Source organism: Budorcas taxicolor, chromosome 7 (assembly GCF_023091745.1).
Source record: "Budorcas taxicolor isolate Tak-1 chromosome 7, Takin1.1, whole genome shotgun sequence".
NCBI classification, from domain to species: domain Eukaryota; kingdom Metazoa; phylum Chordata; class Mammalia; order Artiodactyla; family Bovidae; genus Budorcas; species Budorcas taxicolor.
In genome coordinates, this window is record NC_068916.1 from 10,249,846 (window position 1) to 10,321,934 (window position 72,089).

The following is a 72,089-nucleotide window of genomic DNA, read 5'->3' on the forward strand; positions in this document are numbered from 1 at the left end:
GGAAAACAACAAATAACACACAAGGGGATTCCCATAAGGATAACAGCTGGTCTTTCAATCGTAACTCTTCAGGCCAGGAGGGAATGGCAAGACATACTTAAAGTGATGAAAGAAAATAACCTACAGCCCAGATTACTGTACCCAGCAAGGATCTCATTCAAATATGAAGGAGAAATCAAAAGCTTTCCAGACAAGCAAAAGCTGAGAGAATTCAGCACCACCAAACCAGCTCTCCAACAAATGCTAAAGGATATTCTCTAGACAGGAAACACGAAAAGGGTGTATAATCCCGAACCCAAAACAATAAAGTAAATGGCAATGGGATCATACTTATCAATAATTACTTTAAACGTAAATGGGTTGAATGCCCCAACCAAAAGACGAAGACTGGCTGAATGGATACAAAAACAAGACCCCTGTATATGCTGCCTACAAGAAACCCACCATAAAACAGGGGACACATACAGACTGAAAGTGAAGGGCTGGAAAAAGATATATCACGCAAATAGAGACCAAAAGAAAGCAGGAGTGGCAATACTCATATCCGATAAAATAGACTTTAAAACAAAGGCTGTGAAAAGAGACAAAGAAGGCCACTACATAATGATCAAAGGATCAATCCAAGAAGAAGATATAACAATTATAAATATATATGCACCCAACATAGGAGCACTGCAATATGTAAGACAAATGCTAAAAAGCATGAAAGGGGAAATCAACAATAACACAATAATAGTGGGAGACTTTAATACCCCACTCACACCTATGGACAGATCAACTAAACAGAAAATTAACAAAGAAACGCAAACTTTAAATGATACAATAGACCAGTTAGACCTAATTGATATCTATAGGACATTTCACCCCAAAACAATGAATTTTACCTTTTTCTCAAGTGTGCACGGAACCTTCTCCAGGATAGATCACATCCTGGGCCATAAATCTAACCTTGGTAAATTCAAAAAAAATCAATATAGATTCCAAGCATCTTTTCTGCATTAAGATTAGATCTCAATTACAGGAGAAAAACTATTAAAAATTCCAGCATATGGACGCTGAACAACACGCTTCTGAATAACCTACAAATCACAGAAGAAATCAAAAAAAAATTATCAAAATATGCATAGAAACTAATGAGAATGAAAACACAACAACCCAAAACCTGTGGGACACTATAAAAGCAGTGCTAAGAGGAAAGTTCATAGCAATACAGGCATACCTCAAGAAACAAGAAAAAAGTCAAATAAATAACCTAACTCTACACCTAAAGCAACTAGAAAAGGAAGAATTGGAGAACCCCAGAGTTAGTAGAAGGAAAGAAATCTTAAAAAGTAGGGCAGAAATAAATGCAAAAGAAACAAAAGAGACCATAGCAAAAATCAACAAAGCCAAAAGCTGGTTCTTTGAAAGGATAAATAAAATTGACAAACCATTAGCCAGACTCATCAAGAAGCAAAGAGAGAAAAATGAAATCAATAAAATTAGAAATGAAAATGGAGAGATCACAACAGACAACACAGAAATACAAAGGATCATAAGAGACTACTATCAACAATTATATGCCAATAAAATGGACAACGTGGAAGAAATGGACAAATTCTTAGAAAAGTACAACATTCCAAAACTGAGCCAGGAAGAAATAGAAAATCTTATCAGACCCATAACAAGCACGGAAATTGAAACTGTAATCAGAAATCTTCCAGCAAACAAAAGCCCAGGTCCAGATGGCTTCACAGCTGAATTCTACCAAAAATTTCGAGAAGAGCTAACACCTATCCTACTCAAACTCTTCCATAAAATTGCAGAGGAAGGTAAACTTCCAAACTCATTCTATGAGGCCACCATCACCCTAATACCAAAACCTGACAAAGATGTCACAAAAAAAGAAAACTACAGGCCAGTATCACTGATGAACATAGATGCAAAAATCCTCAACAAAATTCTAGCAATCAGAATCCAACAACACATTAAAAAGATCATACACCATGACCAAGTGGGCTTTATCCCAGGGATGCAAGGATTCTTCAATATCTACAAATCAATCAATGTAATTCACCACATTAACAAATTGAAAAATAAAAGCCATATGATTATCTCAATAGATGCAGAGAAGGCCTTTGACAAAATTCAACATCCATTTATGATAAAAACTCTCCAGAAAGCAGGAATAGAAGGAACATACCTCAACATAATAACAGCTATATATGACAAACCCACAGCAAACATTATCCTCAATGGTGAAAAATTGAAAGCATTTCCCCTAAAGTCAGGAACAAGACAAGGGTGCCCACTTTCACCACTACTATTCAACATAGTTCTGGAAGTTTTGGCCACAGCAGAGCAGAAAAAGAAATAAAAAGAATCCAAATTGGAAAAGAAGAAGTAAAACTCTCACTGTTTGCAGATGACATGATCCTCTACATAGAAAACCCTAAAGACTCCACCAGAAAATTACTAGAGCTAATCAATGAATATAGTATATATAAAGGATATAAAATATAGTATATATATAGGATATAAAATCAACACACAGAAATTCCTTGCATTCCTATACACTAATAATGAGAAAGTAGCAAAAGAAATTAAGGAAACAATTCCATTCACCATTGCAAAGAAAAGAATAAAATACTTAGGAATATATCTACCTAAAGAAACTAAAGACCTATATATAGAAAACTATAAACACTGATGAAAGGAATCAGAGAGGACGCTAATAGATGGAGAAATATACCATGTTCATGGTGATCAGAAGAATCAATATAGTGAAAATGAGTATACTACTCAAAGCAATTTACAAATTCAATGCAATCCCTATCAAGCTACCAGCGGTATTTTTTCACAGAACTAGAACAAATAATTTCAAGATTTGTATGGAAATACAAAAAACCTCGAATAGCCAAAGCAATCTTGAGAAAGAAGAATGGAACTGGAGGAATCAACTTGCCTGACTTCAGGCTCTACTACAAAGCCACAGTCATCAAGACAGTATGGTACTGGCACAAAGACAGAAATATAGATCAATGGAACAAAATAGAAAGCCCAGAGATAAATCCACACACCGATGGACACCTTATCTTTGACAAAAGAGACAAGAATACACAATGGATTAAAGACAATCTCTTTAACAAGTGGTGCTGGGAAAACTGGTCAACCACTTGTAAAAGAATGAAACGAGATCACTTTCTAACACCACACACAAAAATAAACTCAAAATGGATTACAGATCTAAACGTAAGACCAGAAACTATAAAACTCTTAGAGGAGAACATAGGCAAAACACTCTCCGACATAAATCACAGCAGGATCTTCTATGATCCACCTCCCAGAATACTGGAAATAAAAGCAAAAATAAACAAATGGGGTCTAATTATAATTAAAAGCTTCTGCACAACAAAGGAAACTATAAGCAAGGTGAAAAGACAGCCTTCTGAATGGGAGAAAACAATAGCAAATGAAGCAACTGACAAACAATTAATCTCAAAAATATACGAGCAACTTACGCAGCTCAATTCCAGAAAAATAAATGACCCAATAAAAAAATGGGCCAAAGAACTAAATAGACATTTCTCCAAAGAAGACATACCGATGGCTAACAAACACATGAAAAGATGCTTAATGTCACTCATTATTAGAGAAATGCAAATCAAGACCATAATGAGGTACCACTTCACACCAGTCAGTATGGCTGCAATCCAGAAGTCTGCAAGCAATAAATGCTGGAGAGGGTGTGGAGAAAAGGGAACCCTCTTACACTGTTGGTGGGAATGCAAACTAGTACAGCCACTATGGAGAGCAGTGTGGAGATTCCTTAAAAAATTGCAAATAGAACTGCCTTATGACCCAGAAATCCCACTGCTGGGCATACACACCAAGGAAACCAGAATAGAAAGAGACTCATGTACCCCAATGTTCATCGCAGCACTGTTTATAATAGTCAGGACATGGAAGCAACCTAGATGTCCATCAGCAGATGAATGGATAAGAAAGCTGTGGTGCATACACACAATGGAGTATTACTCAGCTATTAAAAAGAATACATTTGAATAAGTTCTAATGAGATGGATGAAACTGGAGCCGATTATACAGAGTGAAGTAAGTCAGAAAGAAAAACACCAATACAGTATACTAACACATATATGTGGAATTTAGAAAGATGGTAATGATGAACCTGTATGCAAGACAGCAAAAGAGAAACAGATGTGTATAGGGGACTTTTGGACTCAGAGGGAGAAGGAGAGGGTGGGATGATTTGGGAGAATGGCATTGAAACATGTATACTATCATGTAAGAAATGAATCGCCAATCTATGTTCAATGCAGGATGCAGGATGTTTGGGGCTGGTGCACGGGGATGATCGGGAGGGATGATGTGGGGTGGAAGGTGGGAGGGGGTTCATGTTTGGGAGCTCATGTACACCCGTGGTGGACTCATGTCAATGTATGCCAAAACCAATACAGCATTGTAAAGTAAAATAAAGTAAAAAAAAACAGACACATGTATTTTTATGCCCATTGCAGCACTATTTAGAATAGCCAAGACATGGAAGCAACCGGGATGTCTATTGACAGATGAATACTCAGCCACAAAAAGGAATGAAATTGAGTCAATTATAATGAGGTAGATGAACCTAGAGCCTGTTTTACAGAATGAAGTCAGTCAGAAAGAGAAAAACAAATATCGTATATCAATGCATATATATGGAATCTAGAAAAATGGTTCTGATGAACCTATTTGCAGGGCAGGAATGGAGATGTTGACATAGAGAACAGATTTGTGGACACAGTATGGGGAAGGAGAAGTTGGGGTGAATTGAGAGAGTAGCCCATATACATTCAGTCATGTAAAATAGATAGCTAGAGAGAAGTTGCTGTGTAATGCAGGGAGCTCAACCTGATTCTTTGTAACAATCTAGAGGGGTTGGGGGTGGGAGGGAGGTTCAAGATGGAGGGGACATATGTATAATTATGGCGGATTCACACTGTTGTATAGTAGAAACCAACAGAACACTGTAAAACAATTATCCTCTAATTCAATTCAGTCGCTTAGTCGTGTCCAGCTCTTTGCGACCTCATGGACTGCAGTAGGCCAGGCTTCCCTGTCCATCGCTCCCGGAGTTTACTCAGACTCATGTCCATCGAGTTGGTGATGCCATCCAACCATCTTATCCTCTGTCGTCCCCTTCTCCTCCCGCCTTCAATCTTTCCCAGCATCAGGGTCTTTTCCAATGAGTCAGCTCTTCGCATAAGGTGGCCAAAGTATTGGAGTTTCAGCTTCATCATCAGTCCTTCCAATGAATATTCAGGACTGATTTCCTTTAGGATGGACTGGATGGCTGGATCTCCTTGCAGTCAAAGGGACTCTCTAGAGTCTTCTCCAACATCACAGTTCAAAAACATCAATTCTTCGCCGCTCAGCTTTCTTTATAGTCCAATTCTCGCATCCATACATGACTACTGGAAAAAACCATAGCTTTGACTTGATGGGTCTTTGTTGGCAAAGTAATGTCTCTGCTTTTTAATATGCTGTCTAGATTGGTCATAGCTTTTCTTTCAAGGAGCAAACGTCTTTTAATTTCATGGCTGCAGTCACCATCTGCAGTGATTTTGGAGCCCCAAGAAAATAAAGTCTGTCACTGTTTCCACTGTTTCCCCATCTGTTTGCCATGAAGTAGTGGGACCAGATGTCTTGAATGTTGAGTTTTAAGCCAGCTTTTAAACTCTCCTCTTTCATTTTCATCAAGAGGCTCTTTTCTTCTTCGATTTCTGCCATAAGGGTGGTGTCATCTGCATATCTGAGGTTATTGATATTTCTCCCGGCAATCTTGATTCTAGCTTCATTGTGCTTCATCCAGCCCAGCATTTCTCATGATGTACCCTGCATATAAGTTAAATAAGCAAGGGGACAATATACAGCCTTGAAGTACTCCTTTCCCAGATTGCAACCAATCTGTTGTTCCATGTTCAGTTCTAACTGTTGCTTTTTGACTTGCATACAGATTTCTCAGGAGGCAGATAAGGTGATCTGGTATTCCTATCATAAAGGCTCTTGAGTGTCACCAAGTAACATATCTCTCAAAAAGATTTTATAATAGGCTCAGTAAGAGCCTCTAAAACATAACTCACATCTTGATCCTCAGAAACTTGCAATATTGTGTTTTCAGAGCAAGTGAGGATTAAGGTAGCAGATATCTGAGTGCCGAAGAATTGATGCTTTTGAACTGTGGTGTTGGAGAAGACTCTTGAGAGTCCCTTGGACTGCAAGGAGATCCAACCAGTCCATTCTGAAGGAGATCAACCGTGGGTGTTCATTGGTAGGACTGATGCTGAAGCTGAAACTCCAATACTTTGGCCACCTTATGCAGAGTTGACTTATTGGAAAAGACCCTGATGCTGGGAGGGATTGGGGGCAGGAGAAGGGGACGACAGAGGATGAGATGGCTGGATGTCATCACCGACTCGATGGACATGAGTTTGGGTGAACTCCGGGAGTTGGTGATGGACAGGGAGGCCTGGCGTGCTGCGATTCATGGGGTTGCAAAGAGTCGGACACGACTGAGCGACTGAACTGAACTGATATGTTTGCTAATCAGCTGGCCCAAAGATAAAAGATTGGTCACGGTTATTCAGGTACAAACTGGTGTAGTCAGCATGGTCCTTTGAATGTGGAAAAAGCAAAATTGTTGAAATCAGAGGGAGATTTGAATATGCTGCTGACCTTGAAGATGGAGGATGGGCCATGAACCAAGGAATGCTTGTGCTCAAGAAACTGGAATATGGAAGGAAACTGAGGCTCTCCTAGAAAACCCAGAAGGAATCCAGTCCTACAGAATCTTGACGTTAGCACTCTAATTGGGCTTCTGACTTCCAGAACTCAAGGCAGATATATTTGTTTCTTTTAAAGCCCTAGTGTAGTAATTAGTTATAGCATCAATAACAATATTACACAGACATTTATCCAATAAAATTTTTTTGGAGGTAACTAAATTTAAACTTTTCAGTTTCATTCCTTTTGTTTCCCCTGAGAATATTTTGTGTTGAAAACCCAGTGTACGTGGAAGAAAAAAAAAAAATCTAAAGTTAATTTGGACATTCTGCAAATGTGATACCGAGGATTTCTCATTTTATAAATGCAAATGTGGTCCTGACTTTGAGTTTGAACATTAAGGTAGGAAAAATAATTTGTTATTAAAATTTAGGAAAACTATTTTACTTCAAAACTTTTTGTCTAACTTTCTACACTTGAGTAACTTCATGTTAATTCACCTATAACAATTTTTATTTCTATCTTCTTCAATTCTTGAAAAAAAAATTTCAACATAAATGATGAGATTATGAAATCTCTCTGTGTACATATATGGCTTCCAAGGTGGCGTTAGTGGTAAAGAACCCTGCCAACGCAGGAGACATAAGAGATGTGGGTTCGATCCCTGGGTTGGGAAGATCCCCTGGAGGAGGGCATGACAACCCACTCCAGTATTCTTGCCTGGAGAATCCAATGGACAAAGGAGCCTGGAGGGCTACAGTCCATAGGGTTGCAAAAAGTTGGACATGACTGAAGGGACTTAGCCCACTTGCAGCCCATGTACATATATATGTGTTTATTTATAAGAAAATCTTATATAAATACACATACACCTCCTGCTGCTAAGTCGCTTCAGTCGTGTCCAACTCTGTGCGACCCCATAGACGGCAGCCCACTAGGCTCCTCTGTCCCTGGGATTCTCCAGGCAAGAATACTGGAGTGGGTTGCCATTTCCTTCTCCAATGCATGAAAGTGAAAAGTGAAGGTGAAGTCACTCAGTAGTGCCTGACGCTTAGCAACCCCATGGACTGCAGCTTACCAGGCTGCTCTGTCCATGGGATTTTCCAGGCAAGACTACTGGAGTGGGTTGCCATTGCCTTCTCCGACACATACACATAAACACTACTAATTCATGAAATAGCTCTTATACTCAAAAAGGTTTTCACACATTTAATTTATTCCTATTCACACTCTTCAAAGCTAGGCTTATTGTTCCACATGAACATCAGAAATAAAGAACCTGAGGCTAAGGGGATATTCAACTTTTATTTTTATAATTATGTAACATTGAAATTAAAGCTTTTGTACACCTCCTCTAATTATATTAATACATAAATAAACAGCATGCAGTTTATTTAAATAGGCAGTATGTACTCAATTTTCATATGGTTCCTTTAATTCAGCAAATTGTACACCTTACATGTGTGCTGTATATGTTTGCATTATACTTCAATCAATTAAATTAAAAGGAAAAAACATCTAATGATGCATGCCTCAAGGTAGGACCTGGAACCACGTAGCTGAGTCACATTTTAATAACAGAGTTAAGGAGACATCACCAGGTAGAAAGCAAAATGTCATATGTGGATGCAAGTGACACTAACTTAAGGTAAATCAAATTTGGTAAACTTATCCTTTTGTAAGCTAGATTAACCTATACAGAGAGTGCTCTGCTGTGCTGTGCTAAGTGACTTCAGTCATGTCTAATTCTTTGCGACCCCATGAACTGTAGCTGACCAGGCTTCTCTGTCCATGGGATTCTCCAGGCAAGAATACTAAAATGGGTTGCCATGCCCTCCTCCAGGGGATCTTCCTGGCCCAGGGATGGACCGTGTCTTTTACATCTCCTGCACTGGATTGCAGGTTCTTTACCACCAGTGCCACCCGGGAAGTCCCTATACATGGAGTACACTGACATAGTTTGGCTCAAGCCAGATATATCCTGGAGGAGGAGATGGCAACCCACTCCAGGGTTTTTGCCTGGAGAATCTCATGGACAGAGGAGCCTGGCAGGCTATAGCCCATGAGGTCACAAAATGTTGAACACGACTGAAGTGACTTAGCACAGTCTCACAAAATATTATATATGAACTATAAAAAGATGATATAGTGGCTCACAGCTGACTATAGACTGTGAATATTAAAGCATAGATCAAAATGACTCTGACACATAAAATCTCATCTGGTAATTAAGTCATTATGTAAACCATGCCATTTGTGAAAGCTTGTTATGCAGCTTTAGGTAGCTGGTGTGTGTGTGTGTTAGTTGCTCAGTCGTGTCCGACTCTGTGATCTCATGGACTGTAGCCCACCAGGCATCTCCATCTGTGGAATTATCTAGGCAAGAAGACTGGAGTGGGTAGCCATTCCCTTCTGCAGGGGAATCTTCCCAACATGGAACCTGAGTCTCTCTCATTGCTGGCAGATCCTTTACCATCCGAGCCACCAGCTAGCTGGTGAGATTTCACAAATAGAAGAGACTTTCTTAGAGTAGAATCAGACAGCAGCCAGAAGACCTCCACCCAGAGGTTGAGCTGCAAAATATCTCAAGATGTCATTAAGAAAGTTGCTAGAATAAGCAAGCTGGATCATTGGATTAACTTTACAGAGAAAGTGGGAATGTCCAACTCTACAGAATGGCAGTCATAACACCATTAAGCTTTCTAACAAGGAATTCAGGACCCTGATGTTCCAGGACACCAGAACCATCAGTTCAGGGAGCTGGGGTTCCATGGTAGCCATATAGTGAAAGGGTGACAGATTGCTACAAACTAGTCACAGGCCGTCATGTTCAGGAGGAAGATTTCCAATTCTATAAAGTATATGAAACAGTACATCTGAGTGATGCAGAGTTCAAATGTTATAATTTAGCTCTGGGTCTGTATATTCACTAGCATTTTGGGGATGGCGGTGGAGGTGAAACACATGTCTACAACAGATATCATAACCCATTCATGGTTATGAGAAAATGAAGGAATGGGGTTTATCTCCACTATAGCAATGAGAGGAATCATATTACAGGTAGCAGTGAAAGCTGTCAAGCAGAAATAAGAAGATAATTAAGTACAAATCAAAAAAGGCCAAACAATCCTTCACTACTGTGTAAAAACCTTCCCTGACACATAAACACCAATCCTTCATATGCCAATGAGTAGTCACACAGCATAATGAATATTTTGCATGGTGATACAATGTATGAATTGCAATTCTGCTTCATCATATTGAAGGCTATAATTCTAAGGCCATCTTAGGTCAACCTGTTAAATAAAACCTATCAATGAAGACTTTTCTTTCAGACATGTATTTGATAATCATTTTGCCAGTGGCTATGGTAAGCATGGTGGTCACCCATCTAAGAGAGAACTGGATCCTAAAGAAGAGTATAAAAATCAATGAAGTTGCTAAGTCGTGTCTGACTCTTTGCAACCCCTTGGACTGTAGCCCACCAGGCTCTTCCATCCATGGTATTCTTCCAGGCAAGAGTACTATAGTGGGTTGCCATTTCCTTTTCTGGGGGATCTTCCTGACTCAGGGATGGAACCCAGATCTCCTGTGTTGCAGGCTGACACTTTACCACCTGAGCCACCAGGGAAGCCCAATATGAAAATCAATGGCCTGCTATAACTCACAGTGCTATGTTACAGTCTAAATGGTGAGAAAGAACAGTCAAGATAGTGATGTACAAGGAATAGTAGGTATGAAAGTGAATATTGTGTCTTAGATTTTTCTCTATTATAAATTTCCTTGGTCCTCTAGTGTACTTTTTTGATAGGGTTAATACAACTAATGACAATTCTTTTAATAAAACAAAAGAAAACTATTTGGTGTGTTATAGGCCATTTGTGAAAAGGTATTTTTTAAAAAATGGAAATTACCCTATTTGCTTGCCATTTTCACTGATGGAGAAATTATGCTGCTATGTTGTCAAATAGGCATATGAATAAATTTACTGCCTTTTCCTCTTCAAAAGATCTCTATTGTTTCATTAGGCAAATGGGAATTTCCAAATATTTTTGATATATTGTTGAAATAAATTTGAAATAGTAGGAAAAAAAAAAAAAAAAAAGGAGGAACTTCCCTGGTGGTTTGGTGGCTAAGACTTTGTGCTGCCAGTTTAGGGAGCCTAGTTTGATCCCTGGTCAGGGAGCTAGATCCCACATGCCACAACTAAGAGTTCACATGCCTCAGTGAAAACCTGGCACAGCCACATAAATAAATACATCAATCAATCAATGAAGTCGCTCAGTCATGTCTGACTCTTTGCGACCCCATGGACTTTAGCCCACCAGGCTCCTCTGTCATATTAAAAAAAAAAAAGTGGAGGCTGACAGTCTGCGGGAAGGTTGTGTGTCACCAATGGCCAGAGGATGTTCAAAGGCAAGGATGTTTTGTGTTTCATTTTAAGCTGCTTGCTCTGTGCTGAAAAGTAACTGCCTGAGGGGAGAACAAGATGGTGGAGGAGTAGCTGGACATGGAATACATATCTCTCCATGGCTACATAAGGAATACACCTTCAGACACAGAAGTACATGCAGAACATCAGCCGAGAGTGGACAGGAGTATCTGACCAGAGGAAAAGAATATATAGAACCACACACAGTACATCGGCAGCTGAAAGATAGAGAGGCTGGCCTATCAAGCTCCTGATGCATTAAACTACAGAGTAGGACCCCACCCAGGGTGCCCCTTTATATGCCTGATGTGCCAAACAACAGAGAAGGACCCCAGGCAAGGGAGCCCTCTAAGTGCCTGAATAGGTGAAACTACGGAGAAAGCTGGCCAAAGAGGCCTTCTGATCGCCAGCTACAAAAGGCTCGAAGAAAGACTCAGATAGGGCCATAACTCCTGTGGTGGAGGCAGTCCATGTCTCTGCACACTTGGCACAGCCAGGGCCCCTGCAAGCCAAGCAGCTGTGCCACTTTCATGCTCAACTCTTACTGGGGTAGAGCTGCCACAGACAAAAATTTTGCGTCTGGGTGTGCAGGTTGCTTTGATAGTGTCCAGTTCTTTGCGGCCTCATGGACTATGGCCTGGCAGGCTTTTCTGTCAGGGAAGCGGATTCTCCAGGCAAGAATACTGGTGCCTACAGTGATGACCCAGAGAGATGTTATGGGGAGGGAGGTGGGAGGGGGGTTCATGTTTGGGAACGCATGTACACCCGTGGTGGATTCATGTCAATGTATGGCAAAACCAATTAAAAAGAAAATAAATAAAGAACAACAACAACAACAAAAAAAAGAATACTGGTGCCTATTGGCCAATACTGGTTGCCATACCATTCTGCTACTGCTGCTGCTAAGTCACTTCAGTCATGTCTGACTCTGTGTGACCTCATAGATGGCAACCCACTAGGCTCCCCCGTCCCTGGGATTCTCCAGGCAAGAACACTGGATTGGGTTGCCATTTCCTTCTCCAGTGCATGAAAGTGAAAGTGAAGTCACTCAGTCATGTCTGACTCTTCGCGATCCCATGGACTGCAGCCTACCAGGCTCCTCTGTCCATGGGATTTTCCAAGCAAGAGTACTGGAGGAGGGTGCCATTGCCTTCTCTGGCCATACCATTCTAGAGCACTATATTTCCTGCTGTTCTAGAAGCCAACTCCCCTGAATACCTTGTGATGCCAGAACCTCAGCAACCTAAGCAGCTGCACCAGCTCTACACTTGGCCCTCACAGGGGCAAACCCAAATCCTCCAGGGCAGCCTCAGGAGCAAACCCCAGTGGACGACCCACATGCAGAGGTGGAAATAAACCCACAATTGAAACCCAGGGGCAGTGCTGCTAAGGAAGAAGATCCAAAACACTCCCATCAGCTTTACAAGCTGCAGATTAAATCCACATAATCAACTAGGCAGACTCTGTGTCCATGGGATATATAAAAGGTCATTGAGAGCTCCCACAAAAGAAAATGCACTAGTTCAGATAGCTGTGGACATTGGAGTCAAGAACACAGAAGAATAGGACCTGATTAGAATCTGGGCTGCCCCCATAGCAGGTCCAGAGATCAGCAGTGTTGGAGGGCATCCTAGGGAGGTGAGGTGGACTGTGACTTCCAAGGGAAAGGATTCTGACAGCAGTGACTCAAGAAAAACATTTATTATTTTTATGTTTTGACTTACTCTGTAGACTCTTTTGGATTTCCCGCCCCCACCCCCATTTCCCACCTCTGTTGTTGTCAATTTTATTGGGACTACAAGCTTTTGAGCTTTATTTTTCTCAGTCACATTTTTATTGCTGTTACAAACCTCTGCCTCTACGTTGGGCTTTTGTAGTTCTGTGGAGTTTTCCTTTATTTTTTTCTTTTCTCTTTTGGCAATTTTAATTTTTTAAACCTGTTATTATTATTTTCTACATTTATTCCTTTTTTGCTTTTTCTACTGTTCTATTCCCCTTGCAGTTAATCTTTAATGTAAGTAAATCTTTATATATCTCTATTAAACTTTGCATATTTATTTATTTTTTTTTCTTTTCTTTCTTTCCTTTCCTCTCTACATATTTGTTAGTTTTATTTTCATTGCTTTCTTCCCCAATCGGCACCTTGCTCTAGTTTTGTTTTCCAGTTTGTGCTTTAACTAGTTTTGTTCTGGTATAGATATAATTTTTGGTTGCCTTTATTCACTGGGTCAATCTATTGTACTTTATTTTTGTTGGACTGTTTTGATTTTGCTTATGGGTGGATATATATATATATATATGTGTGTGTGTATATTCCGTCACACTTTTTATTGTTGCTAAAACCTCTGCCTCTTTGTTGGGCTTTTACAGTTCTATGGAGTTTTCCTTTTCTTTTTTCCCTTTTTCTTTCTTCTTCCATTTTTTTTCTTTTCTCATTTTTATAGTTTTAATTTTTAAAAAACCTATCATATTGTTTCTACATGTATTCTTTTGTTTTCCTTTCTTACTGTTCTTTCCCCCTTGCATTAATCATTAATGAATATAAATCTTCTTCATCTACCTCTATTAACTTTGCATATATATTCTTTCTTTCCTTTCCTCTAAACATATTTATTAGTTTTGTTTTCATTGCTTTATCCCCCACTTGGAACTTTGTTTTAGTTTTGTTTCCCAGTTTGTGCTTTAGTTAGCTTTGTTCTTAACTGCTAAATATAATTTTCGATTTACTTTGTTTACTGGGTCAATGTACTGTACTTTATTTTTGCTGGACTGTTTTCACATTGCTCATGACTGTATATGTATATATGTATATTTCATTATTTTAATTAGTATTTGCCTGATTTTGTAACTGCCATTTGTCTAGGATTCATCTTTGGCTTCTCATTTTTGGATTTTTGTTTTAATCTCACTTAATGTCATATCAAACAACTTGTGGAATCTTTGTTCTTGACCTGAGATCAAGCCCCAAGCCTTTGGAGTGGGAGCACTGACTCCTAGACTTTAGATTACCAGAGAACTAACCCTAGGGAGTATCAAATAGTGAGAACCCACACAAATGAAACTACTTGAATACAAGACCCGGCATCACCCAACTACCAGTAGCACGCTGTGCAGGAAGTGAAGTGAAGTGAAGTCGCTCAGTCTTGTCCCACTCTTTGCGACCCCATGGACTGTAGCCTACCAGGCTCCTCAGTCCACAGAATTTTCCAGGCAAAAGTACTTATTGGAGTGGTTTGTCATGCCTCATCTAAACAATACACAAAACAAAAATACAAACCCAATCATCAGCAGACAGGATTACCACCTCACTCAGCCTTGCTGATCAGAAGAAAAACAAACAAAAACTCAGCACAAATCTCACTCTATAGGAAGCTCACACAAACCACTGGACCAACCTTAGGAGGGCAGACACCAAAAGGAAGAAATAATTGAACCTTGAAACCTGGGAAAAGGAAACCTTAAACACAATAAGTTAAAAAAAAAATAATGCAAAGGCAGAGAAATACTAAACAATTGAAGGAACAAACTAGAAGCACAGAAGTACAAATAAATGAAGATGAAATAGGTAAACTACCCGAAAAAATTATTCAGAATTAATGGTAGTAAAGATGATCAAAAACTGAAAACAACATAGTGAAAATGCAAGAATCAAATTACAAAGACCTAGAAGAATTAAAGAATAAACATACAGAGACAAACAAGACAATTATTGAAATTAAAAATACTATAGAAGGAAGTAATAGGAGAATATCTGAAGCAGAAGAATGAATCAGTGAGCTGGAAGGTAAAATGGTGGAAATAACTTCTGAAAAACAGAATAAAGTAAAAAGAATGAAAAGAACTGAGGATGGTCTCAGAGACCTCTGAGACAACATCAAACACACCAACATTTGAATTATAGGGGTCCCAGAAGAAGAAGAGAAAAAGAAAGGGTATGAGAAAAATTTTGAAGAGATTATAGTTGAAAATTTCCACAACATGGAAAAGGAAATAGTCAATCAAGTCCAAGAGACACAAAGCGTCCCATACAGGATTAAATCCAAGGAGAAACACACCAAGACACATAGTAATCAAACTAACAAAGGCTAAACACAAAGAAAGAGTATTAAAAGCGGTAAGGGGAAGCAACAAGTAATATACAAGGGAAACCCCATACGCTTAACAGCTGATCTTTCAGCAGAAACTCAGCAGGCCATAAGGGAATGGCAGGATATATTTAAAGAAGGAAAGGGAAAAATCTACAACCAAGATTACAGTACCTGGCAAGGATCTCATTCAAAATTGATGGAGAAATAAAGAGCTTTTCAGACAAGCAGAAGTTAAGAGAATTCAGTACTACCAAACCAGCTTTACAACAAAGGTTAAAGGAACTTATACAGTCAAGAAAATAGAAGAGAAGAAAAAAGATCTACAAAATCACCCCCTAACAATTAAGAAAATGGCAATAGGAACATATATATCAATAATTACTTTAAATGTAAATGGATTAAATGCTCCAACCAAAAGACAGAGACTGGCTGATTGGATACAAAAACAAGACCCATATATATGCTGTCTACAAGAAACTCACTTCAGACCTAAAGACACATACAGACTGAAAGTGAGAGGATAGAAAAATATATTCCATGCAAATGGGAAGCAAAAGAAAGCTGGAGTATCAATCCTAATATCAGACAAAATAGACCATTAAATAAAGAAGATTACAAGAGATAAGGAAGGATACTACATAATGATCAAGGAATCAGTCCAAGAGGAAGACATAATAATTGTAAATATCTATGCACCCAACATAGGAGAACCTAAATACATAAGACAAACACTAACAGACATAAAAGGAGAAATTAACAGTAACACAATAATAGTAGAAGACTTTAACACTCGTCACACCAATGGATAGATCATCAAAGCAGAAAATTAATAAGGAAACACAAGTTTTAAATGATACATTAGATGAGATGGATCTCATTGATATCAAGGCATTCCATCCAGATGTAGAAGAATACACCTTCTTCTCAAGTGCACATGGACCATTCTCCAGGATAGACCACATCATGGGTCACAAATCAAACCTCAGTAAATTTAAGAAAACTGAAATCATATTAAGCATATTCTCTGAACACAACACTATGAGATTAGATAGCAATTACAAGTGGAGAAGGCAATGACACCCCACTCCAGTACTCTTGCCTCGAAAATCCCATGGACAGAGGAGCCTTGTAGGCTCCAGTCCATGGGGTCGCTAAGAGTCAAGCACAACTGAGCGACTTCACTTTCACTTTTCACTTTCATGCATTGGAGAAGGAAATGGCAACCCACTCCAATGTTCTTGCCTGGAGAATCCCAGGGACAGAGGAGACTAGTAGGCTGCTGTCTATGGGGTCGCACAGAGTTGGACACGACTGAAGTGACTTAGCAGCGGCAGCAGCAGCAGCAGCAATCACAAGAAAAAAGCTATAAAAAGCACAAACACATGGAAATTAAACAGCATGTTTCTAAATAACCAACGTGTTACTGAAGAAATCTAAAGGGAAATAAAAGGTATTTCTAGAAACAAATGACAATGAAAATACGGCAACTCAAAACCTATGGGATGCAGCAAGAACAATTCTAAGAGGGAAGTCTATAGCAATACAACCTTACCTCAAGAAACAAGAAAAACATCGAATAGACAACCAACTTTACACCTAAAACAACTGGAAAAAGAAGAACAAAAAAATCCCCCAAATTAGTTCATTCAGTTCAGTCGCTCAGTCATGTCCGACTCTTTGTGACCCCATGAATCGCAGCATGCAAGGCCTCACTGTCCATTATCAACTGCCGGAGTTTACCCAAACTCATGTCCATCGAATTGGGAATGCCATCCAGCCATCTCATCCTCTGTCGTCCCCTTCTCCTCCTGCCCTCAATCCCTCCCAGCATCAGGGTCTTTTCCAATGAGTCACCTCTTTGCATGAGGTGGCCAAAGTATTGGAGTTTCAGCTTCACCATCAGTCCTTCCAATGAACACCCAGGACTCATCTCCCTTAGGATGGACTGGTTGGATCTCCTTGTAGTCCAAGGGACTTTCAAGAGTCTTCTCCAACACCATAGTACAAAATTCGTAAAAAGGAATAAATAAAAAATAAATGAAGAAAGAAAGAAATAAATGAAGAAGGAAAGAAACAGCAGTAAGGATTAATATAACTAAAAGCTGGTTCTTTGAGAAGACAAAGAAAATCGACAAACCTTTAGCCAGACTAATCAAGGAAAAAAAAAAAAGAGAGAAGAATAAAACCAACAAATTAGAAATTAGAAAGGAGAGGTTACAACAGACAATGCAGAAATATAAAGGATTATAAGACATTATTATGAACAACTATGTGGCAATAAAATGGAAAACCTGAAAGAAATGGACAGATTCTTAGAACAGTTTAATCTTCCAAGATTGAACGAGGAAGAAATAGAAATTATGAATAAGCCAATTACAAGCACTAAAATTGAAACTGTGATAAAAAATCTCCCCCCAAACAGAAGCCCAGGACCACATGGCTTCATAGGAGAATTCTATCAAACATTTAGAGAAGAGCTAATGCCTAGCCTTCTAAAACTCTTTCAAAAAACTGCAGAGGAAGGAACACTTCCAAACTCATTCTATGAGACCACCATTACACTGACACCAAAACTAGACAAAGACAACACAAAAAAGGAAACTACAGGCCAATATGACAGATGAACATAGATACAAATATCCTCAACAAATTTTAGCAAATAGAATTCAACAACACATCAACATGATCAAGCTGGGTTTATTCCAGGCATGCAAGGATTCTTCAATATATCTAAATCAATCAAATGTGATATACCATATTAACAAATTGAAAGATAAAAACCATATGATCATCTCAACAGATGCAGAAAAAAACCTTTGACAAAATTAAGCACCCATTTATGATAAAAACTCTTCAAAAAATGAGCATAGAAGGAACCTACCTCAACATAGTAAAAGCCACACATGATAAGCCTACAGCAAACAGTATTCCCAATGGTGAAAAATTGAAAGCATTCCGCTTATGATCAAGAACAAGACAAGGGTGTCCACTTTCACCACTATTATTAAACATAGTTTTGGACGTCCTAGCTACAGCAATCAGAGAAGAAAAAGAAATAAAAGGAATCCATATTGGAAAACAAGAAGTAAAGCTCTCACTCTTTGCAGATGACATGATACTGTACATAGAAAGCCCTAAAGATAGCATCAGATAGTTACTAGAGCTAATCAGTGAATTTAGCAAAGTTGCAGAATACAAAATCAACACATAGAAATCACTTGCATTTCTATATACTAACAATGAAAAATCAGAAAGAGAAATTAAGGAATCAATTTCATTCACCATTGCAACAAAAATAGTTAAATATCTAGAAATAAACTTACCTAAGGAGACAAAAGAACTGTACAAAGAAAATTATAAGACACTAATGAATTAAATAAAGACAACATAAACAGATGGAGAGATATTCTATGCTCCTGGGTAGGAGGAATCAATACTGTGAAAATGACTATACTACCAAATGCAATCTACAGATTCAATGTGATCCCTATGAAATTATCAATGGCATTTTTCACAGAACTAGAACAAAAATTTCACAATTCATATGGAAACACAAAAGATCCCAAATAGCCGAAGCAGTCCTGAGAAATAGAACGGAACTGGAGGAATCAATCTTCCTGACTTCAGATTACACGACAAAGCTACAGTCATCAAGACAGCATGGTACTGGCACAAAAAACAGAAACACAAACCAATGGAACAAGATAGAAAGCCCAGAAATAAACCCATGCACCTATGGGTACCCTACTTTTGACAAAGGAGGAATGGGGCAAAGACAGCCTTTTCAATAAATGGTGGTGGGAAAACTGGACAGCTGCATGTAAAAGAATGAAATTAGAACACTTCCTAACATCAAACACAAAGATAAACTCAAAATGGATTAAAGACCTAAATGTAAGACCAGAAACTATAAAACTCTTGGAGGAAAACATAGGGAGAACACTCGATGACATAAATCAAGCAAGATCCTATATGACTCACCTCCTAGAGTAATGGAAATAGAAACAAAAGTAAACAAATGGGGCCTGATTAAGCGTGAAAGCTTTTGCATGGCAAAGGAAACTATAAGCAGGGTGAAAAGACAGCTATCAGAATGGGAGAAAATAATTAAAAGTGAAACAACTGACAAAGGATTAATTTCCAAAATATATAAGCAGTTCATACAACTCAATGCCAGAAAAACAATCAAAACGTGGAAAACGTACTTAAACAGACATTTCTCCAAAGAAGACATACAGATGGCTAGCAAACACATGGAAAGATGCTCAACATCACTCATTGTTACAGAAATGAAAATCAAAACTACAATGAGATATCACCTCACACTGGTTCGAATGGCCATCATTAAAAAGTCTACAAACATGCTGGAGAGGATGTGGAGAAAAGGGAATGCTCTTGCACTGTTGGTGGGAATGTAAATTGATACAGCCTCTATGGAAGACGGTATGGAGATTCCTTAAAAAACTAGGAATAAAACCACCTTATGACCCAGCAATCCCACTTCTAGGCATATACCCTGAGGAAACCAAAATTTAAAAAGACACATGTATCCCATTGTTCATTGCAGCACTATTTATAATAGCTAGAACGTGTAAGCAACCTAGATGTCCATTGACAGATGATTGGATGAATAAGTTGTGGTACATATACACAGTGGAATATTACACAGCCATAAAAAGGAATGCATCTGAGTCAGTTCTGATGAGGTGGATGAACCTAGAACCTATTATACAGAGTAAAGTGAGTCAGAAAGAGAAAGATACATTTTATATTCTAACACATATATATGGAATCTAGAAAAATGGTACTGAAGTATTTTTTTTTACAGGCCAACAATGGAGAAACAGACATAGAGAATAGACTTATGGACATGGGGAGAGGGGAGGAGAGGGTGAGATGCATGGAAAGAGTAACATGGAAACTTACTTTACCATATGTAAAATAGATAGCCAGTGGGAATTTGCTGTATGCCTCAGGGGTTCTGTATCAACCTATAGGGGTGGAATGGGCTGGGAAATGGGAGAGAGGTTCAAAAGGGAGGAGATATATGTATACCTATGGCTGATTCATGTTGAGAATACAATAAAATTCTCTAAAGCAATTATCCTTCAATAAAAAAAATTAAAAAATATAAAACAAGGGAAAATTTGCTGGTCAAAGGAAGAAGAAAGCTTATTAAAATGAGCTACAAGTTAAGATAGAAAGGTTGAAGTCAAAGAAATGGAAATTCAAGAAAATAAAAGTAGCAAGTTCTGCTTTCGTAGTCTGATCAAACGGCCACAATATCTGACTCTGAGGCTTTGACCTCTTCAATCTTGGGTACTTCTTCAGTTTTACAATAATTGGCCTTTATATATTTCCCTTCACAAACAATGCTTTCAGAGCTCTCTTCATGTCTTTATTCCTCAGGCTGTAGATGAAAGGGTTCAGCATGGGTGTGATGACTGTGTACATCACTGAGGCTGTTGCACTTGAGTGTGCGTTGTGGGTAGCTGCAGAGCTAAGGTACACTCCAAGCATTGTACAATAAAATAAGGAGACAATGGTGAGGTGAGACACACAGGTGGAAAATGCTTTATATTTCCCCTGAGCAGATGAGATTCTGCATATAGAGGAAACTATTTTAGAATATGAACAAAGAATACCAAAGAAGGGACCACCACACAGCAGGACAGCTGCAAAATACATCACTGTGTTATTAAGAAAAGTGTCAGAACAGGCAAGTTGGACCATATGATTGAGTTCACAGAAAAAGTGGGGAATTTCAATGTTTGTGCAGAAGGACAGTCGCAACACCATTAAGCTTTGCAATAAGGAATTCAGGACACTTATGATCCAGGATATCAGCACCAGTAGTCCACAGAGCTGGGGGTTCATGATGACTATGTAGTGGAGAGGTTGACAAATGGCCACAAAGCGGTCATAGGCCATCACGGTCAGGAGGAGGATGTCCAACACTGCAAAGAGGATGAGAAAATAAATCTGTGTGATGCATTCTTTATAGCTGATAACTTTGCTTTGTGTCCAGATATTCCATAGCATCTTTGGGATGGTGGTGGAGGTGAAACAGATGTCCACAAAGGACAGGTTGGAGAGGAAGAAGTACATGGGTGTGTGCAAGTGGGCATCTGAAGTGATGGCCAAGATGATGAGCAGGTTTCCAAACATAGTGATCAAGTACGTGGAGAGGAAAAGCCCAAATATGAGGGGCTGTACTTTTACTTTCTCTGAAAGTCCCAGAAGGAGAAATTCTAGAAGTTGCGTATCATTGTCTGGTTCCATGCAGGAAGGTGACTTCTGGAAAAGAAAGGCTATAACCTGGCTAATTTTCACACAAACTTGTATTACTTACATATTCAAAATGGTGCTTCAAATTTATATTTTGTTGTCAAATATTAATTTGATATTTTGTGTATTTTTTATAACCCCATGGAAGGTATCTTTGTGCCCCACATAATGTGGAATTTTTTTCCCAACTAGCTTTTACCATAAGGGTCATGAGTTTTGCACTTTTAATGAGAATTTCATAATGTAATTCAAGAATCTAATACAAAGTCTATCGTTTTTAAGCACTGTCTAGGCAATGAGTAAAAGGTGCTAAAAAGCAGAAGTCCCCAAAGTCTCATTTCAATTATAGAGAATGAATATATGGTGGGAATGTAAGTTGATATAGCCACTATGGAAAACAGTGTAGAGATGCCTTAAAAAAAAACTGGAAATAAAACTACCATATGACTCCACAATCCCACAACTGTGTATATAACCTGAGAAAGCTATAAATCAAAACAACACATGTACCTGAATGTTTATTGCAGCAGTATTTACAGTAGCCAAGACATGGAAGCAACCTAGATGTCCATGGACAGATGAATGGATAAAGAAGTTGTGGTATATTTACACAATGGAATATCATTCAGCCATCAAAAGCAACTAATTTATGTCAACTGAAGGGTAGTGGACACATCTAGAGCCTGTTATATAGAGTGAAGTAAGTCAGAAGGAGAAAAATAAATATTGCACATTAATGCATATATATGGAATCTAGAAAAATGATACAGACGAACCTATCTGAGGTGTAGAAATAGAGATGCAGACGTAGAGAATGGACTTGTGAACACATCAGGGGAAGCAGGGGGACGAATTGAGAAAATAACATTGACATCTTTATACTATCATGTGTAGAATCGATAGCTAGTGAGAAGCTGCTACATAACATAGGGAGTCCTGCCTTGTGCTCGGTGATGACCTAGAGGGGTGGGATGGAGTGGGGTGAGAGGGAGGCTCAAGAAGGAGGTGATACATGTATACTACTGGCTGATTCACATTATTGTATAGCAGAAACCAGCACAACATCATAAAGTAATTATTATCCTCCAACTAAAAATAAACTGAAAAAATGAATCAGGATATAAAATAAGAAAATGACTAAATAGACTAAAATTATATATCATCCTATGGTGACAGATTCTGTGATGAAACTAACAACAGGCACAAAGGAGAGATTGGGTCTATGTGGGGACATGTGTGCCCAGCAGAAGGGACGACCAGGGCAAAGGCCTTAAAGAAGGTGCTTGTTTCCTGTGCTCAACTGAGAAAAAGAGAAGCAGTGTTACAAGTGAATGAACCTGAAAGGCTGAGGAGAGTTGGTGTCCCACATGTTGAGGAGGGAGGTGGTCTCTCTGCCACTGCTGATACCCCAAGGTACAGGCATTTCCTGTTCCATACTACAACTTGCATTTAATTCATCATGTTGCTAAAGGGTCCCCAGGGGACTCCTCTGGTGATCCAGTGGCTAAGACTCTTGCTTACAATGCAGGGGGCCAGGGTTTGATCATTGTTCAGGGAACTAGATTCCACATGAGACGACTAAGAGTTCACATTCCACAATTAAAGATCTCATAGGCTGCAATGAAGATTCTGCACAGCCAAGTCAATCAATCAATCAGTCAATATTTTAAAAAAGAAACAGCTCCCTTCCTTAGTACCTCCTCTGTTTGAATTCTGGTCCCAGGACTGTGAGAATCATCTTGAAATGTATGAGTCCTTGTACTCTTGTTCTGAAGACTGGTCACACTCCACAAGTGTCTCTCTCTCACACACACACAATGGCCTCCAGCACTGCAGTATTTCCATGTCTTTCTCAGCCACAGCCTTTCTGATTACACTTTGTTGTTGATTTTCAGTTGCTAAGTCCTGTCTGACTCTTTGCAACCCCATGGGCTGCAGCATGCCAGGCTCCCTGTACTTCGCTATCTCCTAGAGTTTGCTCAAATTCATATCCATTGAGTTGGTGATGTTATCTAGCCATCTCATTCTCTGGTGCCCTCTTCTCGTTTTACCTTCAAATTTTCCTGGCATCAGGGTCTTTTCCAATAATTGGGTCTTCAAGTCTTCAAGTAGCTAAAGTATTGGAGCTTCAGCTTCAGCAATAGACCTTCCAGTGTGTATGCAGTGTTGATTTCCTTTCCTAATTGCACTCAGTTCAGTTCAGTTGCTCAGTCATGTCCGACTCTTTGTGACCCCATGAATCTCAGCATGCTAGGCCTTCTTGTCCATCACCAACTCCTGGAGTTCACTCAAACTCATGTCCATTGAGTCGGTGATGCCATCCAGCCATCTTATCCTCTGTCATCCCCTTCTCCTCCTTCCCCCAATCCCTCCCAGCATCACAGTCTTTTCCAATGAGTCAAGTCTTTGCATGAGGTGGCCAAAGTATTGGAGTTTCAGCTTCAGCATCACTCCTTCTAATGAAAACCCAGGACTGATCTCCTTTAGGATGGACTGGTTGAATCTCCTTGCAGTCCAAGGGACTCTCAAGAGTCTTTCTCCAACACCACAGTTCAAAAGCATCAATTCTTCAGCGCTCAGCTTTCTTCACAGTCCCACTCTCACATCCATATATGACCACTGGAAAAACCATAGCCTTGACTAGACAGACCTTTGCGGGCAAAGTAATGCCTCTGCTTTTGAATATACTATCTAGGTTGGTCATAACTTTCCTTCCAAGGAGTAAGCGTCTTTTAATTTCATGGCTGCAATCACCATCTGCAGTGATTTTGGAGCCCTCTAAAATAAAGTCCGACGCTGTTTCCACTGTTTCCCCATCTATTTCCCATTAAGTGATGGGACCAGATGCCATGATATTAGTTTTCTGAATGTTGAGCTTTGCACTAGGAATGCATAACACCCAAACTGGCCCAATCAGTGATCTTTCCCCTGTAGAATGCAGAAATGGTCCTCAGATATTCCAATTCTTCCACTTCCCATGGACATATAAACCTGGGACTCCATACTGATAGAGCCATTTTTGGTTGATTTTTTTTAAAGCAAAAAATAATCTGTTCAATTAACAGAAAGAGAGAAAAAATAAAGTGGGTCAGGAGGAAAAGAACTAATAAGCTCAGCTGGTCCCAGAGAGATTGTGAGGAAGAATAATGTCCCTTGTTCTGGCAGCATTTCAACCCTGATTACATTCCCTTGATGCCCAAAGAAAATAATAAGAGAACCACAACAACAACAAAAACTTGTCCAAAAGACAGAAGTAGTGATTTTCTTTAATGGTGTCAAGCACCTTACATACGGTACATCCACCAAAAAAATGAACAAAGGGATAAACCAACATTTCCCCAGAGAAAATGCATACAGTATAACAAAAGTTGGACATTGTTAGTATGATGCAGTAGATTTACCTTTCCTGTGCCTATTTCATAATTATTCGACCAATTAGGTTTTTTTTTTTTTAAAGATTTTTTGATGTGAACCATTTTTAAAGTCTTTACTGAATTTGTTACAATATTGCTTCTTTTTTTAAAATTTATTTTAGTTTTTTGGCCATCAGGCATGTGGAGTCATAGCACCAGTACCAGGGATCGAACCTACACCCCCTGCATTGGAAGGTGAATTCTTAACCACTGGACCACCAGGGAAGTCCCTGACCATACAGTTTTTGTATGGCCCAATAATGGATGAGAGTAGCCCCTTTCTCAATTTTCTCATGTGGTATCTTTCTTTTACCATTCCCGTTCTGTAATATTTCATCCCTTTTTTGAGAATCTCAGTGGGCACATTCTAATAATGATTCTGGACTTCATCCAACATGCAGAAGCTGCCCTGAGGCATGTTCTATAAGTCCTCTCCCCACTAGGACAGTTCTGCCCCCTCATACTCCATACAAAAGAAACATATTGCATCCACGCTCTGTGTAGAGGTAGCCAATACATTTTAGATGAACATCTAGAAAGCGACATATTCAATTTGCAGGGGGGCAAAACCATCCAATAAAACAAGAAATTCAAAACTAAGAATATAGATATATTTCAATAAAGTAAAACCTTTTATGGCCAAAAATGTCCTCCAAAAGACAATTGAAAAGCTATGATGCGTAGAAATTTTTTGAAATGCCAAAAACTGTAGAAAAATAGGTAATTATTATATAGGCCATTGCAGGAGTTGGGAGTTTGATTCTTGGGTTGGGAAGATCCCCTGGAGCAGGAAATGGAAACCCACTCTAGTGTTCTTGCCTGGGAAATCTTATGGACAGAGGAGCCTGGAGGGCTACGGTCCATGGGATCACAAAAGAGTTGGACATGACTTAGCCATGAAACAACAACAACATAATAATAGGCAGATCAAAATGGTGATCAAATATGTAAAGTGTGATTAATCTGAGCTATAGCTTAAGAAACAAAGAAGTGTCTTTCACACCCATCAGCCTCATGTCGGTGGGGGCGGGGGGAGGGAACCCTTAAAGAACTGTTACGTTGATTGTGATTAGATCTTTTAAACTGGCAGCAAAAGCAGTTCTCTAATTTTGCTGTTAGAAACAAAATGTTACAATATTGGAAAGAAACCTGAAGAAAATTATAGGTTCAGTTCAGTCACTCAGTCGTGTCCGACTCTTTGCGACCCCATGAACTGCAGCACACCAGGCCTCCAAGTCCATCACCAACTCCAGGAGTCTACCCAAACCCATGTCCATCGAGTCAGTGATGGCATCCAACCGTCTCATCCTCTGTCATCGCCTTCTCCTCCTGCCCTCAATCTTTCACAGCATCATGGTCTTTTCAAATGAGTCAGCTCTTCGCATCAGGTGGCCAAAGTATTGGAGTTTCAGCTTCAACATCAGTGCTTCCAATGAACACCCAGGACTGATCTCCTTCAGGATGGACTGGTTGGATCGCCTTGCAGTCCAAGGGACTCTCAAGGCAACTAAAAATATTGCAATAAATGTTGTTTTTTAACTCAGGCTTTCTCAACCCCAAGTGCTGTGAATATTCTGGGCCAAATCATTCTCTACTGTGTACTCTGTCCTGTGCATTGAAAGATGTTTACAGCATCCACGGTCTCCACTCACCCCTCTCCAGTGTGACAGCTAAAAATGTCCTTGGACATTGTTCAATGTGTCCCCCAGGGAAAAATCTAATCCTCTGACTAGAAACACAGTTTTAAATTAACAATCTCAACATATTTTTCTAGCACTGACATAACAGCAATTTAATGATAAAGAATGTGAAAGATGGTCAAAGGTGTAAATAGCACTCTTGTATTGTGAAATATGTAATCACAGAAATAAACACATTAATTAATCAAACAAGGGAACAAGGACAGCAGTCTCTTGCTTCTGGGCTGAGTTGAATTGGCTCCCATTCTCTCTGACCATCTCATGCACAATCATCTGGGTTGTTGTTGGACTCACCTGGATGGGAACTCTGAGAGGAAGGTTTCCGAGGAGGAGTCTGAACCCCTCCCTGGATGGTTAATGATGGAGATTAAGGTTCTGTCCCCAGACTAGCAGCAGGATAGAGTGAAGCTACAGCCCTCCAGCCAGGATTAGGACTCAAATCAAACAAAACAAAATAAAGGCCCTTCTAGGCAAGGTTTGCAAACACTGAGAGATTTCAGACGTGGAGATATTAATAGCTTCCTGTATCTGCTCATTAAGCACACTTCTCTTATGTTATTTCAGCCTCTAAGTACATAATTCCCCTGTGGAAAGCTCTTCTGGAAGAAAGGAAATTTTTCTTAATGATTTTCTGGTCACAAGAGGCCAGTGTAGAAGTCAATTGAATCCAGTTTTGTTTTCTTCTTTTTACTCCTTCTCCATTAAATTGCCCCCCTTTAATATCTCTAAATCTCTTAGCATCTTATCTCAACGCTCAGTTAGAATGTTCTCCCAAGTCAAAGACTGAAGAACCTGTCTGGATTGTGTCTCTTGTGTCTTCAAAACTTTGATTTATGATGGGGACTCAGACTCTGAACCTCCAGAAAATTTGTTTTTTTCAACAGAGGGAGGAACTGAGTTCTTTTGTTAGTGAACCTTGGGCACTACATACAAACCTCCCCACCTCCAGCCTCCAGAGCCAGGCAATTGAGGATGGTTCCTTGTGCAGTAGTTACAAAATCCAGGCCATTGGATGTAAAAACTGGGGCACCAGACACATGTGAGAATTCCACTCCAAGGCATACTGGGAGTCTGGGACATGGTAGAGAGAGAGCATGAAGATAATACCCACCTCTCAAGGTAACTGAAAACGTTTATAGTCAGCCTATGTTCTTGTATTGTAAAGTCGTTAAATTGTGTCTGACTCTTGCAACCCCCTGGACTATAACCTGCCAGGCTCTTCTGTCCATGGGATTTCGCAGGCAAGAATACTGGAGTGGGCTGCCATTTCCTTCTCCAGGGTATCTTCCCGGACTAGGGATTGAACCCATGTTGTGTTGGCAGGTGAATTCTTTACCACTGAACCACCAGGGAAGATATGTGTTAAATGAGAAGCCTGTCTCTATGGCTGCAGTTACAATTGATGATAATATTGTAAGCTTATTTCACAGAAAGATTGAGTATCTGGGTCTGTTATCTCCTGTGTCCTGAAAGTGGTAGCTGTTTAAGAACTCTTCCTCCCTTGGTTATAGTCCTGCAGTTCTTGAGAGTATAAGCTCCACTGTCTTCCTGGGATGTAAGGTTGTCCCAGGAAGCAGCTGAAAAAATCAGGAGGCCAGACAAGGGTATAAGCTCACTATCAAGTTGAAACAGAGCAGAGGCAGAGCACAAAGACTTATCTACCAGGCTCATCTCTGTTCCCTGAGATCATAGCCACAGACCTCTAGGAGCACACCAGAACAGAAGCCTGCCCCTCAGGCCAAAGCTCCTGGACAAGCAAGAGGAGACCTCTATTCCAGAAAGGCTGGAGTGTGATTCAGTCTGCTACCTGTGCAATGTCCTGGAGGTGGTAGGCTGTCAAGAACTGTCTTTTTGATTTTGCAATCCAGTCAGACCTTGGAATGCAAGTACCCTGGCCTCTAGGGCCAGGGACACAAAGAATGTCCTCTGGAGTGCTGCCAGAGAAACTGGGATGCTGCACATAAAGAAAAAAAAAAAATCACAGAGGATCAGATGTGTGCAAAATCTCCCCTCTAGGAGATAATCGTAGTGTGGAGATTGATAAAGGATGAGCCAAGGAATTATATCTGCTGACTTTAGTGATGCAGAATGACAGTGTGAGGTGACTCCCACCAATGCTTCCATGCCAAGAGAGAATTTCAACAGGCTTCTGCCCTCTTGGTGGATGTATTTAGATTAGCAACTCAATATCCCCCATGTGGCTCAGTGGTAAAGAATCTGTCTGCCAATGTACTAGACACGGGTTTGATACCTGGGTGGGGAAGATCCCTTGGAGCAGGAAATGGCAACCCACTCCAGTATTCTTGCTTGGGAAATCCCATGGACAAAGGAACTAGTGGGCTACAGTCCATTGGATCGTGAAGAGTTGAACACAACGACTAAATAAATAGCAACAGTCCCTCACATATAGTCCCTCACTTTTCAAACTTTTGCTTCAGCAGTGAGCATTGAGTTTATGTGGTGATTGAGTCTATGTGTGAGCCTTTTAAAAGCAGTGTCTCCATTTGCTATGTCACTTTGCATCTCATAGACATAAATCCTGATGGTTTTCAAAGATAGGTATTTTGGAGGCTCATCTCCCACATGCAGGTCTTAAGAGTTGGGGTCTTAATATTAAGAGCAGGTCTTAATATAGGCTATGAACGTTTTAATCCTCAAGAAGAGGCTCCAGATTTGTAAAACCCCTTCTGAATTTGGGTTGCTGCATCAGGGTTGGGGGTTTTGGCAAGAGAACATCTCAATCTCTCCTACCTGCCTCAATGTGGTCTTTTCTCATTTGATAGAAAGGAACATTTCAGCTAGTTTTCAGGTCTTTATCAGAGGGACTTGATCCACGTGTAGCTGTAGATTCAGCATATCCATGGGAGGAGTGAATTCAGTATCTTCCTATATCACCATCCTGGACCAGTCCCTCTATGGTTCACTTTAAATCTATGCTTAACTTTCTACAGTCTTTTTTTTTTTTTTAAATTTTTATTGGAATATAATTGCTTTACAATGTTATGTCAATTTTTGCTGTACAACAAAGTGAATCAGCTATATGTATGCATATATTCCTACCCTCTTGAGTCTCCTTCCCACCCCATCCCCTATCTCAGGTCATCACAGAGCACCCTGAGCTGAGCTCCCTGTGTTATACAACAGTTTCCTGCCAGCTATCTATTTTAGTCATGGTGGTATATATATGTCAATGCCACTCTCTCAGTTTGTTCCCCCTCTTTTCTCTCCTTTGTGTTCACAAGTCTATTCTCTACATTTAAATCTCTATTCTTCCCCCACAAATGGTTCATCAGCACCATTTTTCTAGATTCTGTATGTATGCATTAATATATGGTGTTTGTTTTTCTGGCTTACTTCACTCTGTATGGTAAGCTCTAGGTTCGTCGATATCACTACAACTGATTCAATTTCATTCCTTTTTATGGTTGAGTAATATTCCATTGTATATATGTACTACATCTTCTTTATCCACTCATCTGTTGATGGACATCTAGGTTGCTTCCATATCATACCATTGATATTGTAAATAGTGCTGCAATGAACATTGAGGTACATGTGCTTTGAATTATCTTTTTGAATTATGGTTTTCTCAGTATATATGCCCCATAGTGTATCCTCTCCAACTTTCTCTCAAGCTTTCTTTCTATATAAAACATAGAACAAAAAATGCATTTCCGTGTGTACATAGATAGGTATGCTTATGCTCATTTGAAAGATAAATTTATATAAATAAATACACACACGTTTACATTTGAACATTTTCTTAGGATTCCACAAAAATACATCCACTTACATCATTAATTTTTTGAAATCTTCCTCTGAAGTTATGTTTATTATCCCACATTACCTACATAGATAATGATTTAGGCTCAGGGAGATTAACATATTTAAACACTTTTAAAAGCCTTTAAAGTTATTGTTCACTGTCATGAATTATGTGCAAGTGGAAATATACAGTATGCATTGTAAATTTGGTACAGATCATTTTATTTATCATTTCAAAATATGCAGTTTATGGTATGCAATTATTTTCCAATACATCACTTTGAAGTCTAAAGGTGCATGGATCAGAGTAAGATCTAGAGCACAGATAGCTGATTCACACTGAGCAGTGATGGGAGATATCTCCTTACCCAGGTGAAAAGAAAAGTGTCATATATGGGTATAGAAATAGAAGTAAATTAAAGCAATTCACTCTTGGTACTCTCTTGGTAAAATTGAAGATAAAACCAGAGAAATAAACTCAACACATAGGGTCAAGTGAAAAAGGTATCATCTCACACATCGTATCATGGATAAACCTAAGAAAAGCAATGTAGAGACTCACAGCTGAGTTTACACTCATTAGGAGATGAGCAGAGCTCAGAACAACTCTCTACCTTATAATCTCATCTGGTAACAAAGGCAGTATATTATAGCATTAGCTTTAGGATGGCTTGTTATGCAGCAATATCTGACTGATACAATAATCAAAGTGAACAGAATGAGGAGAGTTATAATTGCTCCTGATTATTCTTGTCATTTGTTCTTGTATTTCAGGATAGCTTTTATGGTTACTCTGTCATTTCAGTTCATTTCAGATAACTGTAATTGAAATCTCACTGGGGTTCATTTCTCAGTAACCAGAAGAGGTTGAAAGGGCATGCATGTCTATATAGGAAAAAAAACTGGTAACCCTGATTCACACGACTGGACAGCAATTCAAGATGTCTGTTGAGCCACTCTTTGATCATAAAATGTGAATAGAATCATGAGTATAACAGAGTTATGGAGGATAATGATAGTGATCATTCACCATCCTTCTTGGGTTATGACAAGATGCAGTGGAGATACAGTTCCATTAAATCAATGACATGGGTCATATTACAGGTAGCACTGAAAGTTTTCAAGCAGAAACAGGAAGACAATTGAATAAAAAAAGAAAAATGTTAATCAATCTTTCACTAATATGTATAAACCTCCCCTTAACACATGGACACCAATCCTCCATTCTCCAATGAGTAGATATACAGCCTGGAAAATGAATATTTTTCAAAGAAATACAATGTATGAATTACAATTTTGCTTCATCATGTTGAAGGTCCCTTGGACTGCAAGGAGATCAAACCAGTTAATCCTAAAACAAGTCAGTCTTGAATATTCATTGGAAGGACTGATGCTGAAGCTGCAACTCCAATATTTTGGCCATCTGATGTGAAGAGCTGCTTCATTGAAAAAGACCTTGATGCTGGGAAAGATTGAAGGCAGGAGGAGAAGGGGATGACAGAGAATAAGATGGTTGGATGGACATGAGTTTGAGCAAGCTCCGGGAGTTGATGATGGACAGGGAAGCCTGGCGTGCTGCAGTCCATGGGGTTGCAAAGAGTCAGACACAACTGAGCAACTGAACTGAACTATTGATGTTCATCTGTGATTTTAAAGCCTTATTAGGTCAATCTGTTTATTAAAATGTGTCTTTCAGTGGAAACTCCTTTTGCAGACATGTATCTGATAATCATGTTGACAGTGGCCATTGTGGGCAATATGGATGCTAAGAACAGGATCCAAATGAGGAGAATAAAAATCAACGACTTGTCACAAATCATAGTAGTATGTTACAGTCTCGATGGCGAGAAAAGGCAGTTAAGATAGTGATGTACATGAGAATATTGGATATAAAGGTGAAAATAATGTCTCAGGTTTTCCTCTGTTATAAAATTATATAAATTGTCTTCATGATCAAACATGTTTTTTGGTAGGAAGACTACAACTCATGACACTTCTTTTAGAGAAACAGAATAAAAATATCTGGTAAGACAAAAGTCATTTTGGGGCCTTCCCAGGTTGCACTAGGGGTAAAGAATGTGCCTGCCAATGCAGATGAAAGAGACACAAGTTTGATCCTTGGAAGAGGAAATGGCAACCCACACCAGTATCCTTGCCAGAAGAATTCTGTGGATAGAGGAGCCTGGTGGACTATAGTCCATAGGGTTGCATAGAGTCAGACATAATTGAGCGACTGAGCAGGTATGTCATTTGTGAAAAGTTATTCTAAAAAAAAAAAAAAAATCGATGTTGTCTCATTTCAGTTCAGTTGAGTTCAGTCGCTCAGTCATATCCGACTCTTTGCGACCCCATGAATCACAGCACGCCAGGCTGCCCTGTGCATCATCAACTCCCGGAGTTCACTCAGACTCATGTCCATCGAGTCAGTGATGCTATCCAGCCATCTCATCCTCTGTCGTCCCCTTCTCCTCCTGCCCTCAATCCCTCCCAGCATCAGAGTCTTTTCCAATGAGTCTCATTTAGTCAGTGGGAATTTCCAAACATTCCTGATACACTGTTGAAGTAAATTTGTGAAAGTGGGAATAGAACAAAGAGAAAGCAGATGGATGTCAGAGAGAAAAGGAAGCTTAATAAAGTGATTTGCATAAGTTGAATAGAAACTGCTGCTGTTGCTAAGTCACTTCAGTCGTGTCCTACTCTGTGTGACCCCATAGACGGCAGCTCACCAGGCTCTCCTGTCCCTGGGATTCTCCAGGCAAGAACACTCGAGTGGGTTGCCATTTTCTTCTCCAATGCATGAAGATGAAAAGTGAAAGGGAAGTCACTCAGTCGTGTCCGACTCTTAGCGACCCCATGGACTGCAGCCTACCAGGCTCCTCCGTCCATGGGTTTTGCCAGGCAAGAGTACTGGAGTGGGGTACCATTGCCTTCTCTGTCAAATAGAAAAGTTAGAGTCAAATAAATGCAAATTCCAGGAATGTATTTATTTAAAAAGGGCAAGTTATAATTTCATAGTCTGATCAAATAGTCACAATTTCTGACTCTGAGGCTTTGGCCTCTGCAATCTCAAGTGCTTTTTCAGTTTTATGACAACTAGCTCTTATACAATACCTCTCACAAAGAATACTTTCAGAGCCCTCTTCATGTCTTTATTCCTCAGGCTGTAGATGAAGGGGTTCAGCATGGGTGTGATGACTGTGTACATCACCGAGGCTGTTGCACTTGAGTGTGCATTGTGGGTAGCTGCAGAGCTAAGGTACACTCCAAGCATTGTACAATAAAATAAGGAGACAATGGCGAGGTGAGATGCACAGGTGGAAAATGCTTTATATTTCCCCTGAGCAGATGAGATTCTGCATATAGAGGAGACTATCTTAGAATAAGAGTAAAGGATACCAGCAAAGGGACCACCACCCAGCAGGACAGCTGCAAAATACATCACTATGTTATTAAGAAATGTGTCAGAACAGGCAAGTTGGACCATATGGTTGAGTTCACAGAAAAAGTGGGGAATTTCAATGTTTGTGCAGAAGGACAGTTGCAGCATCATTAAGCTTTGTAATGAGGAATTAAGAATATTTATGATCCAGGACATCAACACCAGCAGTCCACAAAGTCTTGGGTTCATGATGACAGTGTAATGCAGGGGATGGCAGATGGCCACAAAGCGGTCATAGGCCATCACAGTCAGGAGAAAAATGTCCAACACTGCAAAGAGGATGAGAAAATAAATCTGTGTGATGCAGCCTTCATAGGTGATAACTTTCCTCTGTGCTTGGATGTTCCACAGCATCTTTGGAATGGTGGTGGAAGTGAAACAGATGTCTACAAAGGACAGGTTGGAGAGGAAGAAGTACATGGGGGTGTGCAGGTGAGAGTCTGAAGTGATGGCCAAGATGATGAGCAGGTTTCCAAAAACAGTGATCAGGTACATAGAGAGGAAAAGCCCAAATATGATGGGCTGTAGTTGTGGATCCTCTGAAAATCCCAGAAGAAGAAATTCTGAAATTCGTGTATCATTGCCTCGTTCCATATGATGGAAGTGACTTCACTGAAAGAGGAAAGTAACATGACTAATTTTTCACAACTACGTGCTTTACTCACACATTTTAAATGCTGGTGTTTACATATTGCAGTCACGTAATTCAATAAAATATGTTTTGTGTATGAATATGGTCTCCTTTAGATTCCCTCATGCCACCATTGATATGGAATTTTTGTCCCTGCCAACTCTTTCCTTGAGGGATTATGCATCTTATAATTTTGATTAGAAATTTTTTTCATGCATTTCTGTAGTAAAATTGAGAGCTGACCATGTTACCAATGTCTAGGCAACAAGTATAGTGTGCTGAAGAAAAAAGTAGGACCCTACTATTAAATGATGGGGGTGCTCCCCATGTGGTGCAGTGGTAAAGAATCCGCCTTCCCATGCAGGAGATGCAAGAGACTAGGGTTTGATCCCTGGGTCAGGAAGATCCCCTGGAGAAAGAAATGGCAGCCCACTCCAGTATTCTTGCCTCGATAATCCCATGGACAGAGGAGCCTGGTGGGCTATAGTCCATGGGGTCACAGAAAGATAGACACGATTGAGCATATACACACATTCAATGATGGAGCTAGAAAATCTAAGCAAATAATAGAGATCCTTACATTTCAGATGGTGACAGATGCTATATAGAAAGGGTAAGCTCATGTAAAGAAGAGAGTGAATTAGGCTTCATATTTTGCATGGGTGTTTAGGTAAGACCCGCAAACAAGGTGATATTTGAACAGTGACCTCAAGCAAGAGAGGGAGGGAGATGCAAGGTTATGTAATGAAGTATGTACCTGGTAGAGGAAATATCTAGTGAAAGGCCTTGAGGAAAGTGCTCAAGTCAAAGAAAGTAAAGGCAGTGTTGCAAGTGAATGAAGATGACAAAGAGTGATGAGAGATGGTGTCCCACCTGTTGAGGAGGGTCGTGGTCTCTCAGCTACTGCTGAAATCCCAGGGCAAGGGACTTCCTGTTCTGTACTATATCTTGCCCTTTATTAATCTTGTTGCAAAGGGATCCTATAAATTGAAACAGCTTACCTCTTTAGTACCTCCCTTGATTGAATTTTGGCCCCACTACCGTAAGAGTCATCTTGGAATATATGAGAACTGGTACCCTTGTTCTGAAGATTTCTGACACCCCACCAGTAGCAAACAGACACAGAACACACTGTGTCTTTCTTCACTGTGTTATTTTCATGTCTTTCTCAGCTGAAGCATTACTGAGTACACTAGGAATGTGTACAACCCAAGTTGGGCAGATCAATGAACTTTACCCTATATAATATAGAAGTGATTCCCTGAAATTCCAATTCTTAAGTTTCCTATGGACAAACAAACCTGGGGTTCCACACTGAGATGGCCATTTTGTGTATTTAAACAAACATTAAATTGTCTTTTCAATAGAGAGAGAGCAAAGAGAGGGAGGGAGGGAGGTAGAGAGAGAGAGTAATGATGAGAAAAATATCTTAACAAGATCAATTGGTCCCTGAGAGGCTGTGAGAAAGAATAATCTTCCTTGGTCCTGGCAGCATTCCAACCTTAATTATTTTCCTTTGATGCCCAGCAAAATAATAAGAGATCCAAAATGAACTTGTCTGAAAGACAATAGGAGTGATACCACTATGATGTCGAAAGATATCAAAAGACGTTTCACTTATTGTTCCCCCTAAGAGAAAATGAGCAGAGGGATAAACCAACACTTCATAAAACAAAATATACAAAGTGTAACAAAACTGGGCATTTTTAATATCAAGCCATAGAAGACTTGTTTCTCCTGGGCCTGTTTCATAATTACTTGACCAGTTAGTTTTTGTATGGTCTGATAAGGGATGAGGTTAGCTCCTTTTCTACTTTTCTCGTGTAGCATCTTTCCTTAGCTGTTCTTGGACTTTGGGTTTTGAGAAACCCAATGGGCATACTCTGATCCTGGTTCTGAACTTCATCCAACATGCAGAGGCCTCCGTGGGCCATGCTTTGTAAATCCATGGTGTCCTACACCATGGCAATTCTGTATTTTTATGCTGAATAACTTCCTTCATATAATTATGTGTGAGGACATTACATCACGACACATTTATTTCATTGTACTCTGACCTCATTGTGAGACTGTGTGACCCAAAAAGGCAGGGACCTTACCTGCTTTGTTCACTTTTGTACTTTTCAGAAAGGTAGATGAATATATGCTTATCCAGAAAAACACATAAGAGTGTGTAAAGCTATACAATGAAAGAATAAAGGATAGTACATCAAGGCTGTATATTATCACCCTGCTTATTTAACTTCTATGCATCATGAGAAACATCATGAGAAACGCTGGACTGGAAGAAGCACAGGCTGGAATGCTGGGAGAAATATCAATAACCTCAGATATGCAGATGACACCACCCTTATGGCAGAAAGTGAAGAAGAACTAAAGAGTCTCTTGATGAAAGTGAAAGAGGAGAGTGAAGAAATTGGCTTAAAGCACAACATTCAGAAAACTAAGATCATGGCATATGGTCCCATCACTTCATGGCAAATAGATGGGAAAACAGTGGGAACAGTGTCAGACTTTATTTTGGGGGGCTCCAAAATCACTGCAGATGGTGACTGCAGCCATGAAATTAAAAGACGCTTACTCCTTGGAAGAAAAGTTATGACCAACCTAGACAGCATATTAAAAAGCAGAGACATTACTTTGTCAACAAAGGTCCAACTAGTCAAGGCTATGGTTTGTCCAGTAGTCATGTATGGATGTGAGAGTTGGACTATAAAGAAAGCTGAGCACCAAAGAATTGATGCTTTTGAACTGTGGTGTTGGAGAAGACTCTTGAGAGTCCCTTGGACTGCAAGGAGATCCAACCAGTCCATCCTAAAGGAAATCAGTCCTGAATGTTCATTGGAAGGACTGATGTTGAAGCTGAAACTCCAATACTTTGGCCACCTGATGTGAAGAGTTGACTCATTTGAAACGACCTTAATGCTGGGAAAGATTGAGGGCAGGAGAAGGGGAAGATAGAGGATGAGATGGTTGGATGGCATCACCGACTCAATGGACATGGGTTTGGGTAGACTCTGGGAGTTGGTGATGGACAGGGAGGCCTGGCGTGCTGCGATTCATGGGGTCGCAAAGAGTTGGAGATGACTGAGCAACTGAACTGAACTGAAACCAGGTTAAAGTGAAGAGTTTGAAAAAACTTAGTGAGCAAAATTGAATGAAGAATCAGACTAAATGAAATGTGATAAAAAATAGCAATAATTTAATGGCACGAATATGTGCTGATATTTAATGAAGCAAAGGCCTGATAGAAGAGAATATAACATGTAATGTACCGAGAACTTGCTGGCACGTAGTGGATGTTCCATTATTTATTTTTGAATGGTCAGGAATTAAGTTATAATAGTTTTGAACATTTAGCAAATGGCAAGGTCGTGTTTCCATTTAGTTGCAAAAGATTATATTGTCAAATAAGATCTGGCCTGAAGCTGATTCATGTTGATGTTTAATAGAAACCAAAGCAATATTGTAAAGCAACTACCCTTTAATTAAAAGTTAAAAAAATTAAAAAAAAACTTACCAAAAAAAAAGATTGATCATGAATGACTAGTTATCTGAGAGATTATGAAGTTGGTGTCCTACCTCATTCATCTTACAAAAAATGAGGTATTACAATGTTAGTGTAAAGTGACCAATACATTTCAGATGAACATTCTAGAAAACTATACATAAAATTTACATGTGGCAAAATGAAAACCAAAAAACTCAGAAGTCGGAAGATAGATATTTTGAAATAAAACAAATATTTTATCATGAAAATAACCTCCAAAAGTCAATTGAGAAATAATAATCCATAAAATTTTTTGAAATGCTAATAACTGGAGAAAACTGGGCAAATGATATATGACACAGTAATAATAGATAAGTCAAAATGATGATCAAATATGTAAAGTTTGCTGCAGCTGAGCCACAGTTTATGAAAACAAAAAAATGTCTTTCATACCCATTAGTCTGAGAAATAAGTGTAAAGACCTGTCATATTGCCTGGAGTTTGAACTTTTAAACCAGTAGCAAAAGCAGTGTTGTTAATTTTGCTGCCAGAAAACTAAAGTCTTACAGATTTGGTAAACAACCTGAAGACAGCTATAAATGTTATCATATAGATATTCTCTAGCTCAAGTTTTCTGAGTCTCAACACTACTGACACTCCCAGTCAGATCAGTCTCTGTTGCTCTGTTTGTCCCATGCATTGAAAGATGTTGAGAGCCTCTGTGGCCTCCACCCAATCCTCTCCAGTGAGACAGTCAAAATGTTCCTGGACATTACTCAGAATCTTCTGCATGGGAAAAATCCTTCTTGATTTGAACCACAGTTGGTTCAAAAATCTCAACGTATTTCTGTGGCATGAATGAAATAGCACTTTAATGATAGAGTATTAAAGGCCATTCATCAAAAGTGTGAGTAGCATAGCCATACTGTGAAATATTACCTAGCCTCTGACACAAATACTTTAATTAATCAATCAAGCAAACAAACAGACACAGCAATCTTTTGCCTCTGGGCTTAGTTGAACTGGCTTCTTTTCTTTCTGACCTTCTCATGTACCACCATCTAGATTGGAGACTCACCTTGATGGGGGAACTCTGGGAGGAAGCTCTCCGAGGGGGAGTCTGAATTCTTCTCTGGAAGGCTAATGATGGAGATGAAGGCTCTGTCCCCAGACAAAACAGCAGAAAGGGATGAAGCTACAGGCCAACCCCAACCCCAATCAGGATTAGGACTCCAAACAAAGGAAATAAAGTGTTCATCCAGCTCAAGATTACACACACTGAGAGACTGCAGATGTTAGTCTTTATAGGTCCCTCTACCTGCTCATTAGGCACATTTCTTGTTATTTCAACCTCTAAGAACATAATTCCCCTGTGGAAACCTGTTCAGGAAGGAAGGAAATTTTCCCTAAAGATTCTCTGTTCACAAGGGATCAGGTAGAAGTCAAGAGAATCCATTTTTTTTTCTTGTTTTTTCACTCCTTCTCCATAAAATTTCCTCCCTTTCAGATCTCTAAATCTCCTAGTACCTTGTTTCAACCTTGAGTTAAAGTTTTTTCTAAGTCTAAGACTGAGTATCTGAATTAGGTCTCTTATATCTCCGAAGTTTTGATTTATGATGGGGATACAGACTCTAAATCTCCAGGAAATTTCTGTTCTCTTTTTCAATAAGGGGACGAACTCAGTTCTTTTGTTAATCAACCTTGGGGCACTACATATGTTGTCTTCATGACACTTTTGCCATAACATTTAGGAACTTCATACTTATATCTCTAGTTCTGAGCTTTCAATTCTCCGTTATAAAATATTTTTGATGATAGTAAATATACTTAGATATTTTGTGCTAAAGCTTGATCTTAGTGCCTGATGAGAATTGTTTGATTGAATATTTACAGATGTTTCATCTGTGAGGAAGTACATTTAAGAACTCCATTTTCCGCTGCAGAAATGGAGCTTGGAGGAATTTAATGAGATGGCCGAAATTAATATCTGAGTATTTGATGGTCCTTGATTGTAAACCTGTCAGGGTGTGTCTAGTTTCCAAACTATACACCAGTAGTTCTGAATCATAGAGGATTTTTCCCTGGGATGTTTGACAACATCTGAAATGATGCTGCCAAACATCTAAAATCTGTGGGAAAGCATCCCCAGAATAGTATGCTTCCTCAAATGGCAACAATAAGGGGTAGCAAAGTTATTCTAAGTCAGTCCTTTTCTAACTTCATTGTAGCTACAAATCAACAACAATCCTACTACAAATTCAGAATCTGATTCAGCAGTTCCTGGTGGGTCCAAAAACTGCATTTCTAACAAGCTGCTGGATGATGCTGACTCTGCAGGTCCTGGTCTGTGGACACTCTTTGAGTAGCAAGGCTGTGATCCTGTGATACAATTAGCTGTAGATAGTTTTAGGTCTTCTTCCTCAAAATGTGTTTTTGCATTTAATTTTGAAGAAATAGTGCATTCACTCATTTCAGAGGCTGTGGCTAATTCTGTCTGTTTCTCTTATAGAAGGGTTCTTGCCAAGCCGCTTCAGTTGTGTCCGACTCTGTGCGACCCTATAGATGGCAGCCCGCCAGGCTCTGCAGTCCCCGGGATTCTTGAATGATACAAAATGATACACTTTCAAAACAGACTGTGTAGTAGGCAGAATGTTATTTAGTCGCTAAGTCATGTCAACTCTTTGTGACCCCATGGACTGCAGTGCACCAGGCTCCTCTGTCCATGGGTTTTCCCAGGCAAGAATATTGGAGTGTGTTGCCATTTCCTCCTCTAGGGGATCTTTCTGACCCAGGGATGGAACCTGTGTCTCCTGCTTGTCAGATGGATTCTTTACCGCTGAGTCACCTGGGAAGCCCAATCAGCAAAATAAACCAGCTAATATGTATCATATTACAATTGACTGCCTTCATCCAGTTTGCCCAACTACCCCAATCCCCTTCCTCTCTGATAAACATCAATCTGTTCTCTGCATCTGTAAGTTTTGGTCCATTTCTTTTTTAGATTTCATGTGCAAGTGAAATCATACTTGATTTTATCTTTCTCTGTCTGGCTTATTTAGTATGGCATAATACCTGGCAGGTCCATCCACATTGTCACGAATGGCCAGATTTTTATTTTTTATGGCTGAGTAGTATGCCATTGTGTGTGTGTGTGTGTGTGTGTGTGTGTGTGTGTGTGTGTGTGTATTTCACATCATTATCCATTCATCCGTCAATGGACATGTAGGTAGCTTTCATGTCTTGGTCAATGTAAATAATGGTGCAGTGAATATAGGGTTGCATATATCTTTTCAAATTACTGCTCTCATTTTATTCAGAGAAATACCCAGAAGTTGAATACCTAGGTAATATAGTAGTTCTAGTTATAATTTTTGAGGAATCTCCATAATGCTCTCCATAATGGCTGTACACATTCACATTTCTACCAACAGTGCACTAGGGTTTCCTTTTCCCCACATCCTCACCAACATTTGTTATTTCTCCTTTTTCATTTTTAAGAAGCTTTAAAAAATTAGCTTAATTTTTAAAATATAAATTTATTTATTTTAATTGGAGGTTAATTATTTTACAATATTGTATTGGTTTTGCCATACATCAACATGAATCCACCACAGGTATACATGTGTTCCCCATCCTGAACCCCCCTCCTACCTCCCTCCCTGTACCATCCCTCTGGGTCGTCTCAGTGCACCAGCTGCAAGCATCCAGTATCATGCATCGAACCTGGACTGGCGATTCATTTCACAAAAATTAGCTTTATTAAGGTATAGTTAATATTTATAATCATAAGATATTTGAAGTGTACCTCATGATGATCTGATTTATGTATACTTTGTGAAAGGAATTCTCCTTTAACTTACACATCCATTACTTTACACACTTATCTTGTTTGTTTGTGTACACACTTATCTTGTTTGTTTGTGTATGTGTGAGAAAATTTAAGTTCTACTCTCTTCAGTTAAGTCGCTGAGTCATGTCTGACTCTGCTACCCCATGGACTGCAGCACGCCAGGCTTCCCTGTCCATCACCAATTCCCGGAGTTTACTCAAACTCATGTCTGTTAAGTCGGTGATGCCATCCAACCATCTCATCCTCTATCATCCCCTTCTCCCACCTTCAATCTTTCCCAGCATCAGGGTCTTTTCAAATGAGTCAACTCTTCGCATCAGGTGGCCAAAATATTGGAGTTTCAACTTCAACATCAGTCCTTCCAATGAATATTCAGGGCTGATTTCCTTTAGGATGGACTGTTGGATCTCCTTGCAGTCCAAAAGACTTTCTGTTCAAAAGCATCAATTCTTTGGTGCTCAGCTTTCTTTATAGTTCAACTTTCACATCCATACATGACTACTGGAAAAACCATAGCCTTGACTAGATGGACCTTTGTGGGCAAAGTAATGTCTCTGCTTTTTAATATGCTGTCTAGGTTGGTTATAAGTTTCCTTCCAAGGAGTAAGCATCTTTTAATTTCATGGCTACAATCACCATCTGCAGTGATTTTGGAGCCCCCCAAAATAAAGTCTGTCACTGTTTCCACTGTTTCTCCATCTATTCACCATGAAGTGATGGCAAATACCCTACTGTCTTAGCAAATTGCAATTGTACAATGCAGTGTTGTCAACAATAGTCATCATGATTTATTCGGTTGGCCAAAAAGTTCATTTGGGTTTTATGTATGATATTATGGTGTGTGTGTGTGTGTGTGTGTGTGTGTGTGTGTATGTATATATATAAATTTAGATTAATATTAGAGTGCCAAGATGAATGGAAAAAGAAGATATGATACATATATGCAATGGAATATAGCTCAGCTATAAAAAGGAAAGCATTAAGTCAGTTGTAGTGGGGTGGATGAACATAGAGTCAGTTATTTATACAGAGTGAAGTAAGTCAGAAAGAGAAAAACAAATAACATTTATTAATGCATATACATGGAATCTAGAAAAAATAGTACTGATGAACCAATTTAGAGAGAAGAAATGGGGATGTAGGTGAGATAACAGACTTATGGACACTGTGGGGGAAGGAGAGGATAGGACCTATTGAAAAAGCAGCACTGACATATAGACACTATTATGTGTAAAATAGGCAACTAGTGGGAAGCTTCCATATAACACAGGGAGACCAGCCTGGTGCTCTGTGATGACCTAGACGGGTGGAAGCGGGAAGTGGGAGGGAGAGTCAAGAGGAAGCGTATATATAAATATATATAAAAGTGAAATAGTGACAATTTTACTTCTTTTCTAATTTGGACTCTGTTATTGCATTTTATCGGAGAAGGCGATGCCACCCCACTCCAGTACTCTTGCCTGGAATATCCCATGGATGGAAGAGTCTGGTAGGCTGCAGTCCATGGGGTCGTGAAGAGTCGGACACGACTGAGTGACTTCCCTTTCACTTTTCACTTTCATGCATTGGAGAAGGAAATGGCAACCCACTCCAGTGTTCTTACCTGGAGAATCCCAGGGATGGGGGAGCCTGGTGGGCTGCCGTCTATGGGGTCACACGGAGTCGGACACGACTGAAGTGACTTAGCAGCATTGCACTGCATTGCATTTTATTGTCTAATTACTGTGGCTAGGATTTCCAATACTATGTTGAATGAAAGTGGCCTGAGTGTGCATTCTTTTCTTTTTTCTGATCTTAGAGGGAAAGTTTTTCATCTTCTCACCATTGGGTATAATGTTATCTGCAGACTTGTATATATAGGCTACGTTATGTGGTGGTATGCTTCCTCTGTGCCTACTCTATTGAGGGTTTTTATCATAAACAAATATTGAATTTTGTCAAATGATTATTCTGCATCTGTCGAAATGATTGGGCTTTCCAGGTGGCGCTAGTAGTAAAGAACCTGCCTGTCAATCCAGGAAATGAAAGAGATAAAATTTCAGTCCTTGGATTGGGAAGATCCCCTGGAAGACGAAATGATAACCCACTCCAGTGTGCTTGCCTGGAAAGTCCCATGGACAAAGGAATCTGGCGGGCTACAGTCCATGGGGTCGCAAATAGATGGACATGACTGAAGCGATTTAGCACAGCACACTGAAATTATCATATGATATTTATCCTTCCTTCAGTTAATTTGGTGTATCATTTGACTGATTTGAGGATGTTTAACCATTCTTGAAGAAAGCTGAGCACCGAAGAATTGATGCTTTTGAACTGTGGTGTTGGAGAAGACTCTTGAGAGTCCCTTGGACTGCAAGGAGATCCAACCAGTCCATTCTGAAGGAGATCAGCCCTGGGATTTCTTTGGAAGGAATGATGCTGAAGCTGAAACTCCAGTACTTTGACCACCTCATGCGAAGAGTTGACTCATGGAAAAGACTCTGATGCTGAGAGGGATTGGGGGCAGGAGGAGAAGGGGATGACAGAGGATGAGATGGCTGGATGGCATCACTGACTCGATGGACGTGAGTCTGAGTGAACTCTGGAAGTTGGTAATGGACAGGGAGGCTTGGCATGCTGCGATTCATGAGGTCACAAAGAGTCAGACATGACTGAGCAACTGAACTGAACCATTCTTGCATCCTTGAAGTGAGTCCCACTTGATCATGATGTATGATCCATTAGATATATTTTTGAATTTATTTGCTAATATTTTTTGAAGATTTTTGCATGTGTGTTCATCAATGATATTGGTACAATTCTTTATTCTTTTATTGTCCTTGTCTGATTTTGAATCAAGGTAATGCTGGCCTTGTAAAATGAGTTTGGAAGCATTTTTCCTCTTTGATTTTTTTGAAAGTTTTTGGAAGCTAGATACTAAATCTTAAATGTTTATTAGAATTTATCAGTGAAGCTTCTGGTCCTGGACTTTTGTTTGTTGTGAGGTTTTGGTTACTGATTCAATATCCTTACTAGTAACTGCTGCTACTGCTAAGTCACTTCAACTGGTGTATTCATGTTTTCTGTTTCTTCATGATTCCCTCTTGGGAAAATGTTTGTTTTGTAGGAATGTTTCTGTTTCTTCTAGGTTGTCCAATTTGTTGGTATAAATATTCATAGTAGTCTCTTGTGGTCCTTTGCATTTCTGTGATATTAATTGTAATTTTTCCTCTTTCTTTCTGATTTATTTGAGCTTTTTCTGTTTTTTCTATGCTGCCATCTTGAACTGTCACCCAAATATTTTATATTAGCCCAACAAGACTCATTTTAATCTTCTGACATCTAAGAGAATAAATGTGTTTATTTAAGCAACTAGTGTGGAAGTATTTTGCAATTGGACTAGAAATCTATTCTGCCTCATTAACTGATACAATACATTTTTAATTTTATAGATGTAAATGTCAACTGTCTGCCTGTGATTCTTTTGTGGCATTGAGGTAGGAAAAGTAATTCACATCAAATTGAGGTTACTCATTTGCACTTTAAATTTTTGTGTCTATATTTCTATATTTTTATTTTATATTAATTCAAATGTTCATTATTTTCATTTCCATTCTCTCAGTTTCTCTCATTTCCTTTCCTCATAAAAGATGTCTGTGTGCATGCACACATGTGTACAAACTGTTCATTTGAAAGAAAAAAAAATGTATACACACAGAAATGAACTTAGCCCTTAGCTGTTTTCTTTGGATTAGAAAAGAAATGTCCACACATTTCATTTGTTTCTCATAGCATCCATATGAAGTTTTGTTTAGTATTTCACAACACCTTCATAAACAAGGAAACAGGCTCAGGGAGCTTAAATTTTTTCACAATTACATAATAAATCATGTAAAGCTATGTGCACTGTCAAATTAAACACAAAGAGAAATAGGCATTATGTTCTCAGTTTTGGATAGCTTGTTTATTTCATTAAATTGTACACTTTTTATTTAGTTACTTATTTAGGCTGCACAGGTTCTTCATTATGGTGTGCAGGCTTTTCTCTAGTTGTGGCATGTGGGCTCTCTAGTTGAGGTGCAGGGGCTTAGTTGCCCTGTAGCATGTGGGATCTTCGTTCCCAGACCAAGGATTGAACCTGTGTCCCTTGCATTGGAAAGCAGATTTTTAATTACTGGACCATCAGGGAAGCCCCTCAAACTGTTATGCAGTTTATTTTTGTAATTATATTCCAATAACTTAATAAATGAAAAAGAATCCGATGGTGAATGGCTAAGGGTTGAATTAGGCAGGTGGTTCTCACTTAACATGGGTGAGAGCTGTCTTCTAACTGGGAAGGAAGTCAAACATCATTTATGGATATAGAAATGCTGAAATTAAATATAAGTAATTCACGTGATAAACTCATTTTTTTTCTGTAAATAGGAGATCAGCATAGATACAGAAATAACCATAAACTGATTCAAGACAGAAGAGCATGGCATGCTTATTCAACATCACTTAGAAACATAATAGAGAGATTTACAGCTGACTACACACTCATGGGGAGAACAATAAAAGTTGGTACAATTCCCCAGTATAGAATTTCATTTGATAATAAAATGTAGAGGCCTTGAATTCAAAGAAATGGAAAATTTGGGAAATAAATAGAAGGATCAAGTTTTACTTCAGCAACCTGATCAAAGAATTGGGCTCTGAGGTTTTGAGCCCTAAAATCACAGGCATTTCTTCAACCCCAGGAAAACTGGTCCTTATTTAGCTGCCATCCCAATGATCCTTTTCAGAGCCCTCTTTATGTCTTTATTCCTCAGACTATAGATGAAGGGGTTCAGCATGGGTGTGACCACAGTGTATATCACCGAGGAAACAGCACTTGATTGTGAGCTGTGAGTAGCAGCAGAGCTAAGATACACTCCCAGGACTGTACAGAAGAATAAAGAGACAATTGAGAGGTGAGAGGCACAGGTGGAAAATGCTTTATACTTCCCCTGAGCAGATGAAATTCCTAGTATAGAGGAAACTATCTTAGAATATGAGTAAAGTATTCCAGTGAGGGAAATGCCACCATACACCCCAGCTGCAAAATACATCAACATGTCATTAAGATAAGTGTCAGAACAAGCAAGTTGAACCACTTGATTGACTTCACAGAAAAAGTGGGGGATTTCCAAGTCTGTACAGAAGGCCAGCCACAACACCATTATGCTTTGTGTCAAGGAATTTAGAGCACTCATGATCCAGGACAACAGAACCAGGAGTCCACAGAGCCAGGGGTTCATGATGACTGTGTAGTGCAGGGGGTGGCAGATGGCCACAAAGCGGTCATAGGCCATCACAGTCAGGAGGAACACGTCCAATGTTGCAAAAAATAAGAAAAAATGCATCTGGATGATGCAGCCTTCATAGGTTATTACTTTGTTCTGTGTCCTTATGTTCCTCAACATCTTTGGGACAGTGGTGGAGATAAAGCAGATGTCTACAAAGGACAGGTTGGAGAGGAAGAAGTGCATGGGGGTGTGGAGGTGGGAATCTGAGCTGACAGCCAGGATGATGAGCAGATTTCCAAACACAGTGATCAGGTACATGGAGAGGAAAAGCCCAAATATGAGGGGCTGCAGTTCTGGTTCATTTGATAATCCCAGGAGAATAAATTCTGAAACTGGTGTCTCATTCCCAGGTCCCATGTGATGCAAATGACTGCCTAGAAACAAAAAATAGCATGACTAGTTTTTCAAAAATTGGCATTGCAAACACAGGTGAACTCTAACAGTTATATCTTGCATTCAAAAAATATTCATGATTTTGTGTAGAAATTTCCCCTTCAAGACAATCTCCTGTGCCATCTCCAAATAGGAAAGCCTATCTTACAGTTAGCTTTCCCCCCAGTGGTCAGGTATTCTACATTTGTAATGAGGGATTTTGTCATGCATTTGAGAGAATACAAATTTAAGGCCTACTAAATTCTGGAGAAAGAGGAGAGGGTGCTGAGAGACAATAGGTCCTGTAGTTCAATGGTGGAGAAAATATATAAGTAAAAAATTTAAAAAACTCATACAAATGATCATATGTTGACAAGTGCAGAAAAGGAAAATAGATCAAATATAAAGAAGAGAGTTGATGAGGGTATTATTATTTTTTATTATTATATTTTTCTTTTAATTAAATTTATTTATTTATTTATTTTAATTTTATTTTTTTACTTTACAATACTGTATTGTTCAGGTAGCCTGGAAAACATTTGATCAGAGACCTCAAGAAAGAGAATGAAGGAGACTTGAGTCTCTCTGGGTAGAAGTGTGTGCTAGTCAGAGGGAACAGCTGTGTTTCAAAACAACCAAGTCCCTGACTTCCTTCTCTCCCAGTGACTCCCCACTGTGAAATGAGCCCCAGATTCCACAGTTTCAAATCCTAGCCTTGACTCTCTGTGACTGAACCACCACTTCACCCTCGTGCTGCATTCACTCACATCAATCTCATGAATATTAAACTTGAGTCACAGCTTTACTTGATGTCACAGGCTCAAGACTCAGAGCTTATATGCACTTCCTCAGAGAATCAACCACTCTATTTGGAATTTTCACTCCTCCCTATCTCCAAAACACCATCTTCTTTTTCAGATCATTTCTTTCATGAATTCTCCTCTTTTTAAAACATTTGTACAGAAAACAGGGAATTTCACTTACAGTCATTTAGATACAGGGTTATCATTATGAGGTTTTAATTAATTCTGCATCTTTTATTCTTTGTTAGACTATAAGTGCCTTGAGGCATATGTCAATATCATACATATTCTTCAACCCCTTAGATTTTGTTTAGTTGGGAGCAGTACCTGAATAAATACATACTGCATGAAGGAATGAAAAAGACATGTTCTCATAGAAATCGCTAAAAAGGACCAGGGAAACATTAACATAGTTTTCGAAGACATGCTGGAGAAACGTTTCCCATATTCTGAGATTCACACCTATTAGAGGTTCAGACTATGTAGTTTGTAAGAATAAAATAAGGTAGAAAAAATAAAATGGAAAATTAAAATGTCAGACTGCATCACATACAGTAGGATTTTTCTGATTCTTTTTGTTCGATCAGATGCCTGTGTTTGTGTTTGCTCATGCCCATGCATGCATGTATGGATCACACAACAGAGTCAAAAAAGTTTCTTACCCACTGCAATAAATGCAAGAAGACATTTATAAGAGACCAGTCCTTGCTGAGGGGGAAGCAGTATAAATAGAGGCCAAGGCAAGAGCAGGTTGCAGAAGGACCAGACAGGAGTGTGGGGGCTGAAGTGACCTCAGACTCAAGGGCCCGCACACTGACTGCATTTCTATTCCTCCAGTGCCTCACTACCATGCCCACATCAGGCCCTCGGTCAATTCTTTATTGCATATTTATTCCTGTGTATTTGTCCACAATTTTCATACGGTCCAGCAGTGCGTGAGACTCTCCTTTTTACTGCTTCCCTTTCTTTTTAAAAATAGATTTTATTTATTTAATTTTGGTTGTGTTGGGTCTACATTGCTGTGCGGACTTTTCTCTAGATGAAACGAGCAGGGGCTACTCTCCAGTTGTGGTCTGGCTTTCTCATTGCTGTGACTTCCCATTGCAGAGTCCAGGCTCTAGGGTGTGTGGGCTTGAGTAGTTGAACCACCTGGGCTCTAGATCACAGGCTCAATAATTGTTGTGCACAGGCTTAGTTGCTCCACAGCATGTGGGATCTTCCTGGATCAGGGATTGGACCATATCTCCTACATTGGCAGATGGATTCTTCACTACTGAGCCAGGACGTAAGCCCCCTATCATTTTTCTTAAGTGGTATTTTTCTTTGTTATTCCTTGGCTTTGATTTTTTTTTTTTTTGGGTGGCAAACCCCTTGGTCACACTCTACTTCTGAGACTTGTCCCACCTGTGATAAACTCCTCATAATATACCCTATAAAATCCTATAAACACCACAGAACCTATCCCTTCCTTCACGTGATTTGTACCTGATGACACTTTGCAATATATGTGTTTACTTTATTCTGAAATAAAATAAATGTTAAATCCATTAAAATATTAGATCCAAATCATCAGAGACCTTACCTGCTTTATACACTCTGGTGCCTTCATAGAGGTATTAATAAAATTACAGAGGTAATAATAGAGCAAAAAAAGAAAGGAACAATAACACTCAAATGCCAGTATATGAAACAATGTGCATAGATAATATGTAATAGAGAAGCAAATGATAATTCACCCCCCAAATATATTCAGCCTCCCAGGTAACAAACCCAATGCAAAATTAAGCCTTTTAGGATAATATGACTGTATACTAAATTCAATTTTTTCAAGTGAATACTCAATGTGAGAAAAGATTCTATGAAATGTGTGTCTTAAGAACTGTAAGCTTCCAGGTAGTAGCTATTCCATTGATCTGGGTCTTCCTTATGAATATAGAACATGCTTAAATATACCCCATCTCAAAAATAAAAAATAAATACATAAAATGTCATCACTTCACTGCAAGCCACTCTTAACCAAATAGCATGTTTTCCTACTCTCTTAAACTGCAAATCTCCTTGGAAATATTCAACTTTTACTGACACCACTATGCCTTCCATTTCTTCTTGACTCTCCTCTAACTAGGTTTTCGTCCCCATCACATAATTATCAACAATTCTTGAATTGCTGAATGCAGTAGATGCTTGTCTTTTTTGCATATGAAACAAACTGATTATAAATTATTAAGACAACCTTGGCTCTGGACCAGCAGTTGGGCTTTCAGGTGACCTCAAGTAAGTGTCCTTGGGTTTCAGTCTCTCTGACTTTCTCCTGCTGGGCTTTCAGACTCACCCAGATAGGAAGTCTGAGAGGAAGGTCTCTGTGCAGAAGTCCAAATTCCTCTTGAAGGGTTGATGGTGGAGACTGAAGCTCTGAATCCAGACAAGAAAGAAGGAAAGAGTGAAGCGTGGGTCTCTGAACCATACTTAAGAATCCAAATGCAAAACATGCCCCGTTCAGCTAAAGGTGGAGCTGCTCAGACATTGCAGCAGTGGAGATATTTATAGCTCTGTGTCTTTGCTGTATCTGCTCATTATACATGTTCAGCACATTTCCGCTATGACTTCAATCCTCACACATCATTTCCTCAGGGGAACTTGTCTGGACAGAATGGAGTTTTTTCAGCTGATTGGTCATTCCCAGGAGACCAGATTAGAAGTCAAGTGTATCCGATTCTTATTACTACTCCATGAACCTCCTGTATCCCAGAGTTCTAACACTGACACTTTTTGCAACTCTGAGTCAAAGTGTCCTCTAAGTCTGAGGAACCTGTCTGGACTAAGACCCTTGGGTTTCAAAAGCACTATCTTGTGATGGGAATGCAGCTGTTACTATCTCCAGAAAATTATTATTTCCTCCTCAATAAGGGATAGAGCTGTATTCCTTTGCTATGAAAACATAGCTAAAATAATCCCTGACTTCAAAATGCTTTTGACACATCAATTAGGTGTTTTCTGTTTTAACACAAGTGAAAAGCTAGGGTTTAATCCTTTAATCATAAAAAAACTTGGTAATGATAAGAGATCCACATGGATCTTTTAATGCACCATGGACTGAGCTTAGCATCTTATATCTGTTGTCTCATTTGTTACTTTGCCACAGAACATGTTATGAGGATGTACAATTATAAGCCTTATTCTAAATTTGCAAAATTAAGGTTCAGAAGGGTGAGGTGATTAAACTGATTATCAGGGAAATGCAAATCAAAACCACAATGAGGTACAATCTCACGCCGGTCAGAATGGCTGCGATCCAAAAATCTACAAACAATATATGCTGGAGAGGGTGTGGAGAAAAGGGAACCCTCTTACACTGTTGGTGGGAATGAAAACTAATACAGTCACTATGGAGAACAGTGTGGAGATTCCTTAAACAACTGGAAATAGAACTTCCGTATGACCCAGCAATCCCACTGCTGGGCATACACACCAAGGAAACCAGAATTGAAAGAGACACATGTACCCCAATGTTCATCACAGCCCTGTTTATAATAGCCAGGACATGGAAACAACCTAGATGTCCATCAGCAGATGAATGGATAAGAAAGCTGTGGTACATATACACAATGGAATATTACTTAGCCATTAAAAAGAATGTATTTGAATCAATTCTAATGAGGTGGATGAAACTGAAGCCTATTTTACAGAGTGAAGTAAGTCAGAAAGAAAGACACCAATACAGTATACTAATGCATATATATGGAATTTAGAAAGATGGTAATGATAATGCTATATGCAAAACAGCAAAAGAGACACAGATGTATAGAACAGTCTATTCAGCTCTGTGGGAGAAGGTGAAGGTGGGATGATTTGAGAGAATAACATTGAAACATGTATATTACCACATGTGAAATAGATGGCCAGTCCAGGTTCAATGCATGAGACAGGGTGCTCAGGGCTGGTGCACTGGGATAACCCAGAGGGATGGGATGGGGAGGGAGGTGGGAGGGGGGTTCAGGATGGGGAACACATTCATGGCTGATTCATATCAATATATGGGAAAAACCACTACAACATTGTAAAGTAATTAGCCTCCAATTAAAATACATAAATTAAATTAAAAAAAAAAAACACCCAAAGCTATGAAGTGAGTAAGGTGTGTGTGGTGATTAGAACATGAGATTTTTCTAGTTCTCTTGCTCTAGGTCAGTGGTTCTCAGTCATTGTTCTGTATGAGATAGAAGAAAAGGCCTGATAAAGTGAGTTACTTAAATTACATAGTGAAGGTGCCAAGTAGAGCTTATTCAATATGAGTAATACAATTTCTAACTATTCTTTTAGTAAAATAAAAGAAAAAACTTGAAATGATATATGTCACTTGAAAAGATACTATTCTTAAGAAATTCCCATAGACTCAAGAAATAAAAGGGAATTTGCAAATATTTCTGATTTAAGCTTGGAAGAAAATATGTCAAAGCAGGAAAATGAAATAAATGGGAAAGCTTAATAAACTGCATTATTTACATATAAACAGAAGTTGAAGTCAAAAAATGTAAAATTAAGGAAGCAATAGAAAAGACAAATTATATGTTCACAGTCTTAGGGAAGAATGGCAATTTCTGGATCCACTTATTAGCCCCAGAAGAGTTTGCCCTTTTATTGCTCAATGAATCTTTTCAGAGCCTCCTTTATGTCTTTATTCCGAAGACTGTAGATGAAGGGGTTCAGCATCGGGGTGACCACAGTGTACATCACTGAGGCTATTGCACTTGAGTGTGAGTTGTGGGCATCAGCAGGGTTAAGGTACACTCCTAGGACTGTACAATAAAATAAGGGGACAACTGAGAGGTGAGATGCACAGGTGGAAAATGCTCTGTACTTCCCCTGAGCTGGTGAGATTCCTCGTATGGAGGAAGCTATCTTAGAGTAAGAGTAAAGTATTCCAGTGAATGGACCACCACTCAGCAGCCCAGCTGCAACATACACCATCACATCATTAAGAAAGGTGTCAGAACAGGCACTTCGGACTACCTGATTGAGTTCACAGAAATAGTTGGGGATCTCCGGGACTCTGCAGAAGGACAGCCGCAACATCATTAAGATTTGTATCAAGGAATTCAAGGCACTCATCATCCATGACACTAGAACCAGCAGTCCACAGAGCCAGGGGTTCATGATGACTGTGTAGTGCAGGGGGTGGCAGATGGCCACAAACCGGTCATAGGCCATCACGGTCAGGAGGAAGTCATCCAACCCTGCAAAGAGTAGTAAAAAGTATATCTGGTTGATGCAGCCTTCATAGGTGATAACTTTGCTCTGCATCTTGATATTCCACAGCATCTTTGGGATGGTGGTAGAGATGAAACAGATGTCTACAAAGGACAGGTTGGAGAGGAAGAAGTACATGGGGGTGTGGAGGTGGGAGTCTGAGCTGACAGCCAGGATGATGAGCAGGTTTCCAAGCAAAGTGATCAGGTACATGGTGAGGAAAAGCCCAAATATGAGGGGCTGAAGTTCTGATTCATTTGATATTCCAAGAAGAAGAAATTCTGAAATATGTGTATCATTCTCTGGTTCCATGTGGTAGAAGGAATGACCTGGAATTAAATCCCCCAAAATGATATGACCACTTTTCACAAAAATGAGCATTACTGGCATAGTCAAATGATACAATTTATATTTTGCAGTCATGAAATCAATACCTATAATTTTGGTGTGAAATCTGTCCCCTTCAGGGCATTCCCTGTTCCATCTCTGATTACAAATACCTGGTCTTTTGCAGCCATTTCCCCAAGAGGTCAGGTATTGCATACTTTTAATGAGATTTCTGTCAATCCTCTGGGGCTCATAAATGAGTACTTACCAGCTTCAAGGCAAGGGGTAGTGTGTGCTGAGAGACAAAAGTTCCTATAATTGGATGCTGGAGAAATAATGTTATCATCTATAAAATCATATAACATGTTAAATGGTGGCAGGTAAAAAGAAGAAAAAGGGGGCATAAGGGAGAGGGGCTGAGGTATTATTCTTTACCAGGTGTTCAGGTAGGCTGGCAAAGTAGGTAACATTTGGACAGAGATCTCAAGGAAGAGAGGCCTGGTAGAAAGAATGGCCAGTGCAAAGGCCCTGAAGAAGACACCTGTTTCAGGCTCCAAAGAAGCCGGTTTCCCAAGGGGAAGATCCAAGAGGGAGGGTGATGAGAGAGGGGGCCAGAGGATGCTAAGGAATGAAGTGACCTTCCTGCTGCTACTCAACCTTAAGGTACTGCTATTGCTGCTGCTGCTAAGTCGCTTCAGTCGTGTCCGACTCTGTGCATCCCCATAGATGGCAGCCCAACAGGCTCCCCTGTCTCTGAAATTCTCCAGGCAAGAGTACTGGAGTGGTTGCCATTTCCTTCTCCAATGCATGAAAGTGAAAAGTGAAAGTGAAGTCTCTCAGTCGCATCCGACTCTTAGCGACCCCATGGACTGCAGCCTACCAGGCTCCTCCATCCATGGGATTTTCTAGGCAAGAGTACTGGAGTGGGGTGCCATTGCCTTCTCCGACCTTAAGGTACAGGGAGTCTAATTCACAAGTTGTTCTTTGCACGTTATTAATTTTATTTCTAAGGAATCCTGAGCACAAAAATCAATCCACTTTCTGTTTTCATGTTTGGTTGACATTCTGTCATCTGTATTTTCAGGGGAACATTTTGGTGTACACCAGTTCATATACCCTTCCTTTGAGGACTCTCATGGCCTACAACACACACACACACACACACACACACACACACACACACACACACAGCACTGTGGTGGGGCTATTCTTCTCTCTGTAACTTTTATTTAATTCCATGTCTTTTTTCCCTGCTAGACTGTGAGAACCTTGACACATGCAGCAATGTTATACACATTCACCACCTTTTACCTACCCCACTCTGAGCAGATTTAGTGGGGAACTGTAACTAATTCAATATATATTGCATGGACTTGAAAGAATATGGCCTCACAAAAATTGCTGCCAATAAAAGACAATAAGAGACAGAAAAGATGCAGGGGAATACCAGAATAGGCATGGAGAACAAGCAAGAGGAATGTTTTCATGTTCTCAGATTAGGTCCCATTGGGGGTTTAAACTATGGTCTGCAAAAATTAAATAGAATATAATAAATGAAACATACAAAAAGTATCAGAGTGTACCATAACTAGTAAGGATACACACAGAATCATTTATGACCCTCTTTGCTCGTCATATGCATGGTTAGGAAGCTGTCTGTGTGTGTATATGTGTGTTTTTCTGTGTTTGTCTATACAGACATGCTAGTGTGCATGTGCAGTTGTGGAGTCACGTCTGATTCTTTGCAATCAACCCAGGATCATGATGTAAAAGGCATATCTTACTTTGGAACTTAGTCAAAAACTCTGGAATCCACTGCAGTAAAGGCAAGAAAATTTTTAAAAGGGCAGTTCCTGCTAATGAGGGAAAATCAATATGAATAAAGAGCCCAACAGAGGAGCCAGGTTTCAGAGAGAAGAGGCAGCTATTTGGGAGCTGAAGTACCTCAGATTCAAGGGCACACAGACCACTGGACCTTTATTGCTCCACTTGCTTCATCATGTCATCAGTGTCAGGTCCCTGATCTAATTTATAATCCTGTATCTATTCCTATTTATTTGCCACCCCAATTTTCCATATGGTCCAATAGTGAATGAGGTTGGCCTTTCTCTTATTTTCCTCTGTGTAATTCTTCTCTTGGGCTGTAAATTTTTATCTCTCTCTCCTTTTTTTCCTTTCAGGCATATCCAGTAGGCTTCCTTTCGGACACTAGTCCAGGTTCTGCTCCTTATACCTCGTGCAAAATTCTCCCCAGCTCATACTCTGTAATACACTGCATTTACCACAACTGTCTGTCTCCATTCTTCAGATGAATTATCGCTGAGGATGTTATGTTATTCATGCACTTATTTTATTGTGTTCTGTTTTCACTGTTATAATATCCAAATGAGCAAGAATCTCCTCTGCTTGGTTCACATTTTTGTTTTCATAAATGTGTGCACATATATGGAAAAAAATTGAAAATGAGGTGGAAACAAAACTAGGTTAAATATGGCAGTATCAAAATAAATTAAGTGAAATATAATTAAAGTCTGGCAGGCAGATTCTTTACCACTGTGCCACCTGAAAAGCCACTAATAAAGTACTTGTAAATAAATTAGTCAACCAACAAACAAACATGTAGGGAACAAGGTATAAGGAAGGTTGAGAAGTGCTTGCAAACAAGACTCTCAACCAGGGCTGAACATTCTTGCAAACAAGATGTTCAGCCAGGAATCCTCTGTTTGTTCCCATGGGAAAAGAACATTTCTTGCACACAAGGATATTTCTCTGATTCCTCAAAAGGAACAGACCCAGGGACAAAACGGATTCTAAGTTGATAAGGAAGTTCTCAAAACAAAGTCTTAGCTGCAGTAAATAAGGTAAAGCTTATCTCACCCTGCGCCTGCGCACTGTATAGTTGCTAAATCATAGTGCTTGGCAACTTGCCCTGTAGATGGTTGTGCAAAGGATATAAAATAAAGCAGCTGTAAGAAGCAAGGAGTTAAAGTAAAAAGATTCAAATCACTCTGCAGTGTTAGTGTTTCATTCCGTCGCTAGCACAAATATGTCCAAGTCTTGGCTCTGAACTAGTCTCCTGAGAATCTCTTGTGACCTTGGGTAAAATTTTTCATCTTCCATTCTCTCTGAATCTTACCTGAAGTATCTGTGAGTCCTTAGACCCACCTAGTTAGGTTCTTTGAAAGGAAGATCTTGTGTGAAAGTTTGAATTCCTTAAGGATGGAGTCTGAAGCTGTGTTCTCAGACAAGACAGCAAGACGAACTAAAGCTCCTTTGCAGATGCAGGACTCCAAAAGCAATGAGCATGTCTCCTCTACTCTGAGGTGGCAGAAGCAGAAGGACTGCAGCATGTGAGATATTTATGGATGCCTAGATTTGGTCTTTAGGGACATTTCCCTCTTGTTACTCCATCCTTAAGCATATGATTTCTCCCAGTGAACTGGTCTAGAGAGGTTTCTCGTAACGATTTTCTGTTCCCAAGAGACCAAGTTAGGTGAATCCTGTTTATACTAACCCTTCTCCACGAACTCTTCTGCCTTCTAGAGTTCCAAACTTCCCAGCACTTTATCCCAAGTGTTCCCTTCCACACTGACTTTGGGGTCTTCTGGAAATAAGCCCTATTGTCACATATTTTGGTGACTTGTCTTTCTGGTGCAGGTTCCAAGGGTTGACACATAAAATGTATGGCATTAATCTATCATCTTTTAGGAAAAAGTGAAGTCTCTCAGTCGTGCCCAACTCTTCGTGACTCCATGGACTGTAGCCTGCCAGGCTCCTCTGTCCATGGGATTTTTCCAGGCAAGAATACTGGAGTGGGTTGCCACTTCTTTCTCCAGGGGATCTTCCTGGTCCAGGGATTGAACCTGGGTCTCCTGCACTGCAGGCAGACTCTTTACCATCTGAGTCACCAGGAAAAGATTCCTGTAAATGTGAAATCCAGCCCACTTGTGGGTTACTATGCTGGGGTGGGGTTTTTGAAGAGACCACTTCTCTGCCTCTTCTGCCATGTTGATGTGGTCCTACTATCCTTTGTTGTGGAGCAGATGTTCAGCTGGGGCTTCCCTGATAGCTCAGCTGGTAAAGAATCTGCCTGCAATGCAGGAGACACCAGTTTGATTCCAGGGTCAGGAAGATCCCCTAGGAAAGGGATAGGCTACCCATTCCAGGGCTTCCCTGGTGTGCAGATGGTAAAGAATCTGCTTCCAATGCAGGAGACCTCGGTTTGACCCTGTGTTGAGAAGATACCGTGGAGGAGGACATGCAACCAACTTCAGTATTCTTGCCTGGAGCATTCCCATGGACAGAGAGGCCTGGCAGGTTACAGTCCATGGGGGTCACAAATAGTTGGGCACAACTGAGTGACTAAGCACAGCACAGCAGCACAGATATTCAGCTAGTTTTCAGAGGAAATTAATCCACATGTAGCTGTAGATTTGGTGTGTCCATGGGTTGTGGTGAGTTTAGGATATTTCTATGCTGCCATCTTGTACTGCCACCCCAACATTTGATATTAGCCAAACAAGACTCATTTAAAGCTTTTGACACCTGAACTATAAAAGCAATATTTGTTTATTTTAAGCAACTTATTTGGCAGTATTTTACAACAGCAATATGGACCTAATACAGACATTTATTCAATAAAATTGGCTTACAAGAATTGATTTTAAACTTCTCAATTTTTTCATTAGCTGGCCTCGGGTAAGGGCATTTTGTGTGGAAAAGTGTACATAGGAAAAAAAATCATTTAAATCACTTTGAAGATCTTCCACCTCATTAGATGATATAGTGAACTCCTCATTACATAATTGTAAATGTTGCTTGGCCAGGATCCTTGTGATATTATGGTAGAAAAGGATTCTATTATACAAGTTGAGGTCAGCTATTGTACTTTAAAATTTTGTGTCTATATTTTTACATTCTTCTGCTTCATGATAATTCAAATGTTCAACTTTTTTTGGGGGGGGGGTCTCTAACAGAAGCAGAAGATATCAAGAAGAGGTGGCAAGAATACACAGAAGAACTGTACAAAAAAGATCTTCACGACCCAGATAATCATGATGGTGTGATCACTCATCTACAGCCAGACATCCTGGAATGTGAAGTCAAGTGGGCCTTAGAAAGCATCACTACGAACAAAGCTAGTGGAGGTGATGGAATTCCAGTTGAGCTGTTTCAAATCCTGAAAGATGATGCTGTGAAAGTGCTGCACTCAATATGCCAGCAAATTTGGAAAACTCAGCAGTGGCCACAGGACTGGAAAAGATAAGTTTTCATTCCAATCCCAAAGAAAGGCAATGCCAAAGAATGCTCAAACTACTGCACAATTGCACTCATCTCACATGCTAGTAAAGTCATGCTCAAAATTCTCCAATCCAGGCTTCAGCAGTATGTGAACTGTGAAATTCCAGATGTTCAAGCTGGTTTTAGAAAAGGCAGAGGAACCAGAGATCAAATTGCCAACATCCACTGGATCATGGAAAAAGCAAGAGAGTTCCAGAAAAACATCTCTGCTTTATTGACTATGCCAAAGTCTTTGACTGTGTGGATCACAATAAACTGTGGAAAATTCTGAAAGAGATGGGAACACCAGATCACCTGACCTGCCTCTTGAGAAATCTGTATGCAGGCCAGGAAGCAACAGTTAAAACTGGACATGGAACAACAGACTGGTTCCAAATAGGAAAAGGAGTATGTCAAGGCTATATATTGTCACCCTGCTTATTTAATTTATATGCAGTGTACATCATGAGAAACACTGGGCTAGAAGAAGCACAAGCTGGAATCAAGATTGCCAGAAGAAATATCAATAACCTCAGATATGCAGATGACACCACCCTTATGGCAGGAAGTGAAGAGGAACTAAAAAGCCTCTTGATGAAAGTGAAAGAGGAGAGCGAAAAAGTTGGCTTAAAGCTCAACATTCAGAAAACAAAGATTATGGCATCTGGTCCCATCACTTCATGGGAAATAGTGGAAACAGTGTCAGACTTGATTTTGGGGGGCTCCAAAATCACTGCAGATGGTGACTGCAGCCATGAAATTAAAAGACGCTTACTGCTTGGAAGGAAAGTTATGACCAACCTAGATAGTATATTCAAAAGCAGAGACATTACTTTGCCGACTAAGGTCCGTCTAGTCAAGGCTATGGTTTTTCCTGTGGTCATGTATGGATGTGAGAGTTGGACTGTGAAGAAGGCTGAGCACCGAAGAATTGATGCATTTGAACTGTGGTGTTGGAGAAGACTCTTTAGGGTCCCTTGGACTGCAAGGAGATCCAACCAGTCCATTCAGAAGGAGATCAGCCCTGGGATTTCTTTGGAAGGAATGATGCTAAAGCTGAAACTCCAGTACTTTGGCCACCTCATGCGAAGAGTTGACTCATTGAAAAAGACTCTGATGCTGGGAGGGATTGGGGGCAGGAGGAGAAGGGGACGACAGAGGTTGAGATGGCTGGATAGCATCACTGACTCGATGGACGTGAGTCTGAGTGAACTCCGGGATTTGGTTTTGGACAGGGATGCCTGTCGTGCTGCGATTCATGGGGTCACAAAGAGTCGGACATGACTGAGTGAACTGAACTGAACTGATAGTGTAGAGACCCAAAAAAACAGGCTCTTTGCTGTGGTGTGGAAGCTTCTCTACTTGCTGTGCATGAACTCGAGAGCAAGCAGTCTCAGTAGTTGTTGCTTGTAGGTTTCTCTAGTTGCAGCATGTGGGCTCTAGTTGTGGTGCATGGGTTTAGTTGTCCCGTGGAATATGGTATCTTACTTCCCTGACTAGGTATTGAACTCATGTTCCCTGCATTGAAAGGCAGATTCTTAACCACCTGATCACCAGGGAACTCCCAAAATGTTCATTGTTTTCATTTCTATTTCTCTCAGGTTTCCTTTTAACATAGAGGAATTCATAATTGTGTCCAAGTGTGTATACGTGTGTGTATGATTTTGTTTATTTGAAGGAAAATATATACAAGCACACAGATAATCAGATATAATATTTATCCTTGTTTTCTTTGGACTTAAAAATGAACTTCTACACCCTTCATTTATTTCTCAGAGCATCCACATGAAGTTTTGTTTAGTATCCCCACAATACCTTCAGCAATATGCAAGCTGAGGCTCAAGGAACTGAAATTTCTCATAATTACGTAGCAAAGCATTTAAAGATATACTTTAAATTATACTATCAAATTATACAGAAGTGGAAACATGCAATATGCTCATTAATTTTTGTATAACTCCTTTAATTTATCAAACTGTACACTCTATGCAGTTTTTTGTGTTAATTATACTGATTATTTAATTAAATTTAAAGAATTCAATGGTGTGTGGCTAAAGGTAGGATGTAAGCATAGGTAGCTGGTTCTCATTTAGCAAAGGTAGGAGAAGAAAGCCAAGTATTATTTATGGATGTAGGGACAGTGGAACTAAATTTAAGTAATTTGCATGGTAAACTCATTCTTTTCTGTAAATATATGACTAGTCTTAACAGAACTATAGTAAACTGAAGATAAATTGATTCAAGACAGAAAAGCACTACAGCGTTGCTAACATCATGGATGAACCTTAAAAAAGCAGTATAGAGACTAACAGCTGACAACACACTCATGAGCTACACAAAGAAATCAGTACAACTCCCCAGCATAAAACTTCATTGGATAGTAAGAATATTATGGTAACCAAATTGACATAGTTGGCTTGTCATGCAGCAACAGCTAACTGATACAATAATCCAAATGAACAGAACTGAGAGTGATTATAATAATATACAGCATTTTATTTTTGGCATATGCTCTTATGTTTGAGGAGAACATCCATGGTCATTCCATTACCCAAGCTTATTTCAGGTAACTATAGTAACAAGTGACTATCTTCTAGGAAACTAGGAGAGGTGGACAGACATGCCTGTTGTACAGAAAACCTGGTGGCTCTGAATCATATGACTGGGCAGGATGTCAACCTCTCTTGTGGATCATCCTCTGATCACGAGGAACGAAGAGACTCCTTGCCGGGAGTCAGCATGGGGAATCCCACCCATGGCAAAAGTCATGAGGAAGGGGGGCCTGGCAAAAGGCAAAGGCTGAGATCAGGCCTCAGGGGTACCCCTGGATTTTCCTGAGCATCTACCCCCAGGCAGGTCTGTCTGCTTTATTGTACTGTGCTTTCCACTCTTCTGATATAACAGGGGGCTATTCCTGACCACCTTTCTCCTGCATATAAAATGAGTGTCTCAGCTCAAATCCCTCTGATGGCTCTCTAACTTGCCTGACAGTTAGAGACTTTTACAACTTGTGATTGTTTACAGACCCCCAACCATGAAAGGCATGGAGCTTAAAACATCTTAAAGATAGAGAGCCTTTTCTAAAGAGCTAAGAATTATATTGGTGATGGGTTTTCATTGTTGAGTCAATGACTGCTGCCAGGCCTCCATATTCTTTATCTTTTAGGCATCTGAAGGATATTAATCAACATAATTGGATATAGAAAAAAGAATATAGTAGTTTTGATGTTAGCAACACTAGACTTTTGAGTTAGTGAACTTTCTTTTTGTTATAAATCACAGTACTCCTCTTTCTTTGTTATAAATAGTTGTGTCCTTGCTATATAAGAATGTAACCTTATTTAGTGCTTTCTGAGAGTGGCACCAGACTTTGGAAAGAACAGCACTTTTAAGGCAAATAAATTTTCTGGTTGACAGACCCTTATCAGAAAAGGGCCGTAAAATGCTAATAGGCCTCCTGGCCAGAAGATTATGTACATCACCAAAGACTTGTGTATACAGCTAGGTATGCAGAGAGAGAGCCTGGTCTTGATAAGAGTCAGGGCTGCTGACGCTGCATAACTTTGTATTATCCATTGATCTCTATGTACAACCAAAAGTATAAAAAGCTTTCCCAGACAATAAAGGATGGGCCAGTCACTGGAAAGACTGGTTTCCCCCGTGTGCTCTTTTCTCCTTTTTTTCTGGCTGAATTCCCATCAGGAACGTGGAGGCTTGCCATGTCTACTTACTTGCCCTGGCTTCTAAGACCCATGCGAGAGGGAGCCCAAGGCCGGGCACCCTCCACTATTCAAGCAGGCACCGGTGGCCTACGTGGGTGGTGCAAGTTTCTTGTCTTGAAACTATTAGCTTTCCATGTAAACCAAGTTATTCAGCATCTATTCTCCACTAATTTTCCTACTACACTATTCCTTCCTAATCTTTTTATATTTCTAATTAAATAGTCCTTTCCCAGGCGCTGACTCTGTCCCCGCTTCGAATTCCCTGGATCCACCAGGGCTGGACCCTGGCAACTCCTGAGTTTGAAAGACATGGGAAATGGATGAATTGATGTTGTTCACTCACCATCTTTGTGTACTTATCACACATCAAGAAAGAGGAGATATTTCATAAAACGACAGAAAGAGTCATGTTAGTAGGTAGCATTAGAAGTTTTCAAGCACAAACAGGACAAAAACAAAGTGACAAAATGTAAAATACAGTAACCAACTCTTCACCTCAATTAATAAAATCTCTCATGTATGGGGAGACATCTTATCAGTTCAGTTCAGTTCAGCCGCTCAGTTGTGTCCAACTCTTTGCGACCCCAAGAATTGCAGCATGCCAGGCCTCCCTGTCCATCACCAACTCCCAGAGTTCACCCAAACTCACGTCCATCGAGTCGGTAATGCCATTCAGCCATCTCATCCTCTGTTGTTTCCTTCTCCTGCCCCCAATCCCTCCCAGTATCAGGGTCTTTTCCAATGAATCAACTCTTTGCATGAGGTGACCAAAGTATTGGAGTTTCAGCCTCAGCATCAGTACTTCCAATAAACACCCAAGACTGATCTCTTTTAGGATGGACTGGTTGGATCTCCTTGCAGTTCAAGGGACTCTCAAGAGTCTTCTCCAACACCACAGTTGAAAAGAATCAATTCTTCAGTGCTCAGCTTTCTTCACAGTCCAAGTCTCACATCCATACATGACCACTGGAAAAACCATAGCCTTGACTAGATGGACCTCTGCTGGCAAGGTAATGTCTCTGCTTTTTAATATGCTATCTAGGTTGGTCATAACTTTCCATCCAAGGAGTAAGCGTCTTTTAATATCATGGGTGCAATCACCATCTGCTGTGATTTTGGAGCCCCTTAAAGTCTGACACTGTTTCCATTGTTTCCCCATCTCTTTCCCATGAAGTGATGGGACCAGATGCCATGATCTTAGTTTTCTGAATGTTGAACTTTAAGCCAACTTCTTCACTCTTCTCTTTCATTTTCATCAAGAGGTTCTTTAGTTCTTCACTTTCTGCCATAAGGGTGGTGTCATCTGCATATCTGAGGTTATTAATATTTCTCCCGGCAATCTTGATTCCAGCTTGTGCTTCTTCCAGCCTAGTGTTTCTCATGATGTATCCTGCATATAAGTTAAATAAGCAGGGTGACAATATACAGTCTTGACATACTCCTTTTCCTATTTGGAATCAGTCTGTTCCATGTCCACTTCTAACTGTTGCTTCCTGACCTGCATACAGGTTTCTCAAGAGGCAGGTCAGGTGGTCTGGTATTCCCATCTCTTTCAGAATTTTCCAGTGTATTGTGATCCACACAGTCAAAGGCTTTGGCATAGTCAATAAAGCAGAAATAGATGTTTTTCTGGAACTTTCTTGCTTTTTCCATGATCCAGCAGATGTTGGCAATTTGATCTCTGGTTCCTCTGCCTTTTCTAAAACCAGCTTGAACATCTGGAAGTTCACGGTTCATGTATTGCTGAAGCCTGGCTTGGAGAATTTTGAGCATGACTTTACTAGCATGTGAGATGAGTGCAATTGTGTGGTAGTTTGAGCATTCTTTGGCATTGCCTTTCTTTGGGATTGGAATGAACTTATCTTTTCCAGTCTTGTGGCCACTGCTGAGTTTTCCAAATTTGCTGGCATATTGAGTGCAGCACTTTCACACCATGATCATTTAGGATTTGAAATAGCTCAACTGGAATTCCATCACCTCCACTGGCTTTGTTCGTAGTTATGCTTTCTAAGGCCCACTTGACTTCACATTCCAGGATGTCTGATTATCTTGGTTGTGAAGATCTTTTTTGTACAGTTCTTCTGTGTATTCTTGCCACCTCTTCTTAATATCTCTGCTTCTGTTAGTCCATACCATTTATGTCCTTTATCGAGCCCATCTTTGCATGAAAGTTTCCCTTGGTATCTCTAATTTTCCTAAAGAGATCGCTAGTCTTTCCCATTCTGTTGTTTTCCTCTATTTCTTTGCATTGATCACTGAGGAAGGCTTTCTTACCTCTCCTCACTATTCTTTGGAACTCTGCATTCAGATGGGAATATCTTTCCTTTTCTCCTTTGCTTTTCACTTCTCTTCTTTTCACAGCTATTTTTAATGGCCTCCTCAGACAGCCATTTTGCTTTTTTGCATTTCTTTTCCATGGGGATGGTCTTGATCCCTGTCTCCTGTACAATGTCACGAACCTACATCCATAGTTCATCAGGGATTCTATCAGATCTAGTCCCTTAAATGTATTTCTCACTTCCACTGTATAAGGCTTTAATAAATAGATGTATAGCATGAAAAAGAAACATCGTGCATAGTCACTAAATGTGTGACTTGACATTTTGCTTCCTCATGGGTCATCTTGATGCTAAGATCATATCAGCTCAACTTATTCCAATTTGTCTTTCCATGTAGATTTCAGCTGGAAGACACGTATTTGATAATCAATTTTTTGGTCAGTGACTGTGATAAGCATTTTGACACCAAGGTGAATAATTGAATAAAACCAGGAGAGCAATTATAAAACACATGTTTGTAATGTGAGTGCTAGAAACTTAGCTTTCGATTTCTGAGGCATGCACTTCAATTATGGCAAATAAAGACAATTATTTCAAATAAATATTTTGCCAGCAGCTATGTAACACAGCTACTAGACTTGTATCCAGTGACACTCCCCCTCCCCCAACCATGAAGTCTCTTTTAGATTTACCCCCTGGATAAAGAGAATTTGTGAACTTGTTTCCCCTTTGTTCAGTCACTCAGTCATGTCCAACTCTGTGACCCCATGGACTGTAGCCTGCCAGGCTCCTCTGTCCATGGGATTCTCCAGGCAAGAATACTGAAGTGGGTTGCCATTCCCTTTTCCAGGGGAACTTCCTGATCCAGGGATCAAACCTGGGTCTCCTGCATTGTAGGCAGATTTTTGCCATCTGAGCCACCAGGAAAGGGTGGATGAGCACACTTTAACTGTGTGAAAGAGTTGAGTTCAGATAAATGGAAATTCTAAAAAATAAATAGAAGGAGTTAAGTCCTACTCTTCAACAATCTGATCAAAGAATTTGGCTCTAAGGCTTTGAACCCTACAGTCATGGGCACTTTTTGGGCCCAAGGACAATTACCCCTTTTATAGCAGTCATCCCAATGCTTCTTTTCAGAGCCCTGTTATGTCTTTGTTCCTCAGGCTGTAGATGAAGGGATTCACTATGGATGTAACTACAGTGTACAATTGTACTGGAGTGTGAGCTGTTTGTAGCAGCAGAGCTAAGGTATGGTCCTAAGGCTGTACAATAAAATAAGGAGGCCACTGAGAGGTGAGATGCACAGGTGGAAAATGCTTTATACTGCCCCTGAGCTGATGAGATTCCATGTATGGCAGAAACTATCTTAGAGTAAGAGTGCAGGATACCAGTGAGGGAAACACCATCCAAAATGGCAGCTGCAAAATACATCACTATGTCATTGAGATACACATCAGAACAGGCAAGTCGGACCACCTGATTGAGTTCACAAAAAAAAACACAAAAAACAAAAAAACGGGGGATCTCCAGGATTCTACACAACGACAGCCACAACATCAGTAAGCTTAACAGCAAGAAATTCAGGACACTCACCATCCAGGACACCAGGACCAGCAGTCCACAGAGCTGAGGGTTCATGATGACTGTGTAGTTCAGGGGGGTGACAGATGTCCATAAAGCAGTCATAGGCCATCACTGTGAGGAGAAAGGTGTCCAACCCTGCAAAGAGCATGAAAAAATACATCTGGTTGATGCAGCCTTCATAGGCTATAACTTTGCTCTGGTTCTGGATGTTCTACAGCATATTTGGAATGGTGGTGAAAGTGACACAGATGTCTACAAAGGACAGGTTGGAGGGGAAGAAGTACATGAGGGTGTGGGTGTGGAGGCTGGGCTGACAGCTAGGATGATGAGCAGGTTTCCAAATACAGTGATCAGATACATGGAGAGGAAATGTCCAAAATAAGAGAGGCTGCCATTCTGGTTCCTTTGAAATTCCCAGAAGAAAAAATTCTGAAATTCGTGTAGCATTCCCTGGTTCCATGTAGAAGAGGTGACTGCCAGGAGACAAAAAGTAACATGATCAGTTTCTCAACTATATGGTTTGTAAGAACAAGATAGAATAGAATAAATAAAACACAAAAGAAAATATCAGAGTGCATCATACATAGTAAGGGTTTTTTTTTTTGTTGTTGTTCTTTTTGTTCAGATATGTCTGTATGTGTGTGTTCAAATGTGCATGCAATGTACATGCATGCGAATTTCTTGCTTGCCTGTGTACATATCTTGGATCACATGTAAAAAGCATGTTGTGCTCTGGGACACAATCTGAAAATTTTTAAATCCATTGCATTAAATGGAAGAATTGTTTTTGAAGAAGATCAGTTTTTGCTGATGGAAGAGGAATGTAAAAAAAGTGTTAAACAAAAGAGGTAAGTTGCAGAGAGAACAGGCAACAGTGTGTTCAGACTCAAGGGACCACACACTGACTGCACTTTTCCCCTCCACTTTCTTCATTACTGTGTCCACATCAGACCACTGACTCAGTTTTTATGAGTGAGTAAGACAGGTCCTTTTCTCACTTTTCTTATGTGGCGTCTTTCTTTGTTATTTTTGGCCTTTCAGTTTTGATCTCCTTTTGACAAATCCAGTGGGTCCACACTACTCCTGTTTCAGATTCTCTTCTCACATGCAAAGACCTCCCCACAATATGCTCTATAAAGTCCTACATACCACAAAAAACTACCTTTCCTTCATTTAATTTATATCTGAGGACACTTGGTCATACATGAATTTATTTTACTGTAATCGTTCTTCACTTAAATGTTAGATCTAAATGGACAGGGACTTCATGCTTTGTTCACTAGTAATGGGCTTCCCAGGTGGTACAGTGATAATTCACCTGCCATTCAGGAGATGCAGGTTTGGTCCCTCAGTCAAGAAGGTAGGTCCCCTGGAGTAGGATAGGATATGGCAACCTGATCAAGTATTCTTGCCCAGGAAATCCCATGAACAGAGGAGGAATCTTGTGGGCTACAGTCCATGGGGCTGCAAAGAGTCAAAAACGACTGAGTGACTTTCACTTTTCTTTTTTTTTTAAAGCATAAATAGATTCAACCATCCTTATGAAAAAGATAGAAATATTTGTGTGCAGAAGCACACATTCCACAAGAGGGCAGAAAATGTTATTTAAAAAATTGATCTAGTCACAAAAGGCGATTGTAGTACTAGGTGAAAATGTGAAATAAGATGCCAATTTATATAAAAGGTGGTTTCTTATTTCTAAAGATGTTGAAGAACTTTCTGTGTGACCAAATGATAACTTTGATCACTCACAGTTTTTAAACTCTCACATAATGCAACAAATACATTATACACTACATACATACAAGACTTAAATGGAAAGTATTAATAGGAAGCTTCTTTTTTTTTTCTTAAAAAAAAAAACAAAACAACAAACTGTAATTCTTTGTTTAGAAGAATGCAAACTGTTCTCCCCTCCATGACCCTACTCCGCCAGGCCGTGAATATATATATTCATTGAACTAGTTATAGCTAAGAGCAGTTTGGGTGAAATAGTGCCATGGAAATGGTGGCTGACACACTTGTGTAGGGGAGGGGAAAAATAGGGAGAAAAAATCTACATATTTCTCTATTTTCAGCAAGAAGAATTGACAAAATATTAAAAATACATCTCATTCTCCTGGTCTTCCACATGCTGTAGTGCAATTCCTGGCCTTTCCTTTCTGAGCTGGAGATGAAATAAATTATAAAGAAAATGATACGGCAAAACAAAAAAGAATAAAAACACCCAGACACCAGTAGGTAAAGCAAAACATGCATAGACAATTTGCAATAGAGATATCAAATGGCTAATAAAAACCCCAAATAAATTAAGCCTTTCAGGTAATGAAATAATTGCAAAGATAAACTGTTTATCATATGTCTGTTTGTATTTTAAATACATTTTTCCCTAATGAATACTCAGTATGAAAGAAGATTCAGTGATATATGTGTCTCAAGAAGTTTCATTTTCAGATAGTAGATACTTCTATTGATCTGGATCTTCCTAATGAATACAGAACAAGCTCAAATACATCCCATCTTAAAAATTTCAGAAAAAATAATCACGTCACTGCAAACTTCTCCTGACCAAATAGTTTATTTTCCTACTCCCCTAAACTGCAACTAAACTTCTTGGAAATGTTCAAATTTTAATGATACCACTAGGCTCCCCACTTTTTCCTGAGTCTCATCCAACTAGATTTTCTTTCTCATTACTTAGCTGTCAACAGCAATCCTTGAATTGCTGAATCCAATGGATATTTGTCATTTAAAAATATTTAATAAATTAATAAGTCAAACAGGAAAACAAACATGGAGTTTTCTCAGCTCTGGGTCAGCTGTTTGTGTTCTCAGGTGACCTCAGGTAAGTCTTGGGTTTCATTCTCTCCAGCTTTCTCCTCCAGTGTCTATGGGGCTCTTGGACACACCTGGATGGAAAGGCAGATTGGAAGGTCTCTGTGTGGAAGTTTAAAATTTCTCCCTGGATAGTTGATGGTGGAGGCCGAAGCTCTGTCTCCTCACAAGAAAGAAGGAAGGAGTGATCCATTGGTCCCTGAGCCAGACTTAGGAATCCAAATGCAAAAAGCATCCCTGCTGCAGCTCAAGGTTTAACATGCTTAGATCTTGCAGTAGTGGAGCTATTTATAGCTCTGCATATGTTCTGTATCTGCTCATTATACCTCTTTATCAGATTTTCCATTATTGCTTGAATGTTGACTACATCATTTCCTCAGGGGAACTTGTTTGGACAGAATGGATATATTTTTTCCCCCCTGCTGATTCGCTGTTCCCAAGAGACCAGGTTAGACCTGAGGTATATCCACTTCTTGTTACTACTCCACTAACTCTCCTATTTCCCAAAATTCTAACATTGAAAGTTTTTACAACCCTCAATATTTCTTCCAAATCTAAGCCTGAGGAATTTGTTTTGACTAGAGCCTTTGAGTCTCAAGAGCCATAACATAACTGCCATGCTATGAAAATACAGCACCTGATATATCCAGGAAATTACTATTTCTTCTTCAATAAGGGAGAAAACTGTGTTCTCTTGCTAGAACACCATTGTGGGGAGGGGGGCTTTCCCAGGTGGCTTAGTGGTAATAAATCCACCTGCCAAGAAGGAGATGGAAGTTCTATCCTTGGGTTGGGAAGATTCCCTGTAGAAGGAAATGGCAACCTACTTCCGTATTCTTACCTGGGAAATCCCATGGACAGAGGAGCCTGGTTGATTAATAGTCCATGAGACTGCAAAGAGTCAGGCATGACTGAGCAACTAACACTTTCACTTTCACCCAAACATCTACAATGTACAGGATAGCACCAAATACAAATAATTATCATGCCACAAATGCCAATAGTGAGAAGATGAGAAAGCCTATTCTAGGCCAACACTTCTATACATTGTACATAAGAATCCCCTAGGATTCTAGTACTAAATCAGACGCTGATTCAACAGGTCCTGGTTGTCCTGAGGTTTTGAATTTTCAACAAGGTTCTGGGTAATGTTGATAATACATGCATGTCTTGGTCTGTGGATTATTCTTTGACTAGCAAGGCTGTGGTCCTGTGTTAGAGTCTGGACTAGGTAGTTGTAGGTTCCTTAGCACCAGAAATTGTCTTGGCATTTAATTTGAAAAAAATGGTTTTCATCATTAAGAGGCTATAATAAATTCTGTGTTTCTTTTATTTACCGTCCTTTATTGTTGTTTAGTTGCTAAGTCATGTATGACTCTTTTGGGACCCTATGGACTGTAGACTGCCAGGCTCCTCTGTCCATGGGATTCTCCAGGCAGGAATACTGAAGTGGATTGCCATTTCCTTCTCAAGGGCATCTTTTTGCCCAGAAATGGCACCCACATCTCTTATCTCCTGCATTGCAGGTGGATTCTTTTCCAGTGAGCCACCTGAGAAACCCCTTATGGTCCTTAAGTAAATAGGTAAGTAAGTAAGTGTTACTTGCTCAGTCATGTCCAACTCTTTGTGACACCATGGACTGCAGCACATCAGGCCTCCCTGTCCATCACCAACTCCTGGAGTTTACTCAGACTCATGTTCATTGAGTTGGTGATGCCATCCAACCATCTTATCCTCTTGACATACTCATTTTCCTATTTGGAACCAATCTGTTGTTCCATGTCCAGTTCTAACTGTTGCTTCCTGACCTGCATATAGGTTTCTCAAGAGGCAGGTCATCAGCCGATGAATGGATAAGAAAGCTGTGGTACATACACAATGGAGTATTACTCAGCCATTAAAAAGAATACATTTGATTCAGTTCTGATAAGATGGATGAAACTGGAGCCGATTATACAGAGTGAAGTAAGCCAGAAAGAAAAACACCAATACAGTATACTAACACATATATATGGAATTTAGAAAGATGGCAATGATGACCCTGTATGCAAGACAGGAAAAAAGACACAGCTGTGTACAGCGGACTTTTGGACTCAGAGGGAGAGGGAGAGGGAGAGGGTGGGATGATTTGGGAGAATGGCACTGAAACATGTATACTATCATGTAAGAAACGAATCGCCAGTCTATGTTCGATGCAGGATGCAGGATGTTTGGGGCTGGTGCACGGTGATGACCCAGAGAGATGTTATGGGGAGGGAGGTGGGAGGGGGGTTCATGTTTGGGAACGCATGTACACCTGTGGCAGATTTATGTCAATGTGTGGCAAAACCAATACAGTATTGTAAAGTAAAATAAAGTAAAAATAAAAATTAAAAAAAATAAATAAAATAAAATACAAAAAAAAAAAAAAAAAAGAGGCAGGTCAGGTGGTCTGGTGGTCCCATCTCTTTCAGAATTTTCCACAGTTTATTGTGAT

The 72,089-nt window shown here is 39.7% G+C and overlaps 4 protein-coding genes and 1 pseudogene across 4 annotated transcripts; all 5 read right to left on the reverse strand.

Moving 5' to 3' along the window:
* Positions 1-20,631: 20,631 nt before the first annotated feature.
* LOC128051272 (olfactory receptor 7A17-like) lies at positions 20,632-21,564 on the reverse strand. Its single transcript, XM_052643800.1, has one exon. The coding sequence runs from the start codon at positions 21,562-21,564 to the stop codon at positions 20,632-20,634; it is 933 nt and encodes a 310-aa protein (XP_052499760.1).
* Positions 21,565-28,135: 6,571 nt separating this feature from the next.
* On the reverse strand, positions 28,136-34,382 carry LOC128050422 (olfactory receptor 7A10-like). The gene is made up of 3 exons (XM_052642670.1): positions 34,035-34,382; positions 33,560-33,749; positions 28,136-28,260 (listed from the first exon to the last, which is right to left on the reverse strand). Exons 1-3 carry the CDS (start codon positions 34,380-34,382, stop codon positions 28,136-28,138), a joined length of 663 nt encoding a protein of 220 aa, XP_052498630.1.
* Positions 34,383-46,588: 12,206 nt separating this feature from the next.
* On the reverse strand, positions 46,589-47,563 carry LOC128051280 (olfactory receptor 7A17-like). Its single transcript, XM_052643806.1, has one exon. It carries the CDS (start codon positions 47,519-47,521, stop codon positions 46,589-46,591), a length of 933 nt encoding a protein of 310 aa, XP_052499766.1. The 5' UTR covers positions 47,522-47,563.
* A 5,411-nt stretch (positions 47,564-52,974) lies between these two features.
* On the reverse strand, positions 52,975-53,898 carry LOC128051273 (olfactory receptor 7A17-like). The gene has a single exon (XM_052643801.1). The coding sequence runs from the start codon at positions 53,896-53,898 to the stop codon at positions 52,975-52,977; it is 924 nt and encodes a 307-aa protein (XP_052499761.1).
* Positions 53,899-66,327: 12,429 nt separating this feature from the next.
* LOC128050423 (olfactory receptor 7A17-like) lies at positions 66,328-67,238 on the reverse strand (annotated as a pseudogene).
* Between the last annotated feature and the right edge of the window lie 4,851 nt (positions 67,239-72,089).

Bases quoted from the DNA above. Each gene is read 5' to 3' on its own strand.
- LOC128051272 (XM_052643800.1), bottom strand. From the start codon at position 21,564: ATGGAACCAGACAATGATACGCAACTTCTAGAATTTCTCCTTCTGGGA.
- LOC128050422 (XM_052642670.1), bottom strand. From the start codon at position 34,382: ATGTACCTGATCACTGTTTTTGGAAACCTGCTCATCATCTTGGCCATC. The intron at 33,750-34,034 runs ATCATAAATATT...TGTGCATCTCAC, and splicing joins TGCTGGTGTTGATGTCCTGG to CTCGCCATTGTCTCCTTATT. The intron at 28,261-33,559 runs GTATTGTATAAG...TGATTTTTTCAG, and splicing joins GAAAGTATTCTTTGTGAGAG to CTGCTTCCTGGGACAACCTT.
- LOC128051280 (XM_052643806.1), bottom strand. From the start codon at position 47,521: ATGGGACCTGGGAATGAGACACCAGTTTCAGAATTTATTCTCCTGGGA.
- LOC128051273 (XM_052643801.1), bottom strand. From the start codon at position 53,898: ATGGAACCAGAGAATGATACACATATTTCAGAATTTCTTCTTCTTGGA.